The sequence below is a fragment of the Amphibalanus amphitrite genome, unplaced genomic scaffold (genome assembly GCF_019059575.1).
Source record: "Amphibalanus amphitrite isolate SeventyFive unplaced genomic scaffold, NRLGWU_Aamphi_draft 000335F_arrow, whole genome shotgun sequence".
In the NCBI taxonomy this organism is placed as follows: domain Eukaryota; kingdom Metazoa; phylum Arthropoda; class Thecostraca; order Balanomorpha; family Balanidae; genus Amphibalanus; species Amphibalanus amphitrite.
The window spans coordinates 1-70680 of NW_024881830.1; the positions used below are offsets into that span (position 1 = coordinate 1).

Below are 70680 nucleotides of genomic sequence, written 5' to 3' on the forward strand. Positions count from 1 at the left end.
TATCACAAGATACATGATTTACGATCTTACTTGCAGACGGAACTGACAGACTTCTTTCAGGAAACAAATGCAGAGAATGCGTGTAAAATTTTAATTGATGCGTATACGTCCGGGATTGCTAGGTACAGTAGTACCTATACACCTTCCCGCAAAAGTACGCCAATTAAGCCATGGATCACTCCTGGCCTACTCGCTTCAATTAATAAGAAAAATGAGCTGTTTCGTATCAAGTGCAAACATCCTACTACTTATAACATAAGCAGTTATAAGAAATACAAGAACATGTTCACTAAAGTTTTACGGAATGCTAAAAAGATTTACTACCAAACTGCACTGCATGACTGTGGTCCTAAAGAAACCTGGCGAATACTTAATGAAATGACTAAAGGCAACGCGCCTGAAGGAAAAATATCTACCGCTTTTAAGATTGACAATGATATTGTCAAAGATCCAGAAAAGATTGCTAAATCTTTCAACTCGTACTTCTCACAGGTTGGAAAACAACTGGAGGAACTGATTCCCCCTAGTCATATCGACCCATTGGGAAGCTTTCCTAGTGAAATAGGAAATACAATATCATCTTTCACAGATACAAATGAAGTAGAACTTGAAGAAATCGTAAAAGGTGCGAAAAATGTTGGCGCTGGGATCGACGGTATCAATGCACGCATATTTAAAGCAACTTTTCGTGTAATACGTAGACACCTTGTATATCTTATGAATCTTTGTTTACGACAAAATGTATTCCCTCTGCCCCTGAAAAGAGCTGTTATAAAGCCGATTTATAAATCCGGAGACAAACAGAGCTTTAACAATTATAGACCTATAAGTATACTGCCTTTTATCTCGAAGATACTGGAAAAACTGGTCTTTAATCGGCTCGATACTTTTTTTAACTTCAACGATACGTTATCTAGGTATCAGTTCGGTTTTAGGAGTATAGAAGCACTTATATGCCTCTAATTTTGGTTCAGGAGAAGGTAAGCCAAGCTTTTGAGGCAGGCAATGTTGTCTGTGGCCTATATCTTGATCTACGAAAAGCGTTTGACACGGTGGACCAAAATGTTTTACTAAAAAAACTATATGCTTATGGTATACGTGGAGATGCGCATAAAATGATGACTTCGTATTTGCAGGATCGTGCCCAATGCACACAAATAGATCATGTCCGATCTAGCTTCCTCCCAGTAGACATAGGCGTGCCACAGGGCTCCATTTTAGGACCTCTCCTTTTTCTTATATACATTAATGATTTTCCCACTATATCTGACGATTTTACTGCGTATCTTTACGCAGATGACACGGCAATTTTTATAGAAGGCAAAGATGAAAACCATCTTCAAAGCATCATCAATGTCACCATGCCTAAAATCACAGACTGGTTTAAATCAAACAGACTTTCACTAAACACTGACAAAACAGTTTGCCAATTGTATAATATTTCTAAAAGTGATATAAGTGTATCTGTTTCTCTCTCTGGTGTTAATATCAAGTTCGTTAAAACTGTGAAATATTTGGGTATGTAATATGTATGTGGATGATGATATGAGATGGAAATCCCATATTACTTATCTTACTCATACGTTAGGTCGTAACGTAGGCTTGATAAGTCGAGTTAGGCATTTTCTTTTGCCTAAGCAGCTCATACTTTTGTACAATGCACTGTTCCAACCATATATTAACTACTGTTGTATGCTTTTTAGCAATACACATGTAACTTATATTGAGAAGCTTGAAAAACTACAAAAGCGTGTAGTAAGAATGATTGATGGACAAGACAGATTTGCCCACACTGCACCCATTTTTAAGAAGCTGAAGATCCTTCGTCTGAGAGACGTGGGCAAGCTACAAATGATGCTATTGATGCATAAAAAGTTGAATGGTACTTTGCCCACGCCTCTTGACGAACTTTTTACTGTTTTTGAACCGCTCCGAACCACCCGTTCACTTCATCACTTCCAGGAAACATTTACACACAAATTATACTGTACGCACACAGTACGTTGGGCTGGACCCAGGCTTTGGAACCAAGTTATGGGGCCAAAGTTCCCAAACCTACGAGATGTTCCAACCTCCAAGAGACATATCAAAGGTCTCTTAAAACAATTTTTCTTTGATTCTTACTGAACTGACACAATTGACCACGCATTTTATATTACAATAACTTTATACATTTTCATGCTGTCACAGTTCACCCCCGCACTGTTTTTGTCTGTATATTTGTATACAATGTGATATAATGAAGGAGACCCATAATGCCACTGCGTGTTTACAATAACATAGGTATTATGCATATATACCTAAACCAGAGCGAGAGGTGGTCTACTTCGATGAATCGTTATCTCACTATGTCATCATTGAATTTTGACCTCTTTAATGTATTTGTGCTTTCCATTGTTTTTTCTTTAGTTACGCTACCGTGTATTTTCCTTATAACTTTTTCGTGGAGTCACTCATGTATGTGTTGTGTTCGCATTCTCGAATTCATGTTTGTAACAACATGATATATTTCGACCGCTTATAAACTACGTAACAATACGTAACATTTCAAATAACGCCCTGACGTTTGCCCGCTGATTTGAGTTCGCTGAGCAACAAGCTTGCTTAGCTCGGCGGCTCTTTTCAGTGGGCATTTGACTCTGCCGAACCCAGACCAGATACTGCCCCCCCCCCCACCCCGCAAAAATGTGTGAATGCGCTGCACGATTAACCTAACTAACCGATGGAATGACTGATCCTTTGGCTTATTCTTAAATGGGAAGGTGTAGTGGTCAGTCAAGCTACATTTAGCCTTGACTTCTTTGCTTCTCTTTTAAGCCATATACCATACTAACAAGGGCCTTACCGCGCTTATTCCAGCTTTGATTTTGTTTTCTTCATTCTTCTAGCAGGGAGTGTCGCGACTTGATGTATTATGTTCCGGGGTGGTGTTAACGTAAGGTTCTATGTGTCGCGCGGGTCAGTGGGTGGACACTCCTGGTCGTCTATTCATGGGCGGCGGCTTAGAAAAAAAAAAATATATCCCCGTAGCCGACACACTCCATAACGTAGGAAGGCCACAGCTGGTAACGCGCTTCCCTGCCGCAGGTGACGTACACATTCGAGGTGGTGGACGACCCGGAGCAGGCGGACGGCGCCTCAGCCGGCTCCGACCTGCTGGCCAAGTCCCGGCAGATCATGGTGCCCCAGGTGCGGCCGGGCGGCACGGCGGCGCCCTCCAAATCGGCCGCCACCGCCGCCTCGACTGTCACCGCCGCCCGACTCACCGTCGGAAAGGTGCGTGGGGCCCTGGCAGCGGGGAGCGGGAGTGGGTATCGTCGGGTCTCTGATAGACTGGCTAGGAGGGGACTATCAGTGTCTCACGACCATCGCTCGGTCAGCCTCGTGACAGGGCACGCCGGGTAAATGTTTCAGGTCCCAGGATCCTGGGACATTTAGTCACCTAGCTTCAGCCAGCAGCTTATGTACAGTCACCAGCACTTGCTACCCATCACCCCCGGACGGCGGGGGAGCAAGCTACCACCGCCCTTGCGAGACTAGCACCGCCATGCGCCAAGATGTGGAAACACCACGTGACTGAGGCCACGTGAGGGCAGGGTCACGTGATGGAGGGGCGGAGCATAGTAGCTTTTGCGCCCGACACTAACTGAAATGCGGCGCTGTGATTGGGCGCCTTAGCATGAATGAAGCCCCGGCGCCAGAATCAGCCGTTCGCCTTATATGGAAGGTGAGCCTGTGCGTTTCACTGTTCTGTGTTGGTTTGAGAGCCACGGCACCAAACGAATTGTGAGCCCCTTAGAACGGGTCACCGCCCGAGGCACTGAGGCGACGGCTGTGCCGGGCAAAGCCTAGCCTGGTGGGAGAGGTGGGCCAGGGAAAGTGCGATCGAGCAGCCACTGGGACGTGGATTGGTATTAACTATTATCTAACCGCGACAAACGATGTCAGCAGCCTCTTCTCGTGTCATCGACAGTGTCTATGACACGAAAAGTTTGACAGACAACGTGGGCAGTGCCCAAGCAAAAGCTACTAAACGATTCAGTTGAGAAGTTGGCGAGATAACCAGACCCAATAAAAAGTTTTTAATTCCATTTTGATTGACAAATGACATACAAGCCCGCTGTGATGGACCAAAAAAGGAGCTGAACAGTTCATACCTACAACTTCTAAAAAGCTCAACGGTAAAAATTTAAGGGTTAAATGTTAAAATTCAGCCTACATGTTAAAACTCTGGTCCGGCGCTGGCAGGAAGCTTATATTGCCACTTGTAATTCCACTACGTTGTAATATAAGCAAGAGTATATGTGAGTGCAACAACTGAAAGCCTCGAGCCCCGTTGGGGGGGGGGGGGGCGAAGCAGCCCCCTCTCTCCTTTTCAGTCGATATCTCCTTAGGTATAGCGTAAGTATACCGTGGTGTCATTCGCAACAAGCACTGCTTAGCGGCCGGCACCCAGGCCCATAGCCACGCATTCATCCATTCGGACAAAATTTCTTTAAAAAAAAGGTCACCACCAAACTTTCAACACCCCTCCGGGCATCATTTTTACACCTTGTGACCAAATTTTTCCAGAGCTCATGAATGGTCAGTCACAAATGACGTCAGAGTGACGACATGTTCTGTCATTTTCGACCCAATAAAAGGTTTAGCGGGAAGAGCTGTCACGGTTACGGTTTTGAAGCTAACAAAAAATATTCCAGATTAAAAAGATGTAAAGTAAACAGCGCTGCAATACTGCTAACTCTGTTTTCTAAACAAAAATTGATTTCGACCATAAAAACTATAGAAGTATAACACCTCGAAAATACCAATACTTTCAAAATTAGAACTGGAATATATGTTATAGAACTATCTGCTCTAAATGTGCCAAAAATAGACTCGATAGCTCCATTTTTAGCAAAGTTATGGCAAAAAAAACTACTCAAAATGTATTACGTAAAATTTTCAAACTCAGTTTTTAGCCGTTACAGAACACACAGAGCAAGCCAAAGACCACCATTGGATTTCCCGTGATGAGCTGCATCGAATAGATACCCCTTTTATGCAAAATATCACCTTTTAACCCTCGCCCGCACATGGGGGGGGGGGGTGGTTGCCACCCCCCAGGCAGTCTTTCTGCTCTGCACTCAACATTTTTAGAGCTAGAAGGCTGATTTTTCGTATAGCTGCTCGTCTATCCTTTCTTGATGTCCACTAAAAATTTCAAGTTTCTGTGATTTTTGGTTTCGGAGATATGACCTTGTTTTTCAGGTCATGTCATGACCCAAGTGGCCAATTCTCAACATCTTGCGTTTGCCATGGGCCTTGTGAGCTTTTGACACCTTGATTTCGGCCTTTTTTGCCAGTCTTACCTCCCACCTATCATGGAACATGTTGTTCGACGATGTACAGGGGTCAAGGTCAGGGTCAAGGTCAACCTAGGTCATCTAAGATAATTGCGTTTTAGGCAAGCTGAATTTACTTTTTGTGAAGTTTTTTGACTGCATTTTTGGTAAAAGCTTCTCAGATCATGATTTCATGTGATATGGACCCAAAAACAATCGGTGCACACATCAGTATACACACAGACACACACAGACATACAAACACATATAATTGACCTTGACCTAACTTGACCTGGAATGACCTCAGCAGCAAAATTCTGGTCGGATAGTGTGACAAAGAGGTTCTAGCTGGCTTGGCACCAGAAAACAGCATCGTCATCGGTATTTGATAAGCAGCGCACTTGATATCCAACGGTGACCCAAAACAGCAACATTTTTTAGTTTGACCTGACCTGGAAGGTCAATGACTGACCTGAGAAGGTAAAACTGGGTATCATTGGATTCGTCTCTTCCCAAAGAATCTTTTTGGTCTTTACTGCTAAGCTCTATCTCCAACAGGAACGAAATGGCGCGGGGGGGTGGCAACCACCCCCCCCCCCCCATGTGCGTTCTAGGATGGGAAAATGGCATGTGCGGGCGAGGGTTAAATTTAACCTTCTTTGACCTGACCTTGATCTGACCTCCACCAGAACGTAATCTAAACCGGCCCCAATGGCCGTCTAGCCCACACCATTGAATTTTAAATGTAAAATTGACCATAAAACAAGTATTACGCGACCCTAGCAATTAGCAAAGTTGGGTTCATATTGTGACCCTTAGTGACCTGACCTCTGTGACCTGACCCATCAGTGACCTCTTTAGGCAACATATGTATTGGGCAACCACGCTCCATCGATGTTTTCGATAACATGCCTTTTATTTGATGTGTTAACTGACTGTAACGCATTCCTCAGACTAAATCGGTGAAAAAATGCAACCTTTGACCTGACTTGTGACGTCATGGGTTGCACCTAGGTCAACGAAACCTGGTAACAAGGTAGTTCCCTGGTGGGGCTATCAAACGTTCTGCGAATTTTCAAAATCGGCCGGTAACTTTTCGAGATCTCAGGTGGAGGACGAAACGGCTGCACCACCCCATCAGGTGGTAGGGTCCGCCAATAGCCCAACGGGGCGCGAATTATTTACTCATTCATACAGTGTCATCTATTTTGAGAACACCTTTCTCACGCCTTGACATGGTCCTCTCGTAATAAATCGAGATGAGGAGAGTGTTTTCACGCCTCCTGATGCACGGCTCTAGTGTCATTGAGCTATCAACTGTCAGCGGTTTTCGGACAATGAAGGAAGGCTTTTGGTCGATTTTAGGTCAGATCTTGGGTCAGATCATTTCAGTGGCGGATCCAGAGGGGGGCATGGGGCCATGCCCCCCCTTGGGCCTCGCGGGGGGCACCATCACGGAGTTGTTTTTTTTTAATTCATCACGGAGGTCACCGACGGGAGCTTTAACCCAGAGGCCTCCTAAGGGGGCACCATCCAGGTCTATGGGAATAGGGTACCGTTTTCGGAGCCTCCCGGAGGCCCATTTCTGTCCCTCGCCTCGGGTTTTCAAGTTTAATATCGTCCATCTATTTCCATCCCGAGGTCCGCGGGGGCACCATCTCGAGTTCTCAGGGGGTACTATCCCGAGTTCTCCGCGGGCACCATCCCAAGGTCGGTGAGGGCACCATCTCGAGGGTCCAGGGCACCATCCCGAGGTCTCCGGCGGCACCATTGCGAGGTCTGGGGGCACCATCCCGAGGTCTCCGGGAGCACCATTCCAAGTTTCCAGGGGCACTTTTCCGAAATCCGAGGTCTGAAGGAGCACTCTCCCCGGGTGTGAGGGGGCACCATCCCGAAGTCTCAGGGCACCATCCCAAGGTCTCAGGGGCACCATCCCGAGGTCTCAAGGGCACCATCCTGAGGTCTCAGGGGCCGTTTGATCGGCGCCGTGCTGGGGGGGGGGGGCGTTTATACGCCCCCCTAGGTTTTTCGCGAATATCTCAAAAACGGCGACGCGTAGCGCCGCTGTTATAGATATACCCGTTTCGGCATCTTTTTCGCACATGTTATGAAAATTTCAGATCCCAGTCATTCAAGGTCAGGTCACCAGGTAACGTCAAGTGACCTTACCTCAGAAAAAAGTTCGAAAGCTCCCTGTAGCTACACCGACTGATCGATCACTTTGAAACTTTCAGTACTTGCTTAGGGTAACAGTATGTTTAAAATGGATATCTCGGATTTTTTCTATATCTGTGAGTTGTGATCTAAGGTCAGGTCAATTTTGCAACTGCTCCATTTTCGATTTGATTTCGATTTCGATTTCATCGTTGATCTGAGGTCAATGGGAGAAAATCGAAATGAGCCTCTTTTTGACGAATGTCGTTCTACACCCTCTCAAACATCGGTTCATATGTAAACATGACACACTGAATCGGAAAATTGCACCTGTGCCCCCTTTGTGTGCCCCTGAGGTCAGCTCAGGTCATGAAAGGTCTTCAGCAGTTTTTGACTATAACTTTTGATTTGACAGAGACGTGCTAGAGCGGTGAAAACACGGGGGCTAAACCGTTGATCTGAGGTTAAATTTGAGGTCAATCAGAGCGGTGCCCTCTGGGGGCTAAACCGTTGATCTGAGGCCAAATTTGAGGACATGTCGGCGAAAGAGCCTTAACCCGCGCCCTGGTGGGGTCTGTTTATAACGCGACCTGGTGGGGGGGGGGGGCTATTTTTTGCCCCCCCTCGTATCTCCGAAACTACTGGACGGATCCGCAAAATTCAAACGGCGTTCGAAAGGCCTGTCAAATTTGTCGAAGGAAACCAAATTTCATTGACCTCGGGGTCACCGATGACGTCACAGGTCAGGTCAAAGATGCAATGTTTCACCGTTCACGGGTAATCTAGGGAATGCGCTATAACACCGAAGAAAACGCATTTTGTCGAGAATCAGCGATAGGGCGTCAGTTGCCTAGTACATATATTGCTATAAGAGGTCACTGACATTACCAGGTCACAGGTCAGGTCACCAAGGGTCACAGGTCAGGTCACATGAACCTAACTTTAGGTACTAAGGTTGTGCGATGCATGTTTTATGGCCAATTTTTCATTTCCAACTCAATGGTGTTGGTTATAAGACTATCAGGTACGGCTTAGGCCACTTTCTGGTGGAGGTCAGGTCAAGGTCAGGTCAAAAAAGGTCAAATTTCAAAGTTGATATTTTTGCATAAAATGGGTATTGATTCGATGCAGCTCGTCACGGGGAGTCTAATGGTGGTCTTTGTTTTGCGCTACGAGGTCTAGAATTGCAAAAAATTGAGTTTGAAAATTTGACGTCGTCAATTTTGAACAGTTTTTTCGCTGTAACTTGGCCAAAAAAAGAGGTATCGATCTCAAATTTGGTATGTAGATAGAAGGCGGTAAGGACTATCACATATATTCCGTTTTTTTTCGAAATTCAAAAAACTTTTTGGATTTTTCGGCTATTATAATCAAAAAATCTATTTTTTGATTTTTGGGGGTCAAAATCCAAAAATTTCAAAAATCCGAGATAGCAGTTTTGTAGCCCTGTCAATTCAACAGCTTTTATGTATTTATCGTTTTTCTGTATTTGCAAAGCTATAGGCCTGACAGCTCTTCCCGCGAAACCCTTTTTTGGGTCGAAAACGGCAGAACATGACGTCACTCTGACGTCATTTCCGGCCAACCTATCATAGCCTTTGGATAAATTTTTGGTCACAATGTGTAAAATTGATGTCCGGGAGGGTACTGAAAGTTTGGTGACGATCGGCGCAGCGGTTCTGGAGATATATCGAAAAGTCTGGAGGGGGGGGGGGGAAAATAGCCCCCCCCCCCCACCAGGGCGCGGGTTAAAAGAGCTATCGAATGCGCTTTTCCACGGCGCTGTAGCTCTATTGGTTCCAGAGTTAGCTGTCGGGTGTTTAAAATCGTTGAAATCGACAAAATTTGAAATTTGAAGATATCTGGTGAAGATATCTCTGAAGATATCTCCCTCTCTCTCCCTCTCCTCTCTCTCCTCTCTCTCCCACTCTCTCCTCTCTCTCTCCCACTCTCTCCTCTCTCTCTCCCACTCTCTCTCCTCTCTCTCCTCTCTCTCTCTCTCTCTCTCTCTCCCACTCTCTCTCCTCTCTCTCTCCCACTCTCTCTCCTCTCTCTCCTCTCTCTCTCTCCCACTCTCTCTCCTCTCTCTCTCCCACTCTCTCTCCTCTCTCTCTCCCACTCTCTCTCCTCTCTCTCTCCTCTCTCTCTTCCACTCTTTCTCCTCTCTCTCCCTCTCTCCCCCTCTCTCTCTCTCTCTCTCTTTCCTTACAATATTCTCGACTGCCACAGCGTTGTAGAAGTTGTTTCAAGACAGGTCCAGGCGCTCCCTACTCCGCAGGCCCCAACCCACACGGCTCAACCGCCCAAACACCCTCCGGCGGATGACCTCTGACTTCGGCGACCTGACCCCAGCCGACCGATCGCGTCCCTCTCCACGCCTCCGCCCCGCTTCCCCCACTACAGCTGCGTAGTAATTGTAGCGTGTGCAAAGGTCACGTGACATTATTTACTTCTGCGGTTTGTTCGGCTGACAAGAGATGGCACTAGTGGTCTGTGGATCAGAGGCGGGGCTAGGTTCTACGACTTCTTGGGGCAACTTCAGGGCAGAAAAGACGTTTTTTGGCTCCTCATCCCAAAATACTTCGAACATACAAAAACAAGTTAGATATTCGAAAATCGGAGGACCAAACCGATCGTTTGACGTGTCTTGCTCGACTGAGAACTGATCGGTCTTCAAACTACTGAGCAAAAACGTGGTGATTAGTAGCAAGTGCTGGTGACTGTACCAGCGTGTGCTGTTTCGCATCAGTGTCGCGGCAGTCCGGGGTGTTTGCTGTACCTTCCTGTCTGACTCCAATCTATACTGTATGCTGTTTTGTCTTACATCTACAGTGTGGTGCGCGGTTGCGGCCCAAGATATCTACTGGCCCCAGTACCTATGTTCCTATCTGACCGGCTCTGTCTCGTACCCCCTCAGGCGGCGTCTGGGTCTGGAACCGCCACGGCCTCCGCCGGCGGTGCCAAGTCGGCGGCTGCGGACGGTGCCAACAATGACTCGAACGGCGCAGGCGCCACAGCTGAGGTACGGTAGGCCAACTCTAACAATGCAGCAGCTGCAGTTATAGTGGACAGTGGTGATTGCAGAGCGCCTAGTTAACTAGCTAGGCAATCGTTTTTTGGGTTTATGATATTCAGTCATCTACATCGGTGAAAGTGGTTGATTGATCTCGGAATAAACTATATAGTTTGTAGCATTATTCGACCCGTTCCCTATTGATTGCCCGGCATGCCCCCCCCCCCCCCCTTCTGACTCTGACTGGCGCTCTGGCGGTGATTTCAGGATCCGTCGGAGGACGACCCCGATGTGCCCGTCATCCTGACGCCCATGAACGGCCAGAACCTGCCGGACTTCATCGAGCCGCGGCCCGGTCTCAAGATCCTGGTGCGGCCTCTGCGCGAGACGCCTGGCGCGCCGCCGCCGCCCGCGCGGCCGCTCGGCTCTTCAGACAACCCGATCCAGCTGGTCCAGCAGGGCAACACGTTCAAGTCGCTGCAGCCGCTGAGCGCCGAGCAGCTCAAACAGATCGCCACAGTGCTCCAGCAGAGCAGGCTCAATGTGCCCGGAAACGCCAAGAACACCATCTACGACGCAAATACAAATACGCGCATCGTGTACCGGTGAGATAGGCTACAGCGATGTGCTGGGGAAGGGGATGGTAACTGGCGGGGAATTGTAACATGCTGTCCTGGCTGACCGCTGGAGACGCGGACGTAATCTATCCCGGTCATGGTGTCGGTACCGATCGGCAGTATTTTGAAGGGGCCCATTGCGCTAATGATAGCGTATTGAACTGTGTCTTGTCGAGCTTTGGCTTCTGACATTACATGGCCCACGCAGGCAGCGTAGCATTACCCGGAGCACTGGTCGACCGACTGAGTTATGACATGACCTAACCTGACCCTTGACCTAACCTGACCTTTGACCTAACCTGACCTTTGACCTAACCTGCCCTCTGACCTGAGCTGACTTCTTCCGGCAGGGTGGTGTACCCGGAGGACCAGCGGCCGGCCGGCCGGGGCCGCTCCTCGTCCTACTACACTCCGCGCGGCCGGGGTCGGGGTCGACCTCGCGGCCGGGGCCGGGGCCGCGGCAGGGCGCGGGGCCGGCCGCGCAAGGAGGACTACGACCAGGACTGGCACCCCGGCATGGACACGGAGATGGAGCCGGTACGCTCTTTTTCTCTATCTCTTTCATGGTCTTTGTCGTCGATTTGGGTAGCTTCGAAGACAGTTCGTAGGACAGGACAGTTCCAGATCTGATTCACCATTGTAAGCTAGTGGTATCCGTATATCGTAAGCTACCCGCGGCTGTTTTCTGCTGCCCAGATCGAAGCGTGTTTCCTTCCTCAGCCAGCACGCCGCTCTGACCACTGTCGATTTACAGGTGGATCCCGCCGAAAAGAAGAAAATCACGACTAAAACTCGAACGGGGCGCGTCTCCAAACCTCCCAAACACATGGTCAAGGACTACAAGCATATTCACAGGTAGGCTGATTGCCGGACAGTCACGTGGGAATTAATTGCTTCTGTTTCTGATTCTTGTGATGGTGTTGGTTGACTAATGTCCAACGTTAGTTTTATACGTACCGAGTTATCCTGGTCTCGTAATCTTGTTTTTGTGCGGCTGAATGCATTTATTTGGATGCGATTAGTGATTGCCCACCACCCATAATTATGGTTCTAATCCTCTGAGTGCTGAAATATTCGGCCTAGACGTTCGAGTTCTGACCTCACTAAACAGCTGTATTGCCACCCAATCCCACTGAACGGCTTTGTCTGACCCAGACAGCTGACCCGTCGAGTCTCACCTCTTGTTCTGACCTGTTCCAGGCTGGACCTGAACCAGCCGGACCTGGACGATTCGGACGGCGGATACTCGGACTACGGAGACCTGGAGACGGGTGGCGACGGGGAGCAGGAGGGCGGCGTGAAGACGGAGCCGGGCGAGGACGGGGAGGCAGGTCAGTACAGACAGGGAGGGAGTGGGGAGTGTACAGAGACGGGGAGCAGGACGGGGAGAGGCCGAGGGCGGCGTCAAGGAGCCGGGGGAGGCAGGTCAGTCTGGAGGGGGGAGTGGGGAGTGTATAGAGACGGGCGGCGACGGGGAGCAGCACGGGGAGGCAGGTCAGTATGGAGGGGGGAGTGGGGAGTGTATAGAGACGGGCGGCGACGGGGAGCAGGAGGGCGGCGTGAAGACGGAGCCGGGCGTGGACGGGGAGGCAGGTCAGTACAGACAGGGAGGGAGTGGGGAGTGTATAGAGACGGGCGGCGACGGGGCGTGAAGACGGAGCCGGGCGAGGACGGGGAGGCAGGTCAGTACAGACAGGGAGGGAGTGGGGAGTGTACAGAGACGGGGAGCAGGACGGGGAGAGGCCGAGGGCGGCGTCAAGGAGCCGGGGGAGGCAGGTCAGTGAGAGAGAATGGAGCAGGTCGTACAGAAGCGGCACCGGAGGGAGAGGCAGGTCAGTCTGCAGGGAGGAGACTGTGAATGATGTTACAGAGGCGGGGGAGACGGGTCAGTCAGTAGGGCCAGAGTACTCAGAACTGACCGTACAAAGAGGAGCAGCCGCTGATAGTTCAGGGGACGGAGAATCCTATAAAGATGCAGACAAATGGATGAAAAGCTCATCCATGGCAATAGGGAGGACTCCTAAAAAAAGGTTCCAGGCAGTTGGGTTCACAGGCTTAGAGGGCGGTGCTCTGACAGCGGTATCTGTCAATATGACGTGGAAGTGGACTGGATGTTAAACACAACTGTCATGTGAGAGCCGGATGGATTTAACCTCTTTGTGTAAAATTTGTCGCAATGTCACCAAAACTGCCTGGCCCGCCTCTGACCGAGCTGATCTCCCCCTTCTGTGTGCTCTGGCGCAGGGACATCCTCCAAGTCTGGCCAGCGACTGACTGCCGCCGGGACGCCGCGGGTCAAACGCGAGGTGCCGCAGGCGGTCCGTGATCGGTTCACCTGCCGGACCTGTGGCACGCTGTGTATTGGCTACGCCCGGCTCGAGGGCCACTACCGGAAAAATCCCACACACAGGAGACACTGTGAGTGACTGGGTTTTTTGATCGGGTTGGGATGGGTGAAATGTGTACGTTGGACTTGGTAGCGTGTGTGTAACTACGTTGACTATCCTTTTTTAGGCATCCAGATCATGGCATAAATACGAGTATTCCGATGGATTTGTCATGCAACGTGCATCCGCACTGGCTCTTGATCTTCTTAGCCCGTATCGGTTGTATTGGGTCGGTCGGTGTGCTAGTTAATGTGCTTGAACTGGGGAGCTATTGTTGTTCCTGACACCGGGCCCTGTCTGTCGGCAGCCATGGACTTCCCGTCTCCGGTCAAGCCGAGGCCCGCTGTGGTGTACACAGGTGAGTGTCGGACGTGTGATGCTACCTAACGTATTCGACGATACGGTGTGACGGGGCCGCAACAGCAGCCTGATAAGTGATCTTTGAAAGCTGCTATGTCTCGCTGCCCCCCAAGGTTCCAGTACTAATGCTGCAGCTGTCTATCGTCATAGAATGACTACTTTGTTTGTTAATTGGGGCTTAAGGGCGCGCCGACTACTAAGGTCATTTTGCGCCCATAAAATGACTACTTTAGTTTATACCCCAGTTCTTTGTGTGACGTAGGTAGCCAGTTGGGGGTGGTACCCCTCTGACCGTCGTGTCTGTGCTGTTTTCCAAACCGCAGGTAGGAGAGGTCGGCCACCCCGCCAGCCTGCGTTCGAGAGCCGTCTGCCTGCCAAACGACCCCGGTTGGAGGTAAGCTCGGAGTCCGCCCCTGACTGAAGACCCTGAGGGACGCCATGGCTCGTTCGATCCTGCTCGAACGACGACTAGTTGCGTTTAGTGACATGGATTGAACTGTGATTGGGATGGCTAACGATGCAGCGTTGAAGTCATTTGTGACGTAGGTCTCCTATTTACCTCGTCCTCACCCATTCCAGTGATGCAGTGTAATGATGTAATGCGTTCACTGAGTTAGCGAGCGGCCGTGACCTCGCTGACCCAGTGCTTCCCCCTCCCCTCCCCTCTCTGAGGGATGTCGCAATCATGAAGCTACTAGCCCATATTGTTTTGTCAGATCGCAGGGTTGCTTGCTTCTGTGATGGTGGCATTGCTAAACCCTGGCCCTTTAAATAACCCTACCTCGTTTGTTCCGACCTCGTGACTCGCCCTCCATGTCCCTCTGACCTCAGAAAGATCGGACCGTCTCTCCATGTCTGACCCATAAGTTATGATCCACCGTCAACTGACCCTTTGACTCATCCACATGTCTGACCTTTAACCCTCTTTGCCCCTCTGACGGCGATGTCTGCCCCCCCAGGAACCAAAGGAGCCGGAGGAGGAGCCGCTGTCGCCGGAGCAGCTGGTGACCACTCTGCTGGACCAGTCGGGAGGCAGCATCAACCGGCTCTGTGACGCCATGGCCGAGTGTGTCAAACAGTTTCGGGAGCGGGTACGCGGCGCGCTGCGCTCCCCCGCCGAGGATGAGGAGGTGGATGAGAGTGCCGCATTTACGGTGAGATATGGAAAGATGTGGAGGGAGGTGGTTGGTGAGAGTGTTATCTTATTCACGGTGAGGAATGAGCAATACGGACATTTTTTGTATGGTGAAAGATGGACGGGGCACCGTTTTTACAGTACCTGAGTGATTGGTATTTGGTAATGAGACACATGTTCATCACACCATCACATCGTGTCTGGTCTCGCCTGTTGTGTTCTGCCCGTGTGCCGCTATTCTGACGACCTCCGTTTCCCGCCGACAGATCGACGCCGAGCGGTCGGCGCTGACCGGCCTGCCGGAGGGCGTCTACTTGCCCACCGAGCGGCCCGCGTCGGCGGCAGCCTCGGCCGTCTCGTCGCCGGCGCCGTCGGCCGCCGAGCAGCCCCAGTCTCCGCGGCCGCCGGCCGCCGCGCCTGCGACACTCACACTAGAGGAGGCTCTGGCCGCGCAGATGGAGGAGCCGCCCGAGCAGCTGATGGAGACGGAGCCGGAGCCGGAGCCAGCGGACAAGGAGGAAGCCGGCACACAGGAGCCCATGGAGCAGGACGCTGGGGCCGCTCCCGCGCCGGCGGAGGCCGAGGGTGACACGAAGCCGGCCGGCTCTCCGGAGAAGTCTGACCCCGCCGGTACGGCCGCGGAGGGCGAGCGGCCGCCGGAGGGCCGGAAGGAGCCCGCGGAGCCCGTGGGGGACGTGTTGGACGAGTTCGTCGGCGGTCTGGTGGACACGGCCGACTACGCGCCGCTGCCGCCCGGCGGCGAGACGGCGCCGGCGGCGGCGGCGGCGGCCGAGTTTGACGCCGGTCAGATCCAGATCCGGCTGCCCGACGGCCGGGACCTGACGGCAGCCGCCGCCGCGCCGGAGACCGCTACTGAGGCCGGGACCGAGGGAGAGGCGGAGACGGAGACGGAGGCGGAGGCGGGCGCCAGCATGCCGCTGCTGGCCGATCAGCGGTGAGCGGCCGGCCGCCAGCGAGGGACCCGAGAACGTACAAACCGCGGCTCCCACCGAGCCGCTGTGAAGAGCAGCCGCTTTTGGCTGCAGTGACGCCATTTACTGTGGGTGCTGCGCCGCACGCTTCCACATTCACACATTACATTGTACATTCTCATCCCGGATAAATAGCATCTACCCATCGTCACGATTTGGTTGGTTTTGCGAAGCTTATTTGCAACCAGAATTATTATGAACTTCTGGTGTGTGTTGCGCCAGTTTCTAATAAACTGTCAATATGTATCCGTGTTTGCGAAACCCGTGGGTAACTAAACGGTTCACTTTATTTTCAACAAGCGTAGTTGACCAACAAGACATCGCCGAACACTCAACCATCTCTTCGCTGGTATGATAGGTGTCACCAGCGGATATTGGATCTCTCACAGTATCGCAATCACAGAGGATCCCATGAGCTCACAGTTCCCCTCTTATCCCCTTTTAGGCTGAGGTCCACTGACCGAGAGTCACCCAATGGCGATCAGACCAGTCCCGCTCAATCTGAGTCCGATATGGCGTCAGAGTCATAGTAAGCTCCGCCCAGCAGCCGCGGAACCGGCCGCTCAGACATCTCGGTATCCTCTGCTTGTGGTGCAGTTTGCTTCGAAACCTCTGTATCTTCCGCAGGTGGCGCCGGTTGCTCGGGCACCGCACCGCTACCTCCTACCGACGATGTTGGAATGGCCGATGGTTCTGCCCGGTCGGAGGGAGAACCAGCTGCCTCCTCTGCGCTCTGTCCACCAGGGGGAGCCACTCGCGCCCCACCTATCGGCCGTCCGTCAAAGAACTGTTCGTTCACCACATACCGCACACACTGCAGAAGGATGTTCCGCTCGCGACGGATATCGTTCGCCAACAGTTTCTCTAGCAGGGTCAGCGGACGGCGCCGTTTTCTGGGAGGCTGTGCGGGGCCACCGCCCCGGCCCCCGCCGCGCTGACCCCGTCCCCGTCCCCGCCGCCACTGACCCCGGCCGGCCGAGTTACCGTTGGTGAGACGGTCCGCAGAGGCCGGAGCGGTAGCCGGAGAGTCGGGGCCGGGAGGCGGACCGTAGCCGACCGTCGTGGGTCTCTCCGGGACCTTGTCACCCCCGCTGGGGACTGATGGGGAGCACTTGGGTCCAGCCGGCGGGTCCTTGCCAGCAGGCGACAGTGCGGGCTGCTGCTCTACGTCACCGTTCCCGTCATCCCCCTCCGCTACGTCACCATTCGTGATATCCTCGCCTTCCGCTGCGTCAACGTTCACATCTTGGCCATCTACTTCGTTGTGTTTCTCCATGTCCTGTTCTTCCACTGCATTCACATCTCCCGCGTCCTGGTTTTCCGTCATGCCAATGCTCTTGCACACAGCGTCTGTGTTTGCCGTCACAGCCAGAATTCCGGTGAAAGGAGCCAGACCCCGGCACGTTTCGTCCTCGTCGCTGTCGGAGTGAGCTGTCTGCTGCTGGGCAGGCGGTCGGTGGTGCGCTCCCCGACCGCGGCCCCTGCCGCCGCGACCGCGACCCCGACCCCGCCCGGGCCGCTCCTGCGCCGGCGGGAAGCGGCCGCCCCGCTCCGGTATCCGGATACCGCGCGCCGCGCGCTCTGCCTGCTCAGCCTGCCGGCGCGCCGCAGACTCGGGACGACAGAAGTTGGCTCGCCGCTGCTCGCGCCAGCGCGCGATCGCCTCAGGCGTGTTGAGCGCCATGATGACCTTAGCCAGCCCGGTCTGGTGCTGCATGGTTACGTGTTTCTCGACAACACGCGGGTGTGCCGTGAAGGGGCAGTCTTCCAGACCGCAGCGCACGTGCTCTCGGCAGTGCTCGTCCAGCTGCTGCTGTGTACCGTAGCTGCGGTCACACGATCCGCAGTGGAAGGGCCGCGCGCGCCGGTCCGACGCCAGGATCTCGTCGGTACGCTCCGGGTGCGCCAGGCAGAAGCGCTCCTTGGCCTCATTCACCAGCCGGTTGACGAGCTGGCGCTGCTGGTCGGCGGCGGCGCGGTCCTCCTCGCAGCTGGAGCGCGCCGCGCGGTTCTGCAGGAAGTTGCGGCGTCGGATCTCGGCCACCAGGTGCGGTGTCATCCACGGCTTGTCGCTGGTGAAGCCGGGCGGCGCCGCCGGAGCGGTCTGAGCGCGCGGCGTCGGCAGGCGGATCTGACCCGGCGGAGGGGGGAAGTCGGGTCGGTACTTCACCGGCGCCGAGTAGAACGGTCGCGCCGCCATCCCAGTCAGTGGTCAGGCCTCCAGAGCTGTAAGGGAAAAGTAACAGTTGAAAAAGAATGTCATGAATGTTTCTTATCAGAGCTACTTTTTATAACAGCCACCTATTTGTGGCTCCAGCATGCAGCTGGAGCAGATATCTCATGTCTCACAGAATAATACAATCTTTTGTGTTTTAGGCAATATCAGGATTGAAAAATGCATCAGCGTCAAACCAGAGCTAAAAATTTGCATAACAATTTATCATTTACAATAATCTTCATTTTATGTTGTGATACTTAAATTATTTGATACTTGATAGGCATTATATACAGATATTGTGTAAGAAAATTCAAATTACACCATAACACAGTAGCATTTAGTCCAAATCTGATGAGTTATAAAAATAAATGATTAATTATATGTTATCAAACATTTAGATAAAATAACAGCATAATTCAATTAGGCAGCTGCCAGCTACACAAAAAATAAAGCTTTTGAAATAGGAATCTTTCTTGTTCTAGTTGGATTAGGGCGTGTAGCTGCCAGGGCTCAAGCGTCCATCATTGAAATAGGAATCATAAACCACTGTGTCCTAAAAATGAAGGAATATTTCCAAATAAGCCATAGCTCAAAAATCGAACTGACATCATCCCATTGTATATAGTTCTGCAGGGTCAACCTAAGAGACTAGAGAGGGCTTCAATTCAATTGGGGGCAAGTGCCAGCCACTTCCAATATCCAAAGCTAGACTCGGGATTGTGAACTTTCAATCATCCACTTCTGTACGCAGGGATCCTGATGATGATATGATCAATGAAAACTATGATAACATATGATAACATATTCCAACGACTGATGCAGTGACACACTGACACAAAGCTCGTCACGTCCGGATCCAAGAGGCCAAAAGGCCTTCCTAAATTCCGCATTTTATAAGTATAAGTAAGTATAAGTATAAGTATATGAACCACACCAAGACACAGGGACGCATGCACCTAAATAAATCATCAATCTTCAGGCAGAATGGCTGAATTTATCAGTTTATGAAAAGAGAAAGATAGGTAGGTCATTGGTCAAGGTGCAACCGCTCTTCTAGAACGTAGGCCTCACACAGCTCCCACCGCAGCCCTAGCTCTCACGTACTCCAAACGTATTGACATTGACAAAACTTCTAAGACACTCGTCAATACACAGCAATCCATATTTAGGTATTTATTTACCATGTGAATCTCCCGACCCACCAATTCAAATTTGTTTGTTTTCTTGGTTGTTTAACGACGCATCAGTCAGACTTGACTATTAGCGTCGGTTCTTCTTATTCGTCTTGCTGTTCTTCGGGGCTGGAAAGCCTGGCTAAAGCCAGTGGGTCATAATCGAGTCTGGGGAATGTGAGACAGGTATACCAGGAATTTAGGACTGACAGGAGCATGAAGGACATGGAGGATGGGAAAGAGAGAGTAGGAGTATGATGAGTTTCAACATGTGGGATAACCATCTGTGTGTAGTATGTGTAACCATGATGAGGTCGTTCTGCTATAGTTGTTCTAGCAGTTGGGTTCTCCGAAGGTAATCACAGACTGCCTCTATGAGAACCGGATATTCATCACTCAGGAGATGTGTTAGATCGAAAGAAACATTCATTGTAGTACATAGTCGTCTGAGGTTTCGTCTGTCCATTGTGTACTTGCGGCAGTGTAAAATGATGTGTACCACACTTAATGGGCTGTTGCATGTTGTGCATAACTCAAATCTCGAGTTGTTGAAGAGCCCGCTATGGGTCAGTCTAGTATGCCCTAGTCTAAGCCGAGCAAGGGCAACCTCTTCCCTTCTTGACTTTCGGTTTGATGATTCCCATTCCCCGGTGTCAGGTTTAATCGCTTTAAGGAAAGTCGGTCCACTGTCCTTCCACGACCTGGAAAACCAATTTGCAACAGATCGTCTGAGCATGGGCAGTATATCTTTGTAATCGGGGGGCATGGGTGTGATGTCCTCTTTAGTCAGTGCTTGTTTAGCGCGACTGTCTGCCATTTCATTTCCAGGTATTCCAACATGGCCTGGAATCCACATGAGGAGGACATCCTGATGATTTTGGTCTATTTCATGTAAGGTCATCTGGATGTCCTTCACCACGGACCTCGAGTTACCAGTATTTGTGAGACTCTGCAGTGCCGATTTGCTGTCACTGCAGACAATGGCTCTGGGAACTCTGCGAGAAACGATATACTGTAGAGCTCGTAGGATGGCAAACAGTTCAGCACAGTGCACACTGGTGTCATCTGGTAAGCGATCGTCGAAGTAAACATGTTCAAAGACAAAAGCACATGCGGTGTTTAGGTTCTGCTTGGACCCATCCGTGAAAAAGATGGTAAAATCAGGGTACATCGCAATAGTCTGGTAAAAGCTCGCCCGTAACTCAGCTGGAGTGCACAAATTCTTGGAGGACACTGGAAGATGTGTGTATTGGGGCCCTTTGAGAGTCCACGGTGGAATCGGCAAAAGAGCGCGCGCAGTGGGTATCGGTAAGGCAACCCGCAGCCGATCAAGATAGCGCTGTACTCTGGCACCAATGGGAAAACCAGACCTTTTCGGAGGTACATCACGGTTTCTATCATACAGGTAACTCATCTTTTGCATGGCCGTGTACGCTGGGTGGTTGAGGTCCCCTCGGACTCTCACAGAAAATCTTATTGTCAGCTCGACTCTCCGTAACCAGAGTGGATAGACATTTGCCTCGGCAAGCAAAGCTGGAATGGGAGTGGTGCGGAACGCTCCCGTCGCGAGTCTGATAAACCTATTTTGAAGCGGTTCAAGTTTTCTCAGCATCCCTGCCGGTCCACCGTCGTATACCTGTGAGCCATAGTCTATCACTGGTCGTACGAGTGTTTTGTAAAGACGAAGCATAGTTTTCCTGTCTCCACCATGTGCTACCCCAGAAATGCACTGTAACAAGCTCTGTCGTTTAATAACCTTTGTTTTCACATGCTCAATATGTTGCTTCATGTTCATCCGGGAGTCGAAGACAATTCCTAGGAAGCGTGCATGGTCAACATAAGGGATATCAACACCTTGAATGGACAGTGTGCGATCTGGGGGCAGCCGAGTGCGATAACGGCTGAAAATAATAGCAGAGGACTTCTGACCCGAGAAAGTCATGCCCCATCTGTCAGTCCATCTCTCTAGACAGCCAAGCGCTCTCTGTAACTTAGCGAGGACCGCAGATAAGTCCGACCCCTGTGCCCAAATTGCACAGTCATCGGCAAAAAGAGAGTAACTGACACCATGTGGTAAGTGGTGGCATATATCATTGATGAATAGGAGAAACAAGGTTGGTGATAAGACCCCACCCTGCACCACACCATTCTCTTGACGAAATTCATCTGACAAACCTTTGCAGTCGACTCGGAATGAACGACCAGACAGAAAATTCTTGACGAAGATCGGCAAGTGTCCTCGGAGACCTATATTCTCAAGTTTCTGAAGGAGGGCAGGAACAGAAACCATATTATAAGCCGAATGCATGTCCAAGAAAACAGCAACTGTGTAAAACCGCAAGTAAAATCCACATCTGATGTCGGTTTCTAATCGCACAGTGTTGTCAAGGCATTGTCGTCCTTTTCGAAAGCCAGACTGATACGGCGAGAGGATATTCTGTGATTCCAGATACCACAAAAGCCGAGCATTCAGCATGCGTTCAAGGGTTTTGCATATGTTAGAAGTGAGTTGGATGGGTCTATAAGATGATGCTAATTCTCGTGGTCTGCCACTCTTGTGGATGGGGATGATGTACGATTTCTTCCACTCTTGGGGAAAAACATCATTCGCCCATATGATATTGAACATCTTTAAAAGCTCTTTCTTAGATGTTGGACTGAGGTGCTCAAGAAAAAAGTAGTGGACACCATCAGGGCCGACAGACGTAGCTCCGCAATGTCCCAAAGCTGTGTCAAGTTCAGCCATAGTAAACTCACTGTTATATGTCTCAGTGTTGTTGCTCGTGAAGTCAAATGTCATTTCTTGTAACTCACGAGCCCGAGCCTGGAAGGCCGGTCTGTGGTTAGTGGAGTCACTGAGGGATGAAAAGTAATTCCCAAATATGGCAGTCACCTCATCAGGGCTATCATAACGCCGACCATTTTGAACAAGAACTGGTAATGAGTGAGAGCTCGTTGGTTTGCCGCCAAAGGCGCGAATCATGCCCCAAATTTTGGACAGCGGTGTAGACGATGTAAAAGAGTTGATATGCTGGATCCAACTCTCTCTCTTGGCAGTTCGCAGTACGCGTTGGGTAACAGCTCGTTCCCGCTGCAAATCAAGCAAGTGAGCGGGACACACACAGCGTTTGTATCGAAGGAGAGCACGCTTCCTCCTGGCAACCGCCCTCTTACATTCATCATTCCACCACATGTTAGATCGTTTAGGGCTCTGCCTGCTTATCTGTGGTACATGCTTTCTAGCAGAGTCTAAAATAGTTTGGGTAACCATTGAGCATACATTGTGGGGCTCAGCAGATGAGACCTTGAGTTCACATTCTCTGCTGTAAGCCTTCCAGTCCACACGTCTGACAGACCAGCGCAGTCGACAGCTGGGGTAGCTGTCCGGTGTGGATGTGCAGAAAGATGGCAATATGTCAATAGGGAAGTGATCACTGCACCGATTGTCACCTTGCACCTTCCATCCTAGGAGTGGTGCCAGATTAGTTGTGCACACTGTAACGTCAATGTGGGTCATTGCTCCAGTATATACATCCAAGCGGGTTCCTGATCCATCATTGAGTACATGTAGATCATATTGAGCCACAAGATCTGCCAGTATCCTGCCTCTCCTATCATTGTGTGGTGAACCCCAAAGGGCATGTTTTGCATTGGCGTCTGTGCATATCACATAGTCAGTTTCTAATTGTAGGATAAGTTGCTCTACCTCTGTGCCAGTGAAAGGCACATTTGGAGGGAGGTACAGTGAGCATACAACCAATCTCTTATTATTGATGTTCACATGGCAAGCCACTGCTTGCAGAGTGGTTTGGAGTTTTATTTCACAGTGAGGTATAGTGTTTAAGACATAAAGTGCCACGCCACCTTGCCTTGTTTCAGCATTGCAATTTGTTGTGTATAAACTGTATCCAGGGATTGTAAAATCATATCGGTCATTGTCACGAAACCGTGTTTCTTGTAAGCATATGCACAGAGGTGATTTCTGTGCTAAAAAGAATTTGCATTCGGCCCATTTCCCAATCAATCCTCTTGCATTCCATTGCAGAATAGACATGAGGAGTGTGTAGTACGTGGATGTATGGAAGTCCCTAGCGGACTGGCTAAGAGTAGCTAGAGGCTTTTGTTGAAAAAGGTTGGCTCTGAAAAACTAAACTAAAAACGGCTTAGTTTAGTAGGCTGTAGTCTGTAAACGTAGAGCTAGATCACTGTCTTCTCTCCCAAGACTTTCTTTGTACGTATTGCTTTTTACCCCTGTCCAGCGATCTACTCGCTCGAGTGAACACTGGTGAAGGGTCGATCTCATCACCTGAGATCAGTTGTCCCTGATGTTTGTCAGCACGTTTTGTTTTTCCTGCAACTTTCCACTGAGCTAGTTTGCCCTCCCCTCGAGGATGTGGCTCATTCCCAATGTTTGTCACATGGATCGCCCCCTCACCATCACAGGGCGACACTCCAGCCGCACCCCCATCATCCATGGCATCATCAGTAACATTTCTTTCATCTGCCCGAGTGTCCCTCATATCCAGTGTCTCCACAGGACTATCTAGGGCTGCTTTGGATGCTGTTCCAGATCTCTGTTTGTCAGCTGTCTCCTTACCCTCAATCACAGCATTCCCCTGTAATATTTCTTTGGGTACAAGTTGTTTCAGCAGTTCAATCATCTCACTCATCTTTGACTCTAGTTTGTTAACTTTGTCAGTCAGCTCGGCCTCCTTTTTGCTCATCACACTGGGAGTGCGAATTGCGGTGGCATATGTCTGAGGACTGGAACGGGGTTTGTCATAGTTTGTTTCATACACCTTCCTGGCCTGTGGGTATGAGATATCCTGCTCAGTTTTAATTCTGCAAATCTCTTTCTCTTTTTTCCAAGCATCGCATTCCCTTGACAGACATGTGTGTCCCGGTTTCTCACAGTTTAGACATTTCATTTCACATTCTCCATCATGCTTTGGTTTCCCGCAGCGAAGACAGCGGGCCTCCCTTGTGCATTTGGCTTCAGAGTGTCCAAAAAGGCCACATCTGTAGCACATCAGTGGGTTGGGTACATATTGGTGGACATGGTACGTCACATAATCCAGCTGAAGTTTCTGAGGACAGGTTGGCTGGTTAAATGTCAGGAGCAGTGTTGGGGTGTTCTCCACCTTTCCATTGAGCTTTTTAGTGAACCTTTTGGCTCCCACCACACCATACTCCTCCAGCCAGCCAACTATCTCAGTCTCTGAGAGGTCAATAAGGTCATATGCGTTGATGGTACCGCGTGATTGATTCAGCTTTGCATCTCTCACCACCTCACACTGTTCATCCCCAAAGATGGTTGCTTTGAGGAACCTTTCCGTCTGTTTTTGTGTTTTTGTTTTAACGAGCAGACAACCGTCTGCTAAAAAGTTGGCTTTATCCAACTTCTCCACAGCTCCCAGGATTCCCCTCACACCTGCCTGAATCCAGGGCCATCCTTTGGAACGAAATGAATTCCCCGAACTCAGAGCGATCCTGAGATACGAACCAGCCTTGTCAGGCTCTGGGAAAAACAGCTCGTCTGGCCTACCTCTCTTGACAGGTCGATCTCGACCTACCATTTTCAATCCATCACCCAGTACTCACTGGAAAGCACCAATATAGCTTCACTGAACTTTGAACAGGAAAAATCAATAGCCTACAATGTCTTCCGCACTCCGACGCTCCGACGCTCCACCGTTTTCGCGCCAAAAATCCTTGACAAAGGGCCACGCCCTTCCCGCTCGAAGCCTCCCGAAAGAATGCACCAATTCAAATTATAATCGTTACTATATCACGTGGTCAAAAAACATAGCTGCGCAATATATCGTAACTGTATCGCCAGAAATGTACTTTAGCTTCTCACATTTACCTCCACCTAGCGGAAATGTCAATTTTTCACTTTGAGTCTTGCTTTAGGGGAATGAGTACGTCAACAGATGCTTCAAAAATAAGAAATAAAGTATTTCATAAGTAGCTTGGCAAGAAATCAAAGCTTCTTTTGCTACTTTTCTCCAACTTTTCTCATATGAGCTGCAGGCCGTTTCAATAACACCTCTTTCGGTAGAGGTAGATGCAGATGATGCAGATGAGTCTTCGGGGGAATAGCCTTTGCATCGGCTCCCCCATAGGTGCCCTATTTGGTTATAGGGGTACTGGGAAAAGGATGAGGATGGAGGCTGCATGTCTTTCTACATTTAGGTATAGGTATAGGTATATAGATAATGGACTTGGGGTAGCAGTATGCTATTTGTTGTCCATGTCATTGTTGGCAAGGAAACATGTCAGGGTACTCATTGAGGTTGGAGGTCACAGGTCACAGTTGGCTTTGAGCTGGAGGTGCTTATCTAGCTTAGCTTTAAATGTAGCAGTGGTGTCAGCAGACACAACATCATCTGGTAGCTTGTTCCAGTCATTAGCCACCCTCTGTGAGAAGAACCTTTGTCTGGCTTGATGGACTGACTGCTCCTTGTGTAATTTCATATGGTGACCTCTTGTGTTTGTCGTCCTCAGTTTGAAAAACTTCTCTCTCCTCACATTGAGCTTCCCTGACATGATTTTATACGTCTCAATCAAGTCGCCTCTTTTTATCCTGTCTTTAATAGATACGGTCTTCAGGACTTTTAGTCTTTCTTGGTATGGCCTGTGCTTTAACCCCCTCACCAATCTTGTAGCTCTGCGCTGGATGTTTTCGAGGAGACTGATATCTTGAACAGCTTGGGGACCCACAGCTTGTATACAGTAGTCCAGGTGTGGTCTCACATATGAGTTGAAGAGGCTGGTGAAGTTTGTTGCTGTGATTTGGTCAAAGGACCTCTTTATCATTCGGAGAGCTACCATTGCTTTGCTCGCAGCTCTTTGACAGTGACTAGTAGGTCGAAGGTCGTTTGTTATAGTCACCCCCAGGTCTCGCTCCTTATCTGTGACTTCTAGTTTGACTCCTCTAATACTGTAAGATCTTTTTGGGTTTTGTGGTCCACAGTGCATCACTTTACACTTTTGGGGGTTGAATTCAAGAAGCCATTGTTCAGTCCATTGCGAGAGTCTATCTAGGTCTGCCTGAAGTTGTTCTGAGTCCTCTGAATTTCTGACCTTGCGATAAATCTTCATGTCATCTGCAAACAGTTTTGCGTCGCACTGGACCAATGTGGGCAATTCGTTGACATATATCACAAACAGGATGGGTCCCAATACTGAGCCCTGCGGAACTCCGCTGGTCACAGCCTCTTCTCTAGATTCTTGGTCATGAACTACTACCTTCTGAGTCCTGTCCTGAAGAAAGTTTGTGATCCATTGAAGCACTCCTGCTTTGACACCATAGGCAGCCAGCTTCTTAACAAGTCTTCGGTGGGGCACAGAATCAAAGGCCTTTTTAAAGTCACAATAGATGATGTCCAGTCCACTGCTGCTGTCCAGTATGTGTGTCCAATCCTCCAGAGCCTCTAGAAGATTGGTCAAACATGATTTTCTGGGTACAAAGCCATGCTGTTCTTTGCAGATGAGATCTTTCTCTAATAGATGGTTGAGCAGGTGCCTTTTGATAATTCTTTCCATGACCTTACATGCATGACTAGTCAGACTCACAGGCCTGTAGTTACTTGCCAGTTTTTTGGAGCCTCCCTTGAAGATTTGCTCATGTTCCTTCCAGACGCTTTTGACGGATTCTCCATAGACAGTGCAGCTTCTCCTTCCTCTCTTCCGCATCCTCTTCCCGTTCGTCATTGAAGAGAAAGTCTCTCATGATCTCCTGAGTGTCTTCTATGTGAGGTCGTTGTAGGGACTCGATATTACTTCTAACATCCATGAGTCTGTTACATTTCAATAGAAAGTGCTCCATGTCTTCATTCTCCTCTCCACATAGTTGGCATAATGTGTCTTCATCGGTGTGTCGTCTTCTTTCTTGTAGGGGTAGCGAATTCGTTCTAGCTCGAAAGAGAGTGACCGCTGCTGGGGTGTTGTCATAGATAGTCTCTTCTCTTATACGTTGTTTGCTTGCTTTGTATAGCTGTAGGCTTACTTTGCTTCCTATTTCTTCCATCCATTGTTTTGCATCCCATTTGTTTATTTCTTTGTCTATATCCTTTTTGCTTTTATCTTTTAGGGCATGTAATCTTATTTGCAGTGATGACAGGTACTTCTCGGTTGTTTTCGCCCATTTGCTTTCTTTCCTTTCAAGCTCTATTTCCATTACTTTCTTTAGTAGTTCATTTCGTCCTTGCAGTGTCGTTCTTATATATTGAAGGTGACTTTTCATTATTCTTGTCTTCATTAGTGATGAACCGATTTCTCCTCTTAATGTGCAATTTGGTGCATATTTCGGTGCTCCTAGAATCTTCCTGTAGACCCCGTTTTCAATAGTCTGTAGTTGCTTGATTTCTGTTTCTGTAAGTGTCATAACATTGACTCCATATAGGATTGCTGGTAGGGCAATGCTTTTCCAATAGGTTTTCCCAATCATAATCTTATTACAACTTTTACTTATGATGCTATATGTCATATTTGACAGCTTATGGGCTTTCTTGATCATTAGGTTCTTCTGTTCCTTGAATACATCCTTCTTGTTGAGAATCGTCACTCCCAAGTATTTGACTTCTGTTGTAACAGGTATCCCTCCGATTTCTGTGATGTTCTCACTGTTTTCGCAAGTTTCATTTACGATCAATATCTCACTTTTTCTTTTGTTTACTTTCATTCCGTATTCTTCACTTGATGCTACAAGTACCTCAAGCATTAGCTCTGTTTCCTTCTTTGAATGAGACAGCATCAAACCATCATCTGCAAACAGAAGTAAGGGGAGATAGATATTCCTATCATTGTATCCCATTCTTGTGGCCATCAGCTTCCTTGCAATTTCATACGTGATCAGCTTGAACAGCGTGGTGCTACCAGTGCAGCCCTGTCTTATACCACTGGTTACTTTGAGTTTTTCTTCTGTAGCACTACTGAGCCTAATCGTTGTGAAGTCGCCGTGATATATACTTGCTACCGATGAGATAATATCGGGATGGATCTTATATCTTTGCATGACTTTGATCATTGGGCCTCTCTTGACTGAATCAAAGGCTTTTTCAAAATCAATGGCTGTCACATATAGCGGTCTCTTTCTTTTATAACTTTGTTCGACGCAGTAGCTTAGAAGAAAGAGATTGTCCTCAACACGTCCTCCAGCAGTAAAGCCTGCTTGAGTTTCCATTAAGGCTCCGTTCACCAGTAGATGTTCTTCGATTTCGTTTTTGATCATGCTCATATATATCTTATATGATGCGTTGGTCAGTGCTATTGGTCGTAGTTGCCGTGCTGTTGGTTTGCTTGTTTTAGGTATCATCTTTGTATGTGATCCTTTCCATGAATCCGGCTTCGTGTCAGATGTCAGTTCGTTTTGCATACATGTTGTTAGCACTTTAAGGCCTTTGTCGCTTTTGATTAACTCTTTGTACAGCTCGTTCTTCAGCCCGTCTGGCCCAGGAGTGGTTTTTGTTTTCGTTTTATTTATTATAGCCCTCACCTGCGCTCCATCAGGCTGAGGATCTTCCATTGGTTCAACGACATTGTTGATGTACATGGCCATGTCCATATGTTCGCATAGATGCCTAGGAAAGCATTTGTTCCGTGCCTGTTCTTTCATTTCCTCAGTATAACTTCGTCTTTCTTCTTCATTCCAATGCTCGTCAATATCGTTATTATGCTGCTGGTATATGCTGGTCCAGTAGAGATTATCATGAAATAGACTTTCCCATCCCGCGCTGATTTGCCTAAACACGGGCGCTGAGTAGCGGGTTTTAGGTAACTCGTTTGAAAGGTGATGGGTCTACCGGTGATACTGAATTGAATGGAACTTTGCGAAAAAAAGTAGTTCATGTGCGTGCTGTTGTAATTGTTGTTTTTTGTCAGGCAGAGGTGGAGAAGGTGGTTGAATTCCGTGGTGCATTAAAAAAAAATTTTGAGAAGTAAATGGGGCACATATTTGCAGGCTTCTAATGGACTTTGATACGGCCTGAACTTCTTTAGGTACAAGCTGAAGCTGACTAGCTGAGCAGCAGTGCGAAAAGTAAGTTCTTTTTCAAGTTTAAGTTTCTATTTTGATATAGACCAAGACCATCATGTTTTACACAACACTTACCATTTACCAATTCTGTGTTTGAGCTGAAGTTTGTATGTAACTGCACAGCTGAGAATGTGTCTGTGTGACATGTCACAATTTTGATTTGAATGATCCAGTGTCCTATTTTTCCCATAGTTATAGCCCAATAATTTGGGCATATGAAGTGTGCACTGGTGTTCGTTTGATGCTAATTGAAAATTGGTATGACTGGTGACTGTCTAGTTAACAATTTCATTGTTGTGTATTGGTTAACTTATGATTTATGGTCAGGTACCAGCAGGGTACCAGGGGTTGGCCAGCACCATCTGCGAAAAAGCAGTAGGTACCTATCAAATGATGCACGGTAGTAGTGAAGCAGGTGTCACACTTCTTTTTTTGCAACCGAGGAGAGGCCCGACTGGAAAAAATACATGTTTTCATAGAGAACTTCAGTATGACTCAGCACACGCACCACAAATTTTTGATGCACCTCGGTGTAAATTGACAGATTGCCCCAAATATTTTGCCGTACTCCAGCATAAACCAGCTGGTGCCTAAATTTTTCAGCGCAATCGCCTTGGGCACAGGGCACAGCATACGAAGGTGATAAGAGACGGCTGCGTATGGCCCCAAAGCTGTTAAGATCGTTATCACGACTGCAGCCAATTAGTGTCAAGTTCATACACTTCCTTTTCACATGATGGGCCTAAATTGACTGTGAGCAGGTTCACGAACACAATTTTGTTCGCGAATCGCACGCTGTGCGGCACATTTGACATGAAGCTGAATCGGGTCATCTTCGAGGCGCTCCCTGTGATGCCCCTGCAGTTAGCTGTACTGCACGATCACGTCGGCGGCCCGTCGCACGTGCCGTCTGAGCAGTACGGTCCGGCTGTCCCGGCATATCGGCGATTCCAAGGAGCCCTTGAGTGGATGATGTACGGCTCCTCTCCAGAGGCAGAGATTATCAGGATTCAGGCGCCGGTGCTTTGTGCCAGAGGGCAGCCAGAACCTGCAGACCTGGCCGGCTGGACGGCCTGTGAGCGTCTCGCGTGAGGACGGCCTCTCGTTGGGGTTCAAATCCCGCTACACCTTCACCGTGAGGGCAGATGACGAGAACGTTAATGTAGTGGAAACAGTGCTGCAAGAGCAGGAGCCGATCCGATGTGTTTACACAGAGGAAGGCCTCTACTTTCGTCTGGGAAGGCCCATGTGCACAACTCTGGACGTAGCACTGGCTGAGGGTGGCCCCGAGGCCGAGACCATCGTTGAGTCGCTGAACAGCGTCATGGCCAGTCAGTGCGTGGATGGGGGCAAGTCAAATGACACGTTGGTGCCCCGCACTAAAGTGGACTGGTCCCTGCCCTCCGTCGTCGCCGTGCCCGGATTGATCGAGCGCTCTGCGGAGCGACACCTCCAGACGACGCGCGCGACCATCATGGCATACAGCGACCGCCGCACCCAGTGTCCGCCGATGGTGTCGTGCGTCATCACACGATTATCGCGGGAGAGGGGAAGAGTCCTTATTTTGAAGTAAGATAGGCAGGCCTATGGGCACGGGACGGAACGCAAAGTTTTGGCAGATTAGACTGCAGACAGCTGCACGAGAGCTCTCCGCACTCAAGATGATGTGAAATTTTAATGCATGTCACCCATGGCAGCTACCTACAAACCATATTTTTGATTTGCTGTATGATGTCTACGTTCTCGCTTGGCTTGTCTTGTAATTAAAGTGTGTATAAGTGCCCTAATTGTTTTCTGCTGTCTTTATACCACTACATCCGTTCCGTTGCTGCTGTTGCAATTATGAGATTCTGTGAAGTGTGAACAGTTTTGCCACATTGTGTGTTTTTAAGCGCAAGATGCGGCGCATAGCACCGCAAAAAGTATTGGCGCTCAGACCGTTGCGCCGAAATTTCGCCGCAGCGCAACTGCTGAAGACTCCAGCGTAGGTAGTAAGCATTTTTCCAGTCGGGGCTGGAGAGGAGCTGTAGGTTAGGTTGTAGATTTAAGGTTGCAGGTTGTAGGCAAGGTTAGGTCAGGTTTTGTAAGGTTCGGTTTGGTTTCATTAGAAAGCAGCTCTGGGTAATAACTAATAACGCCTCTCCTTGGTTGCAAAAAAAAAAAAAAACAAGAATGTGGTGCTATGCCGCGTCAAAACTCCTGCTTTACGACTACCTGATGTTGAGCGACTACACGATGTTGAAGCTGCTGTGGACCACGTCGGCCAGCAACGACAGGCAGTGGGTCGTGCAGGAGGCGTTCGAGACCTTTTTCGGGGCTCGTGTCGGACGAATCCAGGTTGACGCCGCAGACAAACAAGGTTTCATCGGCCGAGGGCACCGGGATAACCAGTCCACCTTCTTGTCGCCGCCCTCGAAGTGGGCGTTCGCCTTCTCTGTGGTGGTGAAGACTCCTGTGGACTGGACGATGTACTCTCGGCTCCCACCTTCGACCACGGAATGTTTTTCGGTTCGGCTTCGTCTCTTTGAAGAGGATGGTCTTGCCATCAGTGACCAATAGCCAGACTGCCCAATTTGGCGTTAGTCTTCCCCATTGAAGCTGCTGCAGGAAGAGCCTCAGCTTGTGCACCATGTAGTCGAGGTTGATGAATGGGTTGATGACAGCCACGACGTCGGCTTCTTTCTCGATGAGAGCCCGCAACACCAGGCAGCCAATGCGGCAGAGTTATTTGATTCCGCTCATGGCTAGGCAAGGTTGAGGCTGTCTCCTCAGGTCACCTTCATGGAAGTGATGCTTAGTTTGGCCTGAGGCTCATTAGTCTTCACAGCTCATGACATGGAGCTGAATATCGCCTTTTGAATAGGACTGTCGAAAAACGGAACAGACAGCATATAGTCCCTCCATGGGAAACAAGCTAACACGCTAGTGTTGGCCAACGTACTACGCGCCACATTCCTGTCGTCCAGTGGTGACGTCATGGGTCTAGTGACGTCACTGCTCGGCTGTCAGGCCGTGATGTGCTCGGCTGGGAGCGCCGGGACCGGTCCCCGGTGGGTGGGTTACGTGCTGCGGTCCAGTGGGTTAGTATCCGCTCAACATCACTCATCCGATTCTCACTGGCAGATTCGGGAGTATGATCAAAATAACCTCGAGCGATACTGGTGAACAGACCACAGAACTGCTGCATATTATTGTTTCATGATTCATCATGGTCCTCTCTTGTATGCAGTACGATTGTGGACGAAAATATTGTCAGCTGGAATCTTGTGGGCATAGATTGGTGAAGTGCTGTAAAATCTGAAGTTTGTAGCTTTTGGTCCGTCACTGACCTCTTTCATCGTCGTATTCTCACCCACCACGCCAGCCTCCGGAGTCATAGCAATCATAGCATCAAGGGTAAGGCCCTCCTTGTGAACATTGTGTCCTCTTCACAAGAACATCGCTTTGTGCACTTGGCGCACAAATCTTATCTGACAATTATTTGATATCATGATGGTGTGACGGTGACTTGTAGCTTGGCCGCTGCTCTCGAGTCTCGACCAGCGACGTTTATGGCTCGTACTCTAAGCGGATTGTGCGGCACAAGGAAATGTGAAGGCGTTCTGGCTTCAGCAGTACGTTATTTCTCAGGGCACACAAAGTTTCCTGGAATGGTCAAACGACAGGCGTGAACTCGGCTCATTTTGATGTGTATCGCTGTTATTTGATCAGCGCAGTTATTTGAGGTGATCATATCCCCATGGCCTCTCTCCCAGCGCATTTATTCTGCTGAGCTTTATCTGACGGGACATGCACTCATAGAGAACGTAATTAATATTATTAGATTCCGAAACAAGACCAGCTGTGGGTTAGATAACACCCGAATTGCGTGTCGAAACTGTCGCCTGGCCTCGTCAGGCCATTGGGTCATTGTGTCACGCTCGCAGAGTAGAACACAAGGAGCGTAGCGATAACAGCCCAGTCATATCAAACACTCTACTTCCTACACATGTGTTCAAGGTGGGAGTGTTTGTATGTTATGCCCATGTTTAGAGGCACGTGTGTAGCTAGGCAGTCAGACCGTATGGCTGCTTTTCATGGAGTTATTTCTGGCTGATATCTACATGAGTGATGTATGAAAGCTTTTGCCAATTATAGCTTTTCTTATGGTGACTGACTGTGACGTTTGCCTTCATCCCTACGTCTTCTTTTAGATCTTCATCATTGCGTTCAGACAACCAGTCCGAGATCCGATGTGGTCAGTGCTGTGGTGTATTTTTGGCTGCGTCAGAGGCGGGGCACCCGATTCTGGACACTGAACAGTGCGTTGGTGGTGTGTGCTGTGGTGAATTGTTTATAAACTGCGCCAGTTTGTAGTCGGCTGTTGGTCTGTGGTGGGAGCCGCGGCCTGGCGGTAAGGACGGTGGGCGGGCCGCTCCGCCTGTCCTGTCCTTGGCGCGCTGCGTGGCTCCGCACTGCCGCTGGCGCACGCTGCGTGGCTGCCAAGGTCGCCGCGCCGCACAGCGACTGCCGAACGGTCGGCGGACGCGCGCGGCAGCGGCGGCGGTAGTGTGAGACTGTGGGCACAGCCGGTGGGAGCGGGACCACGCTATTTCCTTTGCCATTGTCGGGCGATCGATGAGCGGGCAGACGAAAGAGGAAGTGCCGATCAGGCTCACCTCTCCGCTGTTAGTTTGCTCTGGGGCCGACCTGGGTCATCTCCAGCTCCCAGGTCATTTTGGGCCCGGGGGTCGACCAGGGTCGCTGCCCCGCTCCCAGTCTCTTTTGGGCTTTTTGGACTCGGTTCGCAGCTCTCCTAGTTCGCCCTGTGCCCGGCTGCTCCCAGTTCGCAGCTCCCAGCTCACTCGGGCGGCGTTTATCAGTGGGGCGCGGCCGACCCCGATAAGGGCCCGTGTGTGGGCCGCTCCCGGCCGACCGAGCTCGGCCTCGGCGCTGACAACAACGCTGTCAGTGGCAGACCTGTGCCATGTGCCAAAAGCCCTGACCGACTGGGATCCTGGGCCGACGAGCTGGGATGTGGGTTTATTTCGAGCACTGAGCCCAGTCTTACCAATGTCCTGAATAAAGAAGAACTGTGTCTACATATGAGGCTGCTGATCCGCTATATATTTACATGCATGCTTATCGGTTCTGCTTTTCTGTGATGGTTAACATCCTATATGCCTTGTCTCTTATCCTAACTTACATATTGGTGAAATACGATGTGAAATTATGCGGGGTAATCGGTAGGATTGCATCAGACGGACTCTGGGGCATTGTATACAATTCGGCAGTGTGACACCCCGGGGTGCGTGGTGCGCAGGACCGCCGCTGCCGCCGCCGCAGGGCCGCCGGTGCAGCGCTGCGTGCGTCAGCCGCCGGCCTGGCCTTGGTCGGCAGCGGCGCCTCCATCTGTGGATCTTGGCCGGTGCGGCAGCGGCGGCACCGACCGCTGGCTGTCATAGGACGAGCCCTTTGTCCTGGAATGTGGACGGTCACCCGGCTCCGGGATCATGGGGGCCAGTGGGCCTCGACTGGGGCGCCGCCTCCGCGTGCACTCCGACCTTTGATGGTCTGGAGAGGCGCCAGTGACCCGACCTGACCCGCCTGATCACCGTCCCCGCTCGGTGCATCGGTTCGGTGAGCACTACACCGTGCACCTGTCCTCCTCCGTACCGCCCGCCGCGGTCCTCCCGGTTTGTTGGCCGCGCTGTGGACTTTGGACGGGGATCGACCCGGCGCCGGCCGCCGCCGCCGCTCCCGTGCTCCGGGTGCTGCTGCACCGCGCCGCCAGTCGCCGCTCGCGCAGCGCTGGGGCAGGACCGTCGGCGCCGGCCGGGTGCCCAGTGAGAGCACGTGCTGACGGCGCGGACCGCCGGGCTGTGAGGGTTGGAGCGGATCCGCCGGGTGAGGCGCAGTGTGTTGTGTGGCGCCGTTGGCTGCTGTGCACCGACGCGCCGCCGCCTGTTGACGTTGGCCCGTTTGGTTATCTGTGGCTGGCCCCTCCGCCGCCGACGACGCTGCTGCTGCTCTCTGTTCACTGGTGAGGCCCGCTGAGGGGGATAGCCGACCGAGTCGACCCCTGTTCCTGGCTCTACGAGTACGTCGGAGCAATCACCTGTCCCTTGGACTCTCCCCTATTTAACTCGTCTGTTCTGTTCGTCCCGTCCTCTGACCCCGCTTTCATTCCTAAGGTGCCTCTCGGCCTGCCCGCTGTCCCACACGCTGCCCTGGCCTCTGCTCCGTCCCTTTGGCATTCCATACCCCGCCCACTTCTTCGTCTCGGTGCCATCGCGTGCCCCGCCTCTTCTTCATCTCAGAGTCATCCCCCGTCTTCAGAGCTGTAACCACTCGCCCGGAGCCCCATCCTCTTTCACTGCGCTGTAATGGCTCCATCCGCCGCGGGCCTCATGTTCCGCTATACAGTACAACTCCGACCAAGGCACCGATTTCCAAACATGGTTGCATGTCGACATCAGATACCACCCCCGGCCAGTGCAGTGGCCCGTCGCTGCGTAGGCTGCCCCCGGGCGGCAGCACCGGCCAGCCGCTGCGCAATGCTCATGAATGACGCCGACCGGCCGCGCATTTCATCACGAACCACTACCAAGGTCGCGGGCCGCGCGCCGCCCCTGCCGGCCGGCCGCGAGCGGTACGGCCCCCCTGACGTCACAGTTGCCGGCGACACTCGCCAGGGAGACCTGCTGTGCCGGCGGTGCCGCGTGCGTCTGTGAGTGCGCCGGCCAGACGACTTGTGTTGGTTTGTTGACTGATGCTGTGTGTCCATTTGTGAGTGTGTCGCTATGTGGCTGTGTAGCTGTGACACCGTATGACTGTGTGGTGTGTAGACTGAGAGACTGCCTTGTGCTCGTGCGTAGCCTGTGGAATCGACAATGTGTGTCGTTTTGTATGTATGATTGTGGTGCCTTGTGTCTGTTTGTAGACTGCCGTGTGCTCGTGAGTGTACTGCCCTGACGCCTTGTGCCCCTGCGTTGACTGTCGTGTGCTCTTGTGTGTGTGTGTTCTGCCGTGACTGACGCGGTGTGTTTCCGTGTCCTGGCAGATGCTGCAGTCGATGGGCCTGTTCGGAGAGGTGCTGGCGCCGCGGCCCGTGCGGCCGCCGGTGCCGGCGCGCGGCTCCGCCAAGGAGTCCATCCACTCGGGACACTTCATGGTGTCCAACTTCCTGCGCGAGGAGGAGGAGCTCGAGGAGCGCCTGAACGCGCCCATCCTCGATGACGCCAACTCGGGCGACGAGAGCGTCTCTGGCGAGGTGGTGAAGCAGGACTCTCCCAACTCGGTGCACATCGACAGCTCGCTCACCAAGCTCTTCAACACGCTGACGATCGCCTACAGCGAGCAGATCTCCAACCCGCGCTGGAACTCGTTCCGCGGCATGAAGCTCAACATGAAGGACAAGATCCGGCTCAACAATGTCATCTGGCGCTGCTGGCACATTCAGTTTGTGAAGAAGCAGAACCGCGGCGTCTGTCATTTCGCCTCGTCAGCGGAGGGCGAGCAGCACAAGCCAGTGGCCGTGGTGCTCGAGGGCAAGTACTGGAAGCGCAAGACGGAGGCGGTGACTGCAGAGTACAAAAAGTGGCGCATCTTCAACAAGAACCGCGTGGAGCGGCAGCAGGCGCTGGCGCAGGGCCGCAGCATGATGCCGCCGGCCGACTGGTCGTTCTCGCCGGCCGGCTCGCTAGACACAGGCCCCGACGGCATGGACCTGACCGACTTCTCCGACGGCCTGATGGACATGTTGATGCAGCAGCCGTACACCTTCCCCAACCCGCGCGAGATCCGCGTCGGCGTGGCCGACTTCATCCAGCCGAGTCTGGTGCAGCTGCAGCCGAGTCTCAGCGACCTGGACATCATGGACACGCTGGAGCCGCTGCAGGAGTGGCTCTCCAGCCGACTGCCGACCGTGGACGAGGAGCCCACTGAGCCGCCGCTGCCGGCCGTGCACACACCGCCGCCGCCCGAGCCGACCGTGCAGCCCATGCTGGTGGAACCCATCCTGCTGGAGCAGCCGCCGCCGCCGCCGCCGGCGCCGCCCACGAAGCCGCCGCTGCAGCTGGAGTCGCCGCCGGCCACACTCAGCTGTTATGCGTCTTCAGTGATGGTGAACTCTGCGCCGCTGGCAGCGGACGCGGTGTTCACGCCTCCGCCGCCGCCGCCCCAGCCGCCGCCACCGGCACCTGCTCGTACTCGCTCGCTGTCCTCCCGTCCCCTGGCCGCCCGGCCGGTCGACAAACCCGTGACCACGCTGGCGGCACCGGTGCGCCAGCCGCGTCACCAGCAGCCGCGCCGCAACTCGCTGACGGAGATCCAGCGGGCGCGTGCTGCTGGCGCCATGGAACGCTCCATCAGCGACTCATCAAGCGTAGCGCGCGCACGCGGCCTGCTCAGTCTCGGCGCGGAGTCGTCAGGCGGCGGCGGCCAGCCGGTCACCATGCTCACCCAGCTCCTGACGCCGAGCCGCACCGGCCAGATTAACCAGGGCGCGCTGGCCTCCATCGCCGCCTCGGCCTCACCCTCAGTCACCATGGCCATGGCGCCGCCGGTGTCGGTGGCTCGGTCCGTGTCTCTGACGGCGCCCGTCTCAATGACGCGGTCGGGGGCCATGGCGGCGCCCGCCTCCCTGGCTCGCTCGCTGTCCATGTCGTCGCCAGTCTCCATGTCGATGTCGGCGCCGGGATCGGTGGCCATGACGGCGCCCTCGCCGCGGCTCCAGTCGCCGGCCGGATCCGTGGGCTCGTTCTCGCTACCGTCTCCGCCGGCTCCTGTACCGTCCCCGCCGGAGCCAGGGACCGGCCGTGGCGTCTACAAGGAGCACAGACGTGCCTGCCACATCAACGCGGAACAGAAGCGACGCGGTAACATCAAGAGCGGTTTTGATGTTCTGTACAGTCTGGTGCCGTCTCTGCGGAACAATAGCAGTGCCAAGGTCAGCAAGGCCGCGATGCTGCACCAGGGAGCCGAGTACATCAGTGAGCTGAAGACGGAGCGCTCTCGACTACAGGTTAGTCATGCTGCGGGGGCGGGGCGGAGTGTTGGGATACCGGCCGGGTGCAGGTTGGTCAGGCCGCGGGGCGGGGCGGAGGGCTGGGACGCAGCCGGCTGCAGCCCGGCACTGTGTTTGTTGAGAGAGGAGATGGAGGGTTTGGCAGATTGCGTCACCGTTGGCGTACTATCAGACGTGAGCCGAGGACGGATTGGTGGGCGTGGCACGGCCACCGCCGGAAGGGGATTGTGGGAGGGGCACAGACTGCCCGGCCTGTGACCAGCTGTGCTGTGCTGACTGGGCCAGCGGAGTCCGTCTGAGCTGGTCAGGGCTGACGCGCGGGCGGCTCAGGTGTACACCGGCTATCGCGGCTCGGTGGGCGTGCGGACAGACGGCTTAGCGGTCACCCGATACTGGCGAGCCCCCCGTGCGTCACCATTACAATGCATCGTGTTCAAGGCCAAACCGCTGCCGCCGCCGCTGCTGCGCCGCGCGCTCAAACGGCGGCGGCGACACAGACGCAGGCCATCTGTGTGGTGTTCGATCGTGGGGTATTCTCGGAAAACATCTATTCGTGTTAAGCGCATTCATGGTTTGGGCTGGTTTTCCCATCGCTCAGCTGCGCGCATTCCCTGACGGATAGGTCCACAGTTGGCATATTCGTCCCAGACCACTGATTGCGATAACTTGGCCCCTGGCGGTTGCCATCAGGGGACTGGGGCGGAGCTCCGCCGTCTACCCCGGGGAGCCGCTGTTTGACGTATGGGACGCTCCCTCGGGCCAGCTGTGGGGGCGGATCATCATCGAAAACATCAGCTGAGACTCGTGCTGCTAGTTGGGCGCCCACTGTTATGGAGCTACGATTTTTCCACGCATACTTTTCAGAAGTAGACGTTCAAAGATAAAGGCGTAGGTGCTAGGGATATCCAATAAAACTGACAAAAACTACAGATGTTGGAATCGCGGAAACGTGTTGTGATTGCAAGTTTTAATAGGTGTTTTACGCAGATTATGTCATGGGTTTCATTCTCGACCGTACCTTAAATTAGAATTATGTTATTCGTCGTATGTATTTGATGGTAAAATGTCATAGTTTCGTGATCTTAAAAGGCTAAGATCTATTAGATCTTAAAAGGCTGTAGATCGTCCTATTTTCAGGTGGACTGTCGTCAATATTGCTCCACTGACCAGCGCCGCTCTCTGTAGTCTGAACTCGGGTACCAACTACCAAGGTGCCGGGGGGCGGGGACAACATTGACATTGTGCTCCCACATCGAGGCACTGATTGTGGTTCACTGAGCATATGCATGGTTCCGTGTAACGCGTGTCGTGTAGTGGGCTGAATAGGCATCGAGCTCCACTGGGGCTCCACTTTGCTGTATCGAGATAAGAATCTCTTCACGGCTGATGGCAGGGCTAATGCTCCGGGAGACATATGCAATATGCATTGTACACTTGAACAGCGGCTCCAGTTGAATATAGTTGTTGTCGCTGGTCACTGATTTTGAGAGGCTGAATGATGTGTCTGTGATGCCTGTTGCCCACCTATTTATGTTTGTTTGCTGTTGCCTATGACAGTACGTCTGTGACCTGTCACTGCCTCCACGTCTCTAACGTTCTCTCTGCTGTCAACAGGCGGAGGCGGACGAGCTAAAGCAGGAGATTGAGCGGCTCAACCAGCAGATCAACAACTGCCAGGCGATGCTGCCGGCCACGGGAGCGCCGGTGAGTTAGACCGCTGGTGATCCTGCTGCCCGTCCGTTGTCACCTGCTCGGTCCTACCCTCTCCGTCCGGGTGCTGTGCTCGACACTATCGCGCGCTGTATGTAAATGTTTGTCAGTACGGCCCGGCCACGGGGCACGCTGACTTGGAATCGCCGACCGCTGTGGTGACGTGACTGTCCAGAGGTTATCCCGGCCGGCAACTGACCACGTGGTGCCGAGCAGTGCTGAGCATTGCGAGTCACCGCCAAAGGGCCCGGACAGGGGCGGAGTGCGGGCCTCTGTGGCCGGTCGGCTGTGGTGGGTGGTGGGTCGCGCTGGTGGGCGGTGGGTCATGCTGGTGGGCGGTGGGTCATGCTGGTGGGCGGTGGGTCCGCTCTGCCGTGCTGTAGCGAGGCCGGTGCTGCGGCTGGTCGGCCGGCCGCCCCAGCCCAGTTGTCCGTGGGAGCGCCGCAGTCCGCCGCAGCTGTGGGCTCCCACCGACCTCTGTACGGTCGGTAGAGGCTCGGGTCGGCCCCCGCCCTGCGCACGTGCTTCCGGCGTGCTCAACGATAGAGTGCGCTCAGGTTCATTTGTAAACAATAACTGTGTCAAGGCTTTATGGTCCTGTAAAGCGACCAATCGTTCGAGACGAGGTTACCAGTAGTTTCCGTGATCTAAGGAAGTCAAACCAGCATCTCAGGTTGTCTGGACACTGACCTATATGGTAGTGTGATTCGATTTGGTGGTATCAGCTGACTTGGCCTCAGTTTTGGGCGGACCGATAGCCCTGGCTGATACCCACCATGCTATAGAAAATTCTGTGTATTTTTCGTATCAAATAACGTGTTTGATTTTCCCCAGATGTCTGAAAATGAATCACCGCTAAATGAATAGCTTTTTTAGCGAACTTAATACTGAATGCTATTTTCATCTTTGAGCAGTGATGCCTGGTTGGATATCTACCGATGATCGTGTAAGACGACGCATTCCTGTATTCTGACACTGACTGTTCTGCCTTCGACAGGTGACGCGCGCCAAACAGAGCAAAACGCAGGAGATGTTCGACAACTACATCCGCGAGCGGACGCTGCAGAACTGGCGCTTCTTCGTCTTCTCGAAGCTGCTGCCGCCGCTGCTGGAGAGCTACAGCACCTCGGTGAGCACGTCCAACGTGGACGAGCTGTGCCGCACCGTTCTGGCCTGGCAGGAGCAGAGCTGCGGCCTGGTGCAGTTCCGCCGGCGCGCCACCACCGCGCTCTGCGACCTCTCCAAGACCACCAGCATCCTGAGCGAGCCGTCCCGACTGCCCATGGAGGCGGTGAACACGGTGACGCGGCTGCGCCGGCCGACGGCCGAGGACGCTCAGTCGCCGCCCGGGGACGCCGTCTGACCGCAGGCTCTCGGTGGGACACTGAGGAGGGACGCGCCGCCCCCGGAGGAAGGGAGGACCGAGTGAGACCGTGCCGGTGGCGTGGACTGCAGTGTCGTGTCGGTGTGAGTGCTGAGTGAGCTGAAATGTGCGGCGCCCGTGTGTTTTTAGACGGGGAGCTGCGTCGTCGGGCGGTGGCGAGAGCGCTGCACAGCGGCTGTCGGAGGGACTGGCGCCGACGCCGCCGCGAAGACAGTATTCAAGTACAACCAGCCGGATATTTGTTATCGTGCCATCGCGTTAGTGTTGAGTGTGGGTCGGCGGGCCGGCGCCGGCCGCCGGCTGGCGCTGTTGGTGCGCTCCTCTCGGCTCTCAGCGTCTGCCCGGGAGCGGGCTGGTCCCGCCCGGGCGGCTCGGACGGCTCCGGCCGCCGCTCGGCCGGGTGACGAGACTGGCAGCCGCCGCGGATCCCGCCGGGACTGTCCTTCACGGAGTGGCGGGCGGGCTGACCGACCGCGCACAGCACCGAGGGACTCTCCGCCGGACCGGGCGGGCAGACACTCACCACCCGACAGGTCGGCCTGCCCACTGCCGCCGCGCGCCTAGATCTTTTTTTCGCTATCCCTCTTTATCTCTTTGGCTTTCTCCTTTTGCATGCGCTATTGTATTGTGCAATATGTCGGCTCGAGCAGGGCAGCCCGCGGGCCGGAGTGGCCGCAGGGTAGCACTGCCCTGCCCCAGAGGCCTGCAACCCAGACATGGGACGGCCCTCTTGTCTAGAGAATATATTTTACGAATAATGTCGCTCGAGTGTGCGGTGGCAGGCTCGAGTAGCTTGGCGGTATGACAAACCCGGTTAGGGGCTAGTGCTGGGACACGGGATATACTCTACTAGAATGCCTGCAATCCCTGCCCTCTTGCAGTGTTTCGGTGAAAACTGCAGTGTTCTCGTGGTCTTTTCTCATCCTATTTTGACTGTCTTCACTGGGCATGGTTTGGTCCATTTTCTTCCACGCCGCTAGCCATGTGATGTCTCAGCTCTCGGCCCGAGCGCGATCCACCGGCCGCCAGTGCCGGGCGAACGCAGAAGAGAAGGCGGGAGACACCGGCACTGCGCTAGCTGTGAGGCACGGTGGTGGCCGATAGGACGGGTCGACGCGCCGCTGAGCCCGGCAGCGTCGACACCTGACGCTCATCCCTATGACGTCAGAGTGACGTCAGCGGGCTGCTCCTGGCTCCGCGCCGCCCTCCATGTCGGCGCCAGGTACAGGTGTCGGCGGCCGCGCGGAGCCCGCTCAATCACTACCGGGGGCTGCAGCCTCCGGCGCCGTCAATACAGTCGGACCGACCGGTAGCTGACGCCTCGTCAGCATATTATCCCCGTGCGTCCTCTCATGAACGGGTGTTACCATGGCAACAACTAAGCTGGGCTGTTACGTAACCGTGCCAACAGTCATCGGTTACATAACGGGAGTTCCACGGGCTCATGACGTCACCCGTAAATAGCTGGGCCGCCGCCAGCCCGGGACGGCGGAGGACGGAACGGGAACGGTGGCGTGACCTCGACAGGAGCGGCGCGATCCGAATTGAGGTGCGATCCTCTCCCTGTCAGCTGGTAAACAGTGTTACATAATTGGACCGAAACGTGTCCCTGGAGGCACCCGGATAAGGTGGAAATTTCCAGTCATGTTCTCACTTCCGATGGTATAGTGGCATGCTGTCGAGTAAATGCACGGCCTCCAAAGGTGCCCTGACTCCATTGTTTGTCGGGCAACGTGTCTTCCCTTGTCGATCGGTGGCCCGTCCCCAACCTACACTTCCTGTGACCGCTGTTTGGACTCTGGGCACCTGTGTGCCTTCCTGATTACCCCCCCCCCCCTACACACACACACACACACACACACACACACACGGAATGGATCGTCGGCTGCTGTTCATCATTCGTTTCCCAGCTGTCACTGCAACCAGGATGTTGCACTGCGGGGGTTCATTTGTGGAACGCTGAGGACGTCCGAACCACCGACCGAGGGCGTCGCCATCCCGGACCGGCATCTCTTCCTCCGGACTTAGTCAGTGGCGGCGGAAGCGGGGGGGCAGCGGGGGCACGGCGCCCCCCCATCTTCCAGGGTGGGGGTGCAAACATATCTTTTTGCCCCCCCAAATTGTTATCGACGAAGTACCACAATACTTCCATACTACGTCATGAACATATGCCAGTTTGGCTGAGTACCTTTTTAAGTTAATAGAGCGAGTAATTTGGAATGGATTGATATTGTTGTCAATGTCGTCGTACATATTTTGATCACATTGGCTAGCATTTTGCAGTGCGAGTGTTACCAACCAAAAAGGTTTGCAATAGCCAATAATTGGCTAACTTTAATGACGTCATTGGTTTAAAGGAAGCAAGTTGTTCAACGCGAACAACAGTCACGGTGACAGCCACAGCGTGCTACACGTATTTGAACTGGACTTGCCGCAGTGGCGCGGGAACCAGAGGGGCGGTTCCCGGGAACCGGCTGGAGGGGCTAGCGGGGGCTGAGCCCCTCCAACTTTTCGGCGGGGGGAGGGCTCGTAATGTAGGTATTTGAGACCCTCCAACCGGAGGAATCGAAATCGGAAATCTACCAACATAATTTCATAGATTTATTACCTTTTCGAAATGTTAACCAGAAACAACCTTCATTATGGAGCGTTCTAACGCAGAAGACTGTGACAACATGTAAGCACATATTCATTCTCTAAATATCATACATTTCCACCAAACGCCCTCCACACATAATGCTCAGAAATCAAGCAGCTATCTACGAGCTACCGGTAACCGGAAGAGTAGGACGGAACGCGAGTGGCCCGGCATGCGGACGTCACAGAAGCGCGTCTGAGCGTGCCACAGGCCTTTCCCCGCGACTCTGCCAGACGCCAGCCGGCATAGACTCGTGAGCCGGGGGGCAGCATGGGGGTAGCCTGCCCCCACAACTCTGGGGCCGTGGGGGGCGCAGGCGCTGCCCCCACAAAGTTTCATAGGGCCAGGAACCGTCGGGGCAGCTTGTCCTCCCTATATTAGCGGCCGTGGGCCTCAAAGAAAAGCTGAATGGAAGACAATACCTATTTAAGTAAAAAAATCCCCCTCTATACCTGATTTGACAGCTCATGTGTGAAAGCTTTAAACGTTTATTCCAAGTTACCAAAAAGGTAGTTCCTTGACTCAGATGAGACGGGATATCTCACTTTTTGCAAATGTTTTCGTTTCGATTTTTCGTTGTAAAGGCCAAGGGGTGAAAAATAAGTGGCCTAAAACCGGTGAGAAAACTAGATTTGGGGGTACCCTAGGTTCCGGGAAGGATCAGGTGTGCCCCCCCATCCCAAAATACCTTCCGCCGCCTCTGGACTTAGTCGCATACATCACCGGACTGGGTGCATCTCTTTCCGCCGGACTGGACTGAGAGCGCCCCTTCCACCGGACTGAGGGATCTCTGTTCGGACGAGGGCTTACTGGACTGAGCGCTGGGGACAATCATGGAGGACTGAGGGCATTCCGAATCCTACCAATAGACTGAGGGTGTCCCTTCCACCGCGCCGGTCCGCTGGCGCACTTTGGCGTGCGCACACTCGAACGCGGGGCTCGGCACCAAGCTCGGCACATCCTCGACCACGAGGTCGGTCGCAAGAGCATATAACGAATAACGAAGCAGCTCGCCGTGTAAATATTTACACAGGCGGCACGCACAGGCGTCGGTCGGCGTCTTCCAAATACGGAGAGCGTCTGCGAGGAGCCGCCGGGAACTCAAGGACACTGGGCGGAACGCAGGGAGACGGCGGATAGGTCAGGACGGAGGACAGAAGGCAGAGACTCGGCGATGGGGAAGGAAGCCGGGAGTCGATGGATGGATCCGAACGGAGGACATTGGACAGAAGGCATGGGTGGTGGATAGGACACCGCAGGGTTGGACCTAACACAGGACATAGGATAGAACGCAGGGCTGCGGTGCATAAGGGAGAACGGAGGGCCGCGGTAGGTAGGGCATAACACAGTGCTGGGGCGGATAAGGGAGAGCACGGGCCGTAGGGAACTGGCAGATATGCGGATCAGCGAGTTTGTGCAGCGGATAGGATCTGCCGGTCCTTGACTGGCCGTGCCCCTCAGCCACTGAGTGGGCCGTTATCGAGTCACAGGCGGTCGGGTGATGTGATATAACGCCGGTGATGCAACAGGCAATCGGCCGTCAACTCCTTGTTTTACCTAGGTACCCCTCTGTGTGAACGAAAGCCAACCAGCGCAGCATTGCTGACCGAATTGAATTGCATTCCAAGCACGATAAGTTGATTAGATTAGCTTATTAGCTTACGCGGATTAGATGCATAGTGCATACTTAAAGAACGCAAAGAAACTCATTCTAAAAAAACATCTATTTATTGTTACCCATCCGCCGATACGTTATCGCTATGACGTTCGCGGACATGCTTCTTCACACGGATTTCCCGGTGTGCTGTGTATACCACTGGTTGACCTCAGATAGGAGCCACGACCACTGTTTGACCTCAGATAGGGGCTGTACGACCTGTCAATGTGGGTATCCGGGTGACCTGAGTGTCCACAGGCACAGACTCACAGTAAGACCCGAGTGTCCACGGTAGGGTGCGTCCAGGGGTCAGTGGGTCAGTTTGACTCGTGGGTCAGGGCATCGTAACACCCCCGGCGCTGGATTAGTGAGACTGATGGGTCAGTGCTCAGTGGATGCGACCATAGCTGCGCAGCCGTGTCTGGTAGTCTGTATGTTCGTCCAGTGGTCTGGTCTGTTCTGTTCCGTGGGTCTGTGTGACCGTCCAGTGGTCTGTAGTTACCCAGCGTGTCCGTATGCCTGTCCGGTGGTCTTGATGTCTGTACGGTGGTCTTTTTTTCAGCTCAGTGGTCTTGGTCTGTATGTCCGCCCAATTAATTCACCGTCTAAATATCAGTTTCCTGGGTCTATTTGTTCGCCCAGTTAATCTACCATCTAAATGTCAGTTTACTGGGTCTGTAAGTCCGCTCGGCGGTCTGGCCGGCTCGCGGCGCGGTCACTCGACGGGTGCGTGACGCGCCGGGCCCGTCCGCCGGCCGCCGCCGGGCCTGTGTGTGTCGTGTGGGGGGCTGTGGCCGGTCGGCCCCGCTGCAGAGGTAAACAGAACGGCCGGCGCGCGCGCCGACTCAGCCGAACCGCGCGGCGCTGTCACCACGGCGCTGTCACGTGACCTGGAGAAAACCCGCCGGACTGATCTGGAGAAAACCTAGTGCTGGACTGACCTGTAATCTCACTGACCTGAAAAAAACGCCGGACTGACCTGCACAGACCCGGGCAGACCAGCGGGACTGACCTAGAGCCGCACTGACCTGGTCCAACAGGCAACACGCCGTAATGACCTAGACAGTAAGACAGGCTCAGGAGACCCATTTGACGGACCTGGAGCAGCGCTGACCTGGTCCAACCCACTGTACCTAATGACCTAGACTGAACCGCTGGACTGGACTGCCGCCTTGCTGACCTGAAGAAACCCGCTGGGCAGATCCGGAGCAGCATTGACCTGATAAAACCCACCACAATGACCTAGAAAGACCCGCCTTTCTTGACCTGGAAAGACCTGCCTGTGACCTCGCCTAGCGTGCCGCTACCGTTGACCTGACCTGCCCTAACATGACGTCCTGCTAAGTGTCTCGTTCTGAGCCACACCGAACCCATTGGCAGTCAATTGGTGTTCTCTGGCCTCTGTACCCAGGCACCCAGTCTTATGGTTTGGGCTACCTTGACCTGACCCACTGTAGCCGAATACCAGTCGTCCTTTCTCAGAAACCGACACAGCCGGCGTATAAAAAAACGTCCCTCCCTGGCCATGAACAGCCGTTCACTGCGATGACAGGCTTCGAATAGAAAACTTGGTGAATGAAATGGAAAGCTTCTTCACTGATGGAAGGAAATGAGCGGAAAGCGTTTTTAAATTCATATTACCTCTCGTCGCGGCTGCGATCTTCGACTATGAACAATGAACGGATGATGATCCGTTCACATCGAGAAGCGCCACTTGTGCTTTGGGCCGTCATGTCGGTTCAGGCCGGATCAAATCGGGTCGTGTGTGGGCGGGGTTGGATCGGGTCGGGACCAGGATCGAGTTATCAATCGGGTTGGGGTCGGGTTGGGTCGGGTTGCATTCCTTATACCGGTCGGTGCGCGCCGCGCGGGTCCGCCATGCCGGCCCCTCGCCCTGCTATGGCCCCTCGACCCCATGCCGGCCTCTGTTGCCGGGCAGGCGCCGGTGACGTGCACTGCCGCTCGGAGACGGGTCGCCGGGTCAGCGCAGCACGTGCTCACCCACACGGTGCGCTCCCAGGCGACGCGGGGCCGCTCAATACAGCGTTTGGCCGCCTCTCTATATGTGCACAGACGGTCAATACACGGAGCCGGGAGCGCTGCTCAAAACGGCCCACTTGGCCCACCTGAATAGAACTGATGGCGCCTGCGTGTGACACATGGCCATTCTGGCCTCGGGCAACGGACAAACACGGGCCAAGCGGAAACTGGCAGTGACGCCCCGAATAGCCGAACATGGAATCAATGAGGTGCTGGCACTCGCTCCTCCGCTGTTGTCCGCGGTCGCTACGAGCCGCCACATCACCCCATGGACATAATGTGTGTTGTTACGTAACGGCGGCTGTGGGCGCTCGTCAGTCACCACTGTCGGTTTCCCAGCCTGCGGCGATCGGTGGGCCGGGGCGACCCGCGATGGAAGGAGCTCTGTCTGCGCCGGACCGTTTGTCAGTGGCCTGCTGGCTCCGCGACGTCTGACGTACGACATGTGTTCTTGGCGACGTCACTCGCTGGCGTTCATCACACTCCGATGACGCCTGCTTGTCCCACTGCGGCGGCGGCTGTCTGTCGCCCCCCCCCCCCCCCGGCCCCCGGGAAAGGAGAGGCCGGAGTGGGCCACATTTTTGGCACTGGGCCAGCTGGGCGAGCTTGAAATAGCAGCCGACCGTCAAGGCCGGCCACTGACCGCCGCGCGGCTACGTCATCCCCTGTTACCGTCACCCGGTAACCAACGGGTGCCGTCACCAAGTGACTTTGTGCTACCGTGACCCAGTCCCAGTCTCTGTGATAACGTCCGCCGGTAACCGCCTGTTAGTCACCCGCTCAAATACTGGGTTATCCGTTATAGCGTCACTTAGTGACAAAGTGTGCTCAGCACACGGCTGCCGACAGTAGGGTGACGGCAGGCTACAGTCACCCGACGACAGGCAGACAGACAGACAGACAGACAGACAGACAGACAGACAGACAGACAGACAGACAGACAGACAGACAGACAGACTGTCATACAGACTGACAAAGACTGGGTTACCGTTATCCGGGGATCAACTACAGTCACTCGGTCAGTGGTGTTTAGGTCCATCACCCTGTGAAGGTCGGGGGTCCGCCGGTGATAATATCTCGTCCAATTACCGTTATCAGGTAACCGCAGCCCGCTTCCGTGACACGGCGATCTCGTGATTTGACCGAGTCACACCCAGTGGTCAGCCTCGGGTGAACTCGATCACCGATAGTGCGAAGTATCAAAACAGTGGGCTCAGGGCCACTGAAGGTACTAGACTAGACCATAGCGACGTCAGTAACATTACGATCGAAACAATGGAGTACCAAAACACTGGGCTCAGGGTCATTGTACGGTATTAGTACGCATGGTACTGTCTCAGTACCGTTGTACCAGTGAAGTGCAACATAGGACTCAGGGTCATCGTACCGTACCATTCCACACATTAATGACTTCTGTTTGTCGTAACATTACCACCATACTAATGGAAGTAGTCCAATAGAAGGCTTTAGGTCGCTAAACGGTGCCAGATCACATCCGGGTACCTACCGACTCGCTATTCAGACAGTGCGGCGGTAGGTACTGTAATTTTTCATACAGCACCGCGGCACCAGGCGTTACATTCAGTGAGCCGCATAACCGGACAGCGCGCTGCCCATACATATATACGCATGCCGCTCATACATATATACGCATATACAGCGCACATTCGCATACGCAGGGCTAAAAATGGAGAGATGGTGTATTCAGAGGGCGGTCCTTCTGTCAGACACTCGGGCAGCGGTTGAGCTGGCAGATACACTCGCAGAACAGTGCACACTGCACAAAGACACGAGTGTTCCATATCGAACGTCCTTAACGAAATAGGAAGGTGGGCTCTTTCGTCAATGACACTTTTCTTTTCTGGAAACTGAGTTAAATGAAAGCGGGGAGATCACGTTCAAACCACATTCACGGGCCGCATTCCCACTTCACATTTACATAAGAGACATCAAACCTTTTTGCGTGAAACACAACAGCAAACGATGACGCATTGCGATGCCGCTAAGCTCAATTCGTATCAAATCATACCACAATTGAACATCACATGACCTATGTCTAACGGACAGAGGATATTCTCGGAACGGACCGCTCCTAAAACTGTCAGCAGCTTTCATCACCCAGAACATTCCGAGTTTGAATGGCACAGGGTGTGCACGGCATAAGCAGTTTTTGCACGCCCTGACGACCGTTTTTGTTCAGACATCCTTGGAAGGCTCAAAAAGGGTCATCGACAGCAGGCACCGTAACAGAAACGGATATGGTAAAAACAAAATATTGGCACACAAATTAATTAGACAAAACAGATACCTGCTAAGCTGACTGTTAGCCTGCTTGAGCGATCACTTTTGTCTGAATGAACGCAGGAATAACATGGCCAAGTTAAAGGCATGCCAGTTCTTTCTTATAAGTTAGCTGCCGAAGCTTTGATCGCAAATATAAAGCAGATATTCTTAAATTGGCCGCCAACTGATCGCTGCTGATCAGAACACATCAACGGTCATTTATTATCATTATTGAAAGGGACCCTGACTTCAGTTTGGTCACAGCGGCACTTTGGTAGCGTGTTATCATGATTCAATCGCATTCCCTTCCGTACCTAACGCCTTATCCCATCCGGCCCCGATGGTCGCCAGATCCCTGCCCAGTGTCTATTGCGCAAAAACACTCACACGTGAGCCACGCCTCCCGCCCATCCCACCCGCCTCTGCTGCTTCGTGTCGGACGGAGCAGCCTCATCACAAAACAGACCAAACAACTCCACAGTCGCCATGGCAACATGGTCCCAGTGACCATGACAACCAGCCACATCCGTGACGACCCATACCGTTCGGCGATCCATGACTAGGATGGTCCGCAGCTGCTGGCGCCCTCCAGCGGCAGCGGCGACTTTCAGAGTTCCCAGACGGTCCTACAGGTGGCGTGGCTCGTATATCGGTGGCGGAGGCTTCTCATCTGTCTGCAGCAGCGCTAAGATGAACCTGGCCGTGAAAAGGGGACAGGGCAGGTTAGTCAACACATCTCTGGACAAATACAAATCGTCAGGGCAGGGTAAACTGTATTGTATGATGCTCCCTGGAGAAGGTGAGAGGCGAAGCCCGTGAAACATGGATCAGAAAAGCAGAAAATGTCTGATGAGTTGATGATATTTCAGAGCTTTGGAGCATTCCTTCCCTAGGCTGATAATGCACCATGCTATTCTTTCCAAGACCAACTACTGCTTAATATTTAAATATATTCTTGCAGTACCAAGCTGAGTTCTACAATGTATCATGAAGCATGAACCTGGGCTGGGTCACAGCAGCAGACAATGGTGATTTAGTAGGCCTTACCAGACTATAACAACTTTTTTTTTCGTTGGAGGTGGGCTATGGCTAGTTTGAGCATAATTATGAATATAACAACTTTTTAAAAACGTGCTCAAATCATCATAAATGCAGAAATTGGGCAAGTTATTCGGTCCCACACTGATCCGATGGATTCCGCAAACCTTACGGGAGTACCAGCGCACTGGCGGCGGCGCTCCGCACACATCCAGTGTGGCGGGTAGCGCGGCACTCACAGGTATAGGTAGACGAAGAAGAAGATGAGGTAGAACGTGATGAAGACCATGGTGTTTCGCGTGTGCCGCTGCAGCTGGCCGCCGTTCAGAATGTCGGCGGGATCGTAGATGCCGATGTTGCCCGGCCTCACCGACCATTGTCTGCGGCACACGGCACGACAAAGGGTCCAATCTGATCACTCGATGCTAGTACTGCCTGTGACACCTAACAGAATGAATCCAAACTGACACACATCACGAAAGTGACCTCTTAGTGTACCTCAAAACTGCCACAGGTGAGCCACGATGCATGTCAGGCCTACTTTCAACAGCCTACGCACCTAACTAGCCTAGCTAACCTGACAAACACACCTAACTAACCTAGCTGTCCCAACTAACACACCCAAGTCTTAACTAACCCAAGGCCATATATAGGAACTAACCTGTACACGAGCCAGACTAGGACGGGCACATTGAGGAGCCACAGCAGCCAGTGGCCTGAGAACAGCAGCACCACCGAGAGCAGCGCCTGGCCGCCGAGCAGCCACGGCGTCCACTGGAAGGGCCGGCAGCGTCACCGTGTAAAACGGGGCAGTGGATACTGTCACACATCGGGATTATTATCCTGGTCGATATGCCAGGCCTGGGATTCATAGTTGTTCATTTTGGTCAACACACAGTCAAGTGAATGCTTGCATACTCTAGCTAGGATCTTGATATTGAGATGTAAATCTCTAGTCACACAGTACAACAGCAGAATAGCTTAAATGGTGGACAATGGGTCTGTTCCCGTCGCTCCTCTAACCTCCTCCAAGCTCCTCTAACCTCCTCTCGTTTCAAAAAATCGTTCCCGTTGCTCCTCCAAGCTCCTCCAAGTTCGTCTTGATTCCACATCTCACCACCACTATTTGCCTCGCAATCCCTCATCCCAAACGAAATTTTCAGAGGAGGCTCTGCATAGACATATTTGGCACATGTAATACAAATGTGAATTGTTTATAAATAGAATCAGTGTAGCATATTACAAAGAATATAAGCTTTCCCACAAACAGATCACCTTTCAGAACTAAATAAATTATGCACATCAGGTGACTACTGGGTAAATGGTACCAAATTACCAAACACTCACCCAGTTCAGTTTACTGCAGCACTCTCTAGCATTCAGGTAATCACACTCCAGATCAGACAATGTTATCAGCTGAAGGACAGTAGGTTAAGAAAATAAATGGTAGTAGTAACTTAAGGCTATAAAGTCAAGGCACACAATGATGACTTCAAACATTCAACCTCACACAACTGCACATCTTATTGAAATTTCTTTGACTTAAACAACTTATAAACAATGCATGTCTGATTATTATAGGTACCTAATAAAATGTCTACTCAGAATGTCTAGTGAATTTTCAATATAAAAATGAGTCATCTTTGTACATATATTTTTAGCACAAAAACCATATCAATATTGATAAACTCCTCATAAACCAAGCATAAGTTATCACTGCGACTGCAAAGGTAACAAATTGATAATGGGCAATGCACCACAATGACAATTTCCATGTGCAAGCGCACAGCTTCTGAAAGGATACAAAGTATACCAACAAAAGGAGAATCGCCCCATTGTCCATCATGGAAAATGAGTAGGTGATTGTGTCAAGCGTTTTCATCTTGATATTTCTAGAAGGCCTTGTGAAGATAGATTTCTGGAAAAGAAAAAAGTCATGGTAAAAAAGCTTTCCTAGCACAGCAAGGTACAAATGCCACAGGAGCCTTTAGCCTGACTGACATGAAATTACAGCAAGTCATTTAGTGAGGCCAGTGGAACGGCATGCATTGCACTTGGTAATACTACTTGAGTGCTACTTGAGATGGTTACTTTGAAGTTCAATGATCTTAGGAAGACTCAGACAACATGACATGACACATTTCATCCAGCTCATTAAGACTGATTATTTCAAGTCAAAGTGAACATATAACAAGGCACAAAACAAGCAACAGACAAATTGAAGAATAGTTACCAAGGTAAATATTAAAGGGACCCTCCCACCTTCAAAAATTTTTATGAATTGGCATGAAAGTGATGTCGCTCGGTTCAGAAAGAGCGAAAACGAATATCTACCAAATTTCACCGAAGAATATTCACCGGTTTTCAAGATATTAGACCTTTACTTTTGTGTACTTTTTGGGATCTCCGCTGTTCCTAGCGACTTCATTTGGAAGCAATAGTTTGGCAGCTGAAAGTGTGGCACTTGTTGCGCGCAAAGCAGCATATACCACCGCGTGCTACAAAACGTTTTAGTCAAACATTTAAAAATCGTTAGATATCTGCGCTGACGTCACACATTCAGAGGGGTATTCCTATGCATTAGCCCCTCTGAATCAAAATGCTGCAATTTTGAAATTCAATATTTCCGATTTAAGGCATTTCTCGATGTTGTGAGTGCCGAAACCGGTAATTGTGAGCCAGGGACCTCATTTTGGCTATCTCAACTCAAATCTAATGTTAAGGTGGGAGGGTCCTTTTAAAGAAAGTTATAACGTTCCTAAACTAAGTGGTATATTTCCCAATTTATAATATAAATATGTCCAACGATAAACGCGCCCTTCACCCGTTCTTGTTGTCTGTGCAAGTCCCTGAACCCACAATGATACCTATAATGATAAAGACGGATACAAATGACATCTCTGAAACGGCTGCAGATAAACACCAGGGACTGCATGGTAAAACGGGTAAAACAGCGGTAAAACAACCCAACTGAACAAATTACCCCAAAATTAACAAATGACCAACCATCCAACAACGCAAAACAACGGCAGCACAACCAAGGGGCTCTCTCTATCGTCTGGAGGTTTCGAAAGATGCTCTCCAGAGATGGCGCTAGTAAGTTTGGCTGACATGACGTCATGCTGAAAAGTGATGGGTTTTATGAGAGTAAATGTAATAATAGTTGAAAATTTTGTACTTTTGCTTAATTGAGAAAAAATAAATTCACAATTGCTCAAAACAGCGTTTTCCTCATTCATCCTTCATTGTTGTAAGAGGAATATAGACAATTTAAATCTTTTTTCTTGACCGCAATTCGCACACGCACTAAATTAAAAGCTGGAGTTTTGTGCGTTCGTAATTAGTGATTTGAGAAAATAAATTGACAATAATCTTTTGCACTTTTGCTTGACAATCATTTTTCAATGTAGATAAATGCATAAATCATTCGAAAATAGGCATATCTTTAAAATATTATGATTTTCCACAAGCAAGTTTTTTCCAAAAACTTGAACTACTTACGACTGACGAACGCAGCCAATAATCTGGATGTCTTAGGATGAGTTCGTCATTTTTTTCCCAAGGAAATACGATACTGTTTAAGCTACTTTACCGATTTATTAGGGTACTTTTGCCAATGAATTAATAAATAAATGACAACAATTATTATTATTATTATTATATCCTCATTATCAACCATACTCGGAAGAATTTTCTTCGCATAAGCGCGAACACATCCGCGCTTTCATGAAAAGTAACGCCTGTAGATGTCAGGACTGCTGCTTTGTGTTTTGCAAGGTGGCGCAGCGCGCAGGGTACCGACTACCGAGGCTGAGGTCTTCAGACTCTCCACCACGATTTAGCTTGGAAATGGCCAATGGGGAAGGTCTCACCCAAAAAACGGACGCCCTTTTACACAGCTGCATAACGAAAATGAATTATTGGCATAGCTGACCATACGTCCCCTCCCCCTCTCCGCCCCAGCTCAATTGGAAATATCGCCTATTTTCCTTAGTCAGTTATATTCTGACTAATTTCTCACTCTTCCCAGTAAACCTTAACATGCATGATGCAGATGTCCACTGCGTAAGTCGTGTGCTTGCGTAAGTGTGCCAACTATATAGTGCTGCCTACACTCTACAGTGCCTACTGCTTCCACCATTGTCGTTATAATTGGTGATTCTCAGGTCAAAAGTTACACAGTGGTCTCAGAGAACAATCGTTTCAACAAATTAACGATTCAAACCGTTGCATTCTACTTATATTCCGGTCAGTTCTGCTACTAAACGATTCCGGCAAAACACTCTTTAGGTTATGTATTAGCGAACCACCACACAAAATTCGCCCAATCAATGGTCAGTTATTACTGCTGGGCTGAACCGTCATACGCTATATAGCCTATTGCAGTCAATATTTTCAGAACGATACCGACTGACGAAACACAACGTATTCGCGGATTCGCACATACGTTGGCACCCAGGTGGCCTGTCAGCAGCCGCACAAATTGAGATGGTACACCGTAAAGCATGCCTTTCCACACAGGCACAAGCACAGGGACACAAATTTTCAAAATCCAAACTTATTCCAATACTGGTCAAATACTAATAGGCATAAAGTTTTGAGGTTTTCTCATGTTCATTCTTCTTTCAACACACGCGGCAGACTGCAGCAGAACATCTCACAGAGCTGCGCTGGATGCAGTCATGAGCTGGGACACGGTTTGTGACCGATGACCGATCGGGGGTGCCAGCCTCCTCCCGGCACGCGATGCACTGGCCGCCGTGCAGTCGATGTCGGGGCACCGCCGGCATTCGCCGACAGGGTTCCATCCGATTCGGTGTATTGGTGGCAGCCCGAACAGTGACCCACGCGAAGCTGGTGGACGTCGATGGCCGATGAGCGATGCCCTTCCGCGACCGGCGGTGGCAGTCGGTCCCACATCAAGAACAGATACCAGTCATGCGGTCAGTCGGCGACGGCGCGGTCGCGAGCCGATCTGATGGTCGCGCGGTGGGCGTTGCCGACGTCCACCGGGACCGTCGACTGGGGGAGCGCGGCCGCCTCTTGGCCGCCGCCTCTGGTCGGCGCGCTCGTTGCGCTGTGGGACGGCATCCACTGCAAGTCGTTCACTGTGAAGCCGTCGTTTGACCGGGCCTGGCAGGCGGGGAAAGGGGGCCTCGGATGAAGGAAAACCATCCCTCAGGCCAGCTGCCTCTCCACCTCACCATGGCAGATAAGCGGACACCCTCGTGATCATCGCAGCGATGATTGCCAATTGGTGTGTCATTATGGGAGAGGATGCCAGCCTCCTTTGCAAGATAGTCTGCAGCCCGACCCATTGCCTGTGGCAGCAGACTGGGCTTGATAATGCGGTGCAGGACACACCAAACGTAAGCGGCCATCTGTACCCCTGTGCAGTCTGGGCTGACTGACTCAAGAGCCCAGAGTTGCCCTCCCCCACCATTCTGTGCACGTGATAACTGGATGGGACATGCCATGGTCAGCATCTGTTCAAAAGCTGCCCTAAGCATGTGAAGCTCCACTGGCATGCTCCAGCACGGCCACAGTCAGTTCTCACTTCTCAGTTGAACCTCCAATGGAAACCAATCATGAAGTAGAGATCAGGGCGCCTCTCACACTGCAGCACACTCAACGACTGAGCCGCCACCTCATCACTTGCAGGTGGTTCTTGCCTGGAGCAATGCCAGCCACTCACATCAGGTGATAACAGCAGTGTACAACTGCAATCTTTAAGCATCTATGCTCTTTCTGGTTTTCTCCTGTTGAAATCCACTGCCATGCATGAACTTGATGGGCTTTTGTTGTGCTCCTCCCATGTGCAGACAGGTTTCTGCTGAAACAAAGTAAAGCAAATGTGATTAATAATGGCCCTGTTTCACCACCCAGACACTGTGTGCGCTGGCAACTATGCTATGGTAGCTACGGCATACCATAGCGTCACTCGAATGACGTTGCATGTGATCTCTTTGTTTATGATGAATCGCACTTGGAACAGAGTGAGAGGTCCTGAAAAACCAAGTGCCTACCAAGAACAGAGGTTTGAGTTCAAATACTGCTAGCATGCTGCTGGCGCTGGCGCCACAGCGTGCTAGCATTTTGGGATGCTATCATAGCTTAGCGTCAGAGTGAAGTTTGTTGACACTGCCATGGAAACCCAATACTCCGACACACGCAGCGCACTGCAGTGCTCTGCCGTGAAACACCACCCATGAACATTAATTGCATGACCAGGATCGAAGCAGTGTGGCAGAGTGCTTTTAATTTTAATTGCACTTTCTAGAGATTAACAAGTTGTTAGTGAAATTGCTAGGTATTCATTATTCCTATTACCATTGTCTAAATTTCACACTTCAATTTCAAGACAGCATTGACATGTTATCTAAAAAAAGGTTTAGACTTCAGGTGGTCCCGGATTCAGTTATTAAGAAGAACAAGGGCAAAAAATTGTCAAAAAAATATTAAAAAATACCTGCCTTCATCAACACCTCATCTAATGACATATCCTCTATGCAATAAGCAAAAACCGTTTGAATAACAATAACCCGGTTTACATAGCATATTTGACGAGGCTCTAGCTCGTTAATTTGGCGATAATTTCGTTGCAGTGGTCTTCAAATATTTAGAGGGGATCATTTGGTAAATTGTTAAGCACCATTGGCATCTTTTGCAACATCACGGACGGAGATATAAGCTTGCAACAAACCCTATGTAAACCGGGTTAATGTAATATTTTGCAACCGCTGCACCATGACTGTCACGTACGCTATCCCTAGATTGGTTGCTGGTAAGTAAGTGGTTGTCGTCATCAACTCGTCATGCAGCAGCTGATTGGGATAGGCGGGGCCTATTTTTATCCAGACGATAGAGAGAGCCCAACCAAGGCCGTATATTTTTTTTTTTTTTTTTTTTTTTTTTAGTGGCCCTAACTTACGTTACCGGCCTCGCGAGGAGGGCGGCGACCTAACTACGCCGCGCAAAACAAACCGGCCGTCCTAACTAAGACCGGTGGCCACTTTTACAGCAAGACAACATGGGAAAACCCATATCCATGTACTATGCCATGAATATGGGAAAAAACCCATGAATTTACGTTAAGACACATAAATGACAGTGAAACTTACCGGTAAATTGATGTTTGTGAAGGAGGGAAGGAGGAAGTTTGTGAATGGTAAGGTTACGAGAGTTGGATGACAGGAATGGTTTGAAGAGTGGGGGATATGTCGCTGGGAGGGATGGGGTTTGTGAATGTTTAAGGGTCACGATGAAAGGAATGGTTTGGAGGATGGGGAATCTGTCGCTGCTGCAGTTGGCGGCCGACGGTTGTCTGTGGTCGTTCAACCCGGCCGCCGCCGCTGTTCAGCGGCCGGGGTCCGCTGGTGTAGCTCGCTGGGCCGCTGAGCCTCTAAGCCTGCTCCAGCGGCAGGAGAAAACCCGTCTGCCACCGAAGCTCTAGTTGTTTAAACACAAATTTTTTAGAGCTCACCACAAAGATAACGATAATCAGTATAATTACTTAGTAGTTATTAGTACTATGGTGGTTCTAAATTTTAAAAACATCGACTTGGACTAGCGCCTAGGACTAGCGAGTAGGTCGAACCAAGATTACGGGTCATACAGCCCAATGACGTTTCTTTATTTGGAAAGTGTAAAGCCCGCGCCTGTAGGAATAGGTTTTCCTGGTCGACGGGCGCCGCGTCGGAACGCGAGGCTGGCTTTCACCTCGGGCGGGCTGACCGTTCCGACTCCCGCCTCGAGCTGGGTTATAACGCGTGAGCGCCGGCCGATCGGGGGCTCTCGTGTGGTGGCTTCGCTCGAGGTAGGTGTCCCGCTGACCCGGAGGATGGGGCTTTGTGCTCACCCCGCCTCCCTAGCTAGGCTAGGAGCAAGGTAAAGTAAATGTGTAGATTGCGCGTGTTAGGGTATGTTAGGCTAATCTGCGCGTTTATTCTGAGGCGACATAATTTCCCGTAGACGTACATTCCCGAGCAGTCTTGTTTCATTCTTTGGCGTTATACTTGCTTTATGTTAATAATAACGGAGCAGAAATCTTTATCGTGTTTGGCGGAGAGAGACATCGAATCGAGGGACGAAAAACGGAGATAATGAATGAGTCACGGAGTTTAAACATTAACGTAACGTAAATGTAATAATAACGTAACTTGCAATTAAGACGGTGTAATGCACACCGCAACCCACGAGGGTGCGCGACCCACCGTGTGTGCACAAAGGTGATGCATTCCCTGTCCACCGGATGCCATAGTAAAGTAAATGCAATAGTTGGACCACCACGGCCGGGTGGCAGACGGCTGTCGGGGGATAGCACGGGTGTTGGCGGTAGCGCTGCCGCTGGCATCACGGGTACATTACATAATTTTGGTGCATCGGCCGGGAATCGCTGTTACGTGTGCACATTGCGCTCAAGTCGGCAGTGAGCCTTCTTCTGATATGGAGAAGCCCGTAAGTCTCGACCGAGCAGGCTAGTTCGCGTGCACAATCATGTCAGTCGGTGTGACCCTTGTTCAGCCACTATATAAGTCTTAAACTGCGTTAGTTGGTTGGAGAAGCCCGTAAATCCGCGACCCAGACACCTGTTGTTTGGGCGGCATGTTGTGCAAGTCGGCAGCGATCCCTTCTCTTGATATAAAGAAGCCCATAAGTCTCGACCGAACTAGCTTGTCTTGCGTGCGCTTTGTGCTGTAGTCGGTGTGACCCTTGTCCGACCGCTATATAAGTCTTAAACTGCATTAGTCGGTTGGAGAAGCCCGTAAATCTCGACCGAACAGCCCCAGTCGATGTGCCGAGTTAATTTGCTCACTCCGTGAAATATTCATTACTCAGGGTCCAGGGACAATCGAGCGAGCCAGCCACCCAAAATTCGTTAGGAAAATTTTGTTGACGACTGCATAAATAAAGCATCGGTGAGAGGAAATATCTGACCGATGAACGGCGAACCGTATGATTAATTGAATGTTGTGCGAGCAATGAAATTGAAATGTTTTCGTCACGGATAAAGGCCTGTCCTGACGAGAACTTCAATTATAATTGTTATGCCTGATAACTAGCTAGTGCTATATTTGAAATGCTAGAGAACTTTGCTGTGCTTCGTTTCTTTCTAAAACCTATATGTGGTCAATTCAAACATTACAGGCGTTAAATCGTAAAACTATATAAATTCGTAATGATATGATTTTGCCAGCAACGTATTTCCGTGATACGTAATGTGATTTTGTCATTGACACTGATACTTCACTCGTCAAAATCGTTTGAAATGCCGGTGAAATTATTCCCTGAACATTCACTAAGCGAGATGTTAGAATTACCATGTTTCCTCAGAATTATTCGTAAATTTTGCGTTTAACCGTTCAAAGGTTATTTCACCGTTTTACTGTTCTTATTCTCTCATTCACTGATCGGGGATCATTGAAATTGTGGAAAAATTCTGAATAAAGCATTCCTTAGGAAATGTCAAAAATTGCCATATTTTGCTCATAATTCTCATGGATTATCGTACCTAATTGAACATTTTGGATTATTTACCATTTTACTATAACCTGGGCTAGGCTCACTGATCGAATATAAATTAATTGCCGGTGAAACTTTAAATTCACTAGGTGTCAAACTTGTCTGTTTAACTCAAACCTTTGATAAATAATGCATTTTGCCGATTTAAATCGTTTCACCGTTTTAATCTATTGGCTTCGTACAGGTTTTTGTAATCGTTTACTTTGATCCACTGGCGGATCCAGGGGGGGGCATTAGGGGCATATGCCCCCCCCGACAGGAGCCTGGGGAGGGCATTCAGTACAAGTATGCCCCCCCCGTTCAGACTTACACTTCTTACGCCTATAACGAGGAACTAAATAAAAATGGATTAGAAATCCTTCCTAGTAACTACTTTTGTGATCAGAGTCGTTTTAGTAGCCTCAATTTAGTTGTCATTGCTTTATTTTGTAAGTATGTTGCTTCTTAGTTCTTACCACAGGGGAGTCATGCCGCTTCAACACTTTTGACCGTATTGTCTAACGATGGCACTCATATTGCGCAAACCAGGTATCGGCCGCCGCCTATGCTTGAGAATAGGGACGGTTAGAATATGATTTACCTTTATCAGTATGGCCGCAGCCAGTGCAGCGTAACCGGGGGGGGGGGGGGGCACAAGGGGCGCGTGCCGCCTCATTAGATGCATGGTGCCCTATGGGCCCGAGAGGCCCTGCAGTGCCAATTGGCCGCTCAGGGTCCAAGCATGCCTTATTTCGACTGAGATAAGACCCGCAGGACTCGTGAGAGCACCTCACGGAGTCACGGCCTCCTGAGTCGCCACACATCACACATCTCCATAAGGGCCCCACTCCGGCTTCTGAGGGCCCTGTGCTGACCTCTGAGTGACCTTGCTGACCCATTAAGCGTCAGCTCAGCTTTAATTAGGGTCCTGACCCATACCCGCATGGAACGGCTCCACACCAGTGCCTCTGAGGGCCCATAACGGCGCCTGTGAGGGTCTCACACTGGCGCCTTTGAGGGCCCAACACCGCCAATCTGAGGGACTAACACCAATATTTCTTAAGGCCCTACATCGGCGGCCGCTCTGAGGGCCCCACACTGGCGCCTCTGAAGGTCTTACACAGGCGCATCTGACGGCTACCTACCTGCAACTCTGTGGGCCCCACACTGGTGACTCTGAGGGCTCCCACGCCTGAGAGTACCACGCCGGTCTCCTGGATCCCACAGGGCTCCTGAAGGCCTCTGCTGGCCCTTGCTGGTCTCTTGAAGACCCCTTGCCCCCATGCATGTGTCTCTGAGGAGTGAGGACTCCCACAACGATGCCTTTGAAAGTCTTCACCGGCGACTGAGAGGGCACCACACAGACACGTCTGAGGGCCCTACACCGCCACGTCTGACACACCAGTGTCTCCTGAGGTCCCACATAGGCGACTCTGAGGGTCCCACACTGGCGCCTCTGGGGCCCCACACCAATGCCTCTGGCAGTCAGCCACCGGTAACACCGGTGACTCTGAGGGCCCCACCGGCGTCTGAGAGTACCATGCCGATCTCTAAGGACTCCACAGGGCTCCTGAAGATACTGCCGGCCCTCACTTGCCGGCCTGTGAAGGCCCATTGTTGGCATCATACGGCCCGTTACCGGCCTCTGAGGGCCCTTTGTCGGTCTCTGAGAGGTTCTACTGGGTTATTAACCCGCGCCCTGCTGGGGGGGGGGGGGGGTGTTTGAACACCCCCCCCTTGTGGTTTTTCGCGAATATCTCAAAAACGGCGGCGCGGAGCGCCGCCGTTTTTGGTACACCTTATCATACATCAATTCTACACATGTTGTGAAAATTTCAGACCAAGGTCATTCAAGGTCAGGTCACCAGGTCACTTGAAGTGACCTCACCTCATAAAAAGTTTCAATGTCTGTCATAGCTACACCGAGTGACCGATCGCTTTGAAACTTTCAGCGATTGCTAAGAGCAATAGCATGTACAAAATGTATATCTCAGAATTTTGATATCGATGACCTAAGGTCAGGTCAATTTTGCGACCTCCCCATTATAAGTCAATGGGAGAAAATTGAAATGCGCCTCTTTTGGACGAAAGACATTATAAACACTCCTAAACACTGAATTACAAGTTGTTTAGACACACTGAACATGGAAATGGTGTCCGTGACCCCTGTTTATGCCCTGAGGTCATCTTAGGTCACGAATGGTATCTAACAGTTTTTCGCAAATAACTGTTGATAGAGGCATGCTAGAGCGATGAAAACGCCTTAGATGTGTTCAGCTCGACGATACGGATCGACTGATATGCAACATGACCCTTTCCGGTCAGGTCATGACCTTGACCTGAGGTCAAATTTTCAAGTTGACCTTTCAAGGTCAAGTTATAGTTCATTCGATGCGTCTTGACGAGAGGAACACGATGCTGGTAAAAGTAAGCTCGTACAAGGCTTGGGTCAAAAGTTATTGCAGAAAAACTGTTTCCAAAAAATCGGCTATTTTTGCAGTTTTTGCCCCCTGCAGGCAAAACCGTTGACGTTAGGTCAAATCTGAGAGAATTACTCAGAAAGGGCGTTAATAGGGCTATCGAATGCGCTTTTCCGCGGCGCTGTAGCTCTATTGGTTCCCGAGTTATGCGCTGGCTTCTTGGAAATTGTCGACATTCGACCTGGAAATCGGCGAAATTTTGCCTTCAATGACCTCTGGTGACCTGACCTTTGACCTGACCAAAAAATTGACCGAAGTGATTTCCTCATTATTTTTGACGCTCTTTCGAACGCCGCCTTCCGCGTATCGCTACGTGGCTCAGGAGCCGAGTTAGAAGGGGGGGTGTTCAAACACCCCCCCCCCCCAGCAGGGCGTGGAAATCCAGGACCCCCAGCCGGGCGCGGGTTAAGCATTCGCATTTCGCACCAACCACTCCAAGGGCCCCACACACAGCCATCTGTGAATGGTGTGGGCTTAGCGCCACACCAGTGTCTGAGGCACCACAACGGCGTCCATGTGAGGGCCTCACACCAGCACCTTAGAGGGCCCACACCGGCTCCTTTGTGGTTCCTGCACCAGTGCCTCTGAGGGCCCCACACCACTGCCTCTGGGGAACCCACACCGATACCTTTGATGGTCCCACGCCAGTACCTCTTAAGGTTCCACACCGGCGACCCTGGGTCGGCTCTTTACCTACACCAGTCATTCTGAGGGCCCCACCGGCCCCACCAATTTTCGTCGATTTCTGGCGCTGCCCGGGTGTTTGTCCCAAAAGCCTCCTCCTCCTGGATCTGCCAATGGGGGTCAGGTGTCCTACCATTTCTGTTTTTTTTTTAGAAAAAAAAAACTCGTGTCAGGGCTATGACGAAAAATAAGTGGCCTAAATCCGATGAGAAAACAGGATTTGGGGGTACCCTAGGTTTGGCTCCGTGACCTGGTATGCCCCCCCCGCGCTGACACCCTGGATCCGCCAGTGCTTTGATCAGATGCTGCAAGTCGTTAACCAAATTTCATTCACTTAACAAATGTGTTATGGATACGTATTGCCCGACATTTATATTTAAAACGCTTTATTGTATTTGTAAAGCTCGATTACGACGGTAGGAATGTAAATTCGTAATTACCAATTACTTTCTTGATTTTCCGTTTACGTGCCTAAGCAGACCTTTTAAAACATTCATGTAACAAAATGAATCGTCGTTTAACATCAGCTTTGTAGGCATGTTAGTTTATTTAACGTTTAACTTTTGGCACTTACGCGCTTTACGCCCATGTTCTACAAGATTCATGGACCTAAGAATATAAGATGTCGTTTTAGCTTAAACCCACTTTTATAAGATGTCGTTTTAGTTAAAATCCACTTTATTCACCTGTAAATGTATCAATATAAAGCAAAGTTCAAACTTACCCACATTTTACTTGCATATCGTTTAAATTGTTATAACGTTTCAATATGCTTATCATTGTTGAACGAAGGCTCCCAGGTTAAATTAAATTGCTTGTCATAATTTGAGGTGCCTATTTGATTTAAAATTGAGGTATTTGATTTAGATAAAACTGTCAGCATTGTTCAGGTTATGATTTTAAGCATAATCTGGTTCAAGTTCACAGTTTTAATTTCATTTTGCGTTGATGATGATTAGTTGAGCGTACAGCCCTTTTATGCGTTTCTTCGGATACCGATCCTGTGGATCTATGTCTGGTTGATGGTTCCCCGCTCCCCTAATTGACAGCCGCCAACGAGCGAAATCGTTCTTTCGTATTCGAAGGACTCAGAGCCGAATACCAGTTTCGCTATTCTGTCCTTATCCCCAGCGCCGGCGCCGCCCGCCCGACTTGGTCAATGGTCACCGACCTAGCCGGAGTGTTTGCTGTTTGGCCCGTCGTCCCGATCCATTATTCCAGCGCCGCTGGGCATGCGTCGGAGCACTGTAATGGCGGAGACTAGTGGAATGCGGTACCGCATTTCCGCAGACTATTATCCTCCATGGGCGAAATGAGCCTGAGACTCGTCTCCCAGTCGATTCCATCCCGGACCCGATCATTAACTCAGCGATCAGTCATTTCTACTTCCTGGTTTTCACAGTTATCGGCGCTGCGCCGCACGCACATTCGACCCGCATCTCTGCGATCTCAGCGATCGGTCATTACTTCTACCTGGCTTTCACAGCCATCGGCGCTGCGCCGCACGCACATTTGACCCGCTTCTCTGCGCAGTGGGAGTCGACCCATGTCCCACTTTCACTTTCACCAGATCCCAATTCCCACGCACCATGTAATCACTTCCCCGATCGCCATGTGCCAGTGACGGTGACCCGACCCACAGTCGGCGCTGTCGCTGAACCGTTACCAAAGGGCCGGCCACGAGAGATACCGCTCTGAACTCAGTTTAGACGGAAATAAATTTAAAATGACTTGTTTTGTGCAAAATTTCATGGCCCATTCAGCATGATCATACCGACCATTACCTGTGACCACTGGCAATGTCGCTGTAAACTCAGTTTGGGCGAAAGAAAATTTAAATGATTTGTGAAATAAATGGCCCGTTTAGCATGATCATACCGATCAAATCTGTGACTACTGAGACGGCTGCTCACGTGGTCAGGTCGGATGGTCGACTGTGACGTGTTAAACGTACAATTTCGGAAAAGGTCAGTCTTAACCAATTTCTCATGGAATACAAATTTCATTAACGATTGAAGCTTGCAGATTTCAAAGTCCGATCATCAATCGGAAAAGGGCCAAGAATTACGGACAATCATCCGCGGTGTTGTGATGTCACGCCCCTCGGCCGATGTTAGCCGTCTTTAACAACCAGAGGTGCCCCTATAACCGCGGCTGGTATGTACCGTTTATCCTTCCTTCTATCCAATGCTCTCTCCTTTCATCAGGCATATTTAAATTAAGCATGTGCTCTGTAACTGGTTGATTAAAAGTATGAAACGTTGAATGTGCGAAGTGTAATGAAGTGTTCTGTAAATGGTTGATTGTTCGCAAACGTTTAAATGTGGAAAGTGTGATGAATATGATGTGGCTGACATAGCTAGGCATTGCGTAATGAACGTTTTTCCTGCCGAGTTGTTTTGTTTTATCGTCAGGTGCGCAGCGGGCGATCTCCGAGAGCCACCGACGGATGTGGAGGACAGATCGCCTGCACGACAGGGAGCCGCGCCGCTCTCGGCTCGGTCAATGTCGCCGTCGGGAAGCAGATAAGAGAGAGTAGAAGTCGTCGCGGTAGCAGAGGAGAGAAGGAAGTAGATGTCGTCGTCGGGAAGCAGAGAAGAGAAAGAGAGTACATGTCGTCGCGGTAGCAGAGAAGAGAAAGAAGTAGATGTCGTCATCGCAGTAGCAGAGGAGAGAAGGAGGTAGATGTCGCCGTCGGGTAGCTGAGAAGAGAAGAGAGTAGAGGTCGTCGCGGTAGCAGAGAAGAGAAAGAAGTAGATGTCGTCGTCGCGGTAGCAGAGGAGAGAAGGAGGTAGATGTAGCCGTCGGGTAGCAGAGAGGAAACGAGAAGTAGATGTCGCCGACGCGGTAGCAGAGAGGAGACGCACCTGCACCGTCGGTCCGCCGCGTCATAGAGAGAAACAAAGGACGTCGCCAGGAGGCGTCATCAGCTGCGCCGCCGGCAGAGGGCGCCGCAAAGTGACGGCGGCGTCGCCAGCATCACCGCCGAGTGAGGGAGCGCCGCCCCGCCGTCCGCCGCGATAGAGAGAGGAAGTCGCCGCGCCGCCGCGAGAGAAGAAAGAGGGAGAGAAATGGAGCGGGGGACCGCTTCCGCCGCGAGTGGGGAGAGAAGCGGTGTCGCCAGGAGAGCGTCGCCGCTAGCGCCACCAAGTGGCAGAGGACGGCGCGACCATGAGGGCGCCGACGCCGGAGTACCGCGCGTCGCCGCCACGAGCGACGCCCGCCGTCCGCCGCGAGAAGCGAGGGATGAGGAGAGCGTCGCTGCTAGCGCCACCTAGTGGCAGCAGACGGCGCGATCATGAGGGCGTCACCAGCCGAGGACGCCGCCGCCGGAGTACCGCGCGTCGCCGCCATGAGCGCCGCCCGCCGTCCGCCGCGAGAAGCGAGGGATGAGGAGAGCGTCGCTGCTAGCGCCACCAAGTGGCAGCAGACGGCGTGACTGAGGGCGCCGCCACCGGAGCACCGCGCGTCGCCGCCACGAGCGCCGCTCCCAGAGGTGCGGCTACGCGCCTGCGCCACCTGTCCAGCCTGGGCTGCCAACATACAATATATGTGGGCGGCTCAGGAAAGGAGCCGCTGCGCCCGACCGGGCGCTGCCCCCTGTTGTGGCAGACATAAGGAGCCACCCACCGCTGCGGCTCGGCTGCTGCACTGCCGTCAAACGGTTGCGGCCGACTGCTGCGATCCAAGCACCGTCCGCTGCTGCTGCTGCCGCCCGCTGCCGGCTGCTTGCCCGCTGCCAGCAGCCCGCCTGCTGCGGCCCGAAGCTGCTGCCGGCTGCCTGCCCGCTGCGTGCCGCCTGCCTGTTGCGGCACAAGAGATGCCGCCCACCTGCTGCGGCCCGCACCTGCTGCCAGCTGCCGGCTGCCTACCTGCTGCCGACTGCTGCGGCCCAGACACCATAGACAACCGCCGAACGGTGCACTGCCGCCGACGGCGGTCCCGTACCTCGCCGACGGCGAGACTGCGAGGCCGCCCACTGAAGCGACCCACTGCTGCGCCAAGCGCTGCCGATTGCTGCGGTCCGGGCGCCATCAAATGCCGCCGGACGGCGCACTGCCGCCGACAGCGGTCCCGTACCTCGCCGACGACGATACCGCGAGGCCGCCCACTGAAGCGGCCCACCGCTGCGCCAAGCGCTGCCGACTGCTGCGGTCCGGGCGCCATCGACTGCCGCCGGACGGCGCACTGCCGCCGACAGCGGTCCCGTACCTCGCCGACGACGATACCGCGAGGCCGCCCACTGAAGCGACCCACTGCTGCGCCAAGCGCTGCCGACTGCTGCGGTCCGGGCGCCATCGACTGCCGCCGGACGGCGCACTGCCGCCGACAGCGGTCCCGTACCTCGCCGACGACGATACCGCGAGGCCGCCCACTGAAGCGGCCCACTGCTGCGCCAAGCGCTGCCGACTGCTGCGGTCCGGGCGCCATCAAATGCCGCCGGACGGCGCACTGCCGCCGACAGCGGTCCCGTACCTCGCCGACGACGATACCGCGAGGCCGCCACTGAAGCGGCCCACCGCTGCGCCAAGCGCTGCCGACTGCTGCGGTCCGGGCGCCATCGACTGCCGCCGGACGGCGCACTGCCGCCGACAGCGGTCCCGTACCTCGCCGACGACGAAACCGCGAGGCCGCCCACTGCTGCGGCCCACTGCTGCGCCAAGCGCTGCCGACTGCCGCCACTGCTGCGGCACGAGCCCGCTGCTGCGATTCAAGCATCGCCGCCTACTGCTACGGCCCTGTCACTGCCGCACAACTGCTGCAGCCCGGTCAACGCTACTCGCTGTTGCGGCCCGGGCGTAGCCGCCTGACTGTGAAGGTCCGGGGGCACCGCTGCCTGCTGTTGCAGCCTGCGCCCCGAGCAATGCCGCCCCTGCGGCGGCCGCCCACTGCCGCCTACTGCTGCAGCCCGGCCAACATAACTGCTGCTTGCTGCTGCGGCCCAAGAGAAGCCGCCCGCTGCGGAAGCCCGGGCAACGCCGCTCGCTGTTGCGGCCCGGGCGCTGCCGCCCGACTGCCGCGGTCCGGGGCACTGCTGCCTACTGCGGCCCGAACCGGCTGCCCGCTGCCTGAGCGCTGCGGCACAAGAGAGGCCGCCTGCTGCGGTCCGAGTACCGTCCGCTGCCGGCTGCCTGCCCGCTGCTCTAAATGTCTGAGTATATGTCTTATGTCTGTAAATATGTCTAATGTGTATGACTTGCTGCTGCTCCGCTTGAAGGCTGCTCCGTATCCCTGCTACTTATGTTATCGCGATCTGTGCATTTCGGAACGTCTTAGTCTGTCGATTGTAAGGCTTTACTAAAAGACCCCCTCCCCGGAAGTAAGGGGATTTAACCCACCTTGCGGAGAAGGGGGTATTTATGTAAAGCCCGCGCCTGTAGGAATAGGTTTTCCTGGTCGACGGGCGCCGCGTCGGAACGCGAGGCTGGCTTTCACCTCGGGCGGGCTGACCGTTCCGACTCCCGCCTCGAGCTGGGTTATAACGCGTGAGCGCCGGCCGATCGGGGGCTCTCGTGTGGTGGCTTCGCTCGAGGTAGGTGTCCCGCTGACCCGGAGGATGGGGCTTTGTGCTCACCCCGCCTCCCTAGCTAGGCTAGGAGCAAGGTAAAGTAAATGTGTAGATTGCGCGTGTTAGGGTATGTTAGGCTAATCTGCGCGTTTATTCTGAGGCGACATAATTTCCCGTAGACGTACATTCCCGAGCAGTCTTGTTTCATTCTTTGGCGTTATACTTGCTTTATGTTAATAATAACGGAGCAGAAATCTTTATCGTGTTTGGCGGAGAGAGACATCGAATCGAGGGACGAAAAACGGAGATAATGAATGAGTCACGGAGTTTAAACATTAACGTAACGTAAATGTAATAATAACGTAACTTGCAATTAAGACGGTGTAATGCACACCGCAACCCACGAGGGTGCGCGACCCACCGTGTGTGCACAAAGGTGATGCATTCCCTGTCCACCGGATGCCATAGTAAAGTAAATGCAATAGTTGGACCACCACGGCCGGGTGGCAGACGGCTGTCGGGGGATAGCACGGGTGTTGGCGGTAGCGCTGCCGCTGGCATCACGGGTACATTACAAAAGCGACAAGTGGTACAAATCTACAAACCGTATAAAACACCGCGAAGGTAAATGAACATTACGAGCGTTTACACTAAGGCCCAAATTGGGCCAAATATAGCCCTTGCACAACCGTTTTAGGACTTTTAGGCCATGTATAGCGGGTTATATATTTCCGCTAGGCTAGATGCGTCAGATGGCCTTGATATCCGACGCAATCCAAGGAATATATCCATCGTTATTCGTTGGATTTGGACAGGGTTTTGGATACAACTGGACTCTGGGTCCACGACTTTGCTTTGCAAATTGCAATGGACTATGGAGGAATTCTGCCAGGATCTGCCGCCTCTCGACTCGATCGGATGCCCGAGCTTCGATACAGTTCGGTTATACCAAGATTAATATTGATATAGCCATGATACAGTCGCATTGGTCGCAGATGCCTTCGGTTTACATAGCCTTGTTGGATTTACCCAAGGCCTACCTTGGGCCTACCCGTTCATAACAGGCAACGTACCACGATGCCGTAACGTGCTGAGGCGACGAAACTGACACGGTAAGTTTGCATGATAACTCCTCGTTACCCCCCCCCCCCCCACTTCCCATTTCCCCAGTCATTTGATGGTTAATGATCCAACCCAACACCTCCTCAAAACTGCCCCACGGGATTTTGCCCACTTGCACTGAAGCCCCGTATGGCGTCTTGCACAGTGCACTGAAGCTCGCCTGCCTACGTCTGTGCCCTGCGGTTCTCCGGCGCTTGAACTGGGCAAGGCCACCGC

The 70680-nt window shown here is 52.0% G+C and overlaps 3 protein-coding genes and 1 pseudogene across 11 annotated transcripts; 2 read left to right on the plus strand and 2 right to left on the minus strand.

Annotated features, from left to right (window-relative positions):
• Positions 1–3087: 3087 nt before the first annotated feature.
• LOC122388762 lies at positions 3088–16228 on the plus strand (the record flags this gene model as incomplete). The annotated part of the gene is made up of 11 exons (XM_043380142.1): positions 3088–3276; positions 10396–10500; positions 10759–11096; positions 11459–11645; positions 11863–11963; positions 12309–12439; positions 13353–13526; positions 13803–13853; positions 14179–14249; positions 14815–15009; positions 15257–16228. Coding segments are annotated over 11 exons (2235 nt in total), but the record flags the coding sequence as incomplete, so codon positions are not given.
• A 9213-nt stretch (positions 16229–25441) lies between these two features.
• Positions 25442–42274, plus strand: LOC122388761 (carbohydrate-responsive element-binding protein-like). Of its 4 annotated transcripts, none has more exons than XM_043380139.1 (5): positions 25442–25567; positions 29337–29414; positions 36454–38415; positions 40033–40122; positions 41126–42274. In XM_043380139.1, exons 3-5 carry the CDS (start codon positions 36454–36456, stop codon positions 41489–41491), a joined length of 2418 nt encoding a protein of 805 aa, XP_043236074.1. In that variant the 5' UTR covers positions 25442–25567; positions 29337–29414; the 3' UTR covers positions 41492–42274. The 4 variants fall into 4 exon arrangements, with proteins under 4 accessions (XP_043236074.1, XP_043236075.1, XP_043236076.1 ...); XM_043380140.1 differs by having other exon boundaries at positions 25442–25497; XM_043380141.1 differs by lacking the exon at positions 29337–29414 and having other exon boundaries at positions 25444–25567.
• Positions 31640–34905, minus strand: LOC122388772 (annotated as a pseudogene).
• A 7255-nt stretch (positions 42275–49529) lies between the features above and the next one.
• LOC122388767 (protein cornichon homolog 4-like) lies at positions 49530–57629 on the minus strand. 6 transcript variants are annotated; one of them, XR_006257866.1, is made up of 6 exons: positions 54207–54230; positions 52973–53086; positions 52516–52584; positions 51830–51942; positions 51408–51548; positions 49530–50826 (listed from the first exon to the last, which is right to left on the minus strand). XR_006257866.1 is itself a non-coding variant. In XM_043380152.1 (6 exons), the coding sequence occupies exons 1-6, from the start codon at positions 54175–54177 to the stop codon at positions 50757–50759; spliced, it is 510 nt and encodes a 169-aa protein (XP_043236087.1). In that variant the 5' UTR covers positions 54178–57629; the 3' UTR covers positions 49530–50756. The 6 variants fall into 6 exon arrangements, 5 of the variants coding, with proteins under 5 accessions (XP_043236087.1, XP_043236084.1, XP_043236088.1 ...); XM_043380152.1 differs by having other exon boundaries at positions 54175–57629; XM_043380149.1 differs by lacking the exon at positions 54207–54230 and adding an exon at positions 54152–54177.
• Positions 57630–70680: the final 13051 nt, after the last annotated feature.

Excerpts from the sequence above, each read along its gene's own strand:
- LOC122388761 (XM_043380139.1), top strand. The coding sequence starts at position 36,454 with ATGCTGCAGTCGATGGGCCTGTTCGGAGAGGTGCTGGCGCCGCGGCCC. Across the intron at positions 38,416-40,032 it reads CGGAGCGCTCTCGACTACAG|GCGGAGGCGGACGAGCTAAA; the intron begins GTTAGTCATGCT and ends TGCTGTCAACAG. Across the intron at positions 40,123-41,125 it reads TGCCGGCCACGGGAGCGCCG|GTGACGCGCGCCAAACAGAG; the intron begins GTGAGTTAGACC and ends TGCCTTCGACAG.
- LOC122388767 (XM_043380152.1), bottom strand. Across the intron at positions 52,585-52,972 it reads TCCTTTTGTTGGTATACTTT|CTGATAACATTGTCTGATCT; the intron begins GTATCCTTTCAG and ends ACTGTCCTTCAG. Across the intron at positions 50,827-51,407 it reads TTCTTCGTCTACCTATACCT|GTTCATCTTAGCGCTGCTGC; the intron begins GTGAGTGCCGCG and ends TTTCACGGCCAG.